Genomic DNA, 72089 nt, shown 5'->3' with positions numbered 1-72089 from the left:
GCGCCACGGTCACTAAATGCCTCAACAGCCTGTTCTGCCTGTTCGGTATGCCGAGCTACATCCATACGGATAGGGGGGCGTCCTTCATGAGTGAAGAGCTACGCCAGTACATGCTGTCCAGGGGGATCGCCACAAGCCGTACCACCAGCTACAACCCCCGGGGTAACGGCCAAGTGGAGCGAGAGAACGGGACAGTATGGAAAGCAGTCACTCTAGCTCTAAGGACCAAGGGCCTCCCTATCTCCCGCTGGCAGGAAGTCCTCTCGGATGTGCTCCATTCGATACGGTCGCTATTGTGTACGGCCACTAATACCACGCCTCATGAACGAATGTTTGTCTTTCCCCGGAAATCCACCTCAGGCGTATCCATGCCGTCATGGCTCTCCACCCCAGGTCCGGTACTCGTGCGAAGGCATGTGAGGGGCCACAAGACAGACCCTCTCGTGGAGCCAGTACACCTACTCCACGCCAACCCCCAATACGCATATGTCCGGCACGCCGACTGAAGGGAGGACACCGTGTCCATAAAAGACGTCGCCCCAGCCGGCATCGACAACAACCACGGCAATAGCGGCAACGATGATCACAGCAACTCTTACCCACCCACTACTCTTTCATCACCCCCGGAAGAACACCGACCAACGGCACCCCCACCAACTACCCCTTCAACAACCCTGGTGGCACCCCCGGCAGAGACCCAGGAGGCTACCGGGGACACCCAGCCGACACCCGCGGCACCGCAACAGCCACGTCGGTCGCAGAGGACTATCAAACCCCCGAACAGACTAAATCTATAGAAGGGGTGAATGTGATGAAATATTCATCATCATCACTGCCTGTGACTGAGATCGGTTTCAGTGCCATTTCCCTTCCCCCAGACCTCATTGTATTGTGTACTGGAATGTGCTGTATTGTATACTGGAATGTGCTGGAATGTGCTGTGTGTAGGGCTCCGCCCATACCTGGCCCCGTTTGTAGGCTGGCTCAGTCTGGCCTCAGCCTCCAGAAGGAAGACATCTCTCTCGCTTACGTGTTACGTTCTAAGTTAATAAAAGCCTTGTTTTGTTCTGCTAACTTCCAGTCTCGGAATTATTGAGGCACATCAATTTTATTAACTTATTTTTCAACACTATGGATCAACTCCTGAAACCCGAACGTTTGGATTTGGATCAACATGCTCCGGACACATCAGCACGCTTCGGACACTGGTTTGAGTGTATGGAATTCTTCCTGGACAATTCCGCAGCCGTCAAAGACGCTACGGACGCTGCGAGGATGAGACTCGGAATTCTGCGGAATTGGGTAAGCCACCGGGTTTACCCCCTCATCCAAGACGCCGAGACGTACCTGGCCGCCTGCGACATCTTAAAGGCGCATTACCAGCAGCCTACGAATGAGGTGTATGCTAGGCACCTGCTCGCTACCGGCGCACAGCGACCTGGGGAATCGGTGGAGGAGTTCCTAAGCACCCTGAAAATGCTTGGCAAAGACTGCAAGTGCCGAGATGTAAAAGCCGCAGTGTACACTGACGAGCTTGTTCGCGATGCCTTCATCACAGGCCTCAGCTCCACTTACATCCGGCAAAGACTGCTGGAAAAAACGGGGTTGGACCTGAAACAGGCTGCGGACACCGCGCGATCCCTGGATGTGGCCAAGAGAAACTCGGACGCCTACTCTTCAGCCCGCGCCGTCCACGCCACCACGTGTGCACCGAGGGCGCCGCCATCTTGGAAGGCATCTTCCCCGCCCGACAGCCCGACACCGGCTGGGCCCCGCTCTCCCCCCAGAAGCCCTACGACAGCCGCGACGCGTCAGGGACCCAACTGCTACTTCTGCGGGCAGCCAAAGCACACCAGAAACCTGTGCCCGGCGAAAGGCACCACCTGCTTTAAGTGCGGTAAGAAGGGGCACTTCGGGAAGGTGTGCAGAGGGAACCCCGCCGGAAAACCAACCGCCGGAAAACCCGCCACCGCCGCGTGTGCGCCGTGGGAGCGGCCATCTTGGACGCCATCTTGCCCGACCTCGTGGGGTCCGCCATCTTGTGAGCAGACAGCGTGGACGCCATCTTGTATCGATCAAGGCCCTACAGTGGCATCGGTCACAGTGGACCAGACCAGGCCGCACCCGCTATCCAGATCAATGGTGGACATCGAGGTAAACGGGTGCCGGGTTAAATGCTTAATTGACAGTGGAAGTACGGAGAGCTTTATCCACCCAGAACTGGCACAACAACTCTCCCTAAAGGTGGTCCCTACTCAGGGTACCATCTCTATGGCTGACAAAACCCAGACATCGACCATTCTGGGTTACTGCACGGTACAATTGTGCGTTAACGGAACTATATATGATAATTTTAAAGTATTAATCATGAAGAATCTATGTGCGAGCGTGATCTTGGGCCTGGATTTCCAGTGCAACCACCAAAGCATCACGCTCAAGTACGGTGGGTCCCAGCCGCCCCTCACAGTGTGCGGTCTGGCTACCCTGAAGGTAAAGCCGCCTTCGCTATTCGCGAACCTTACCCCTAACTGCCGGCCAATAGCGACCAAAAGCAGGAGGTACAGCTGGGAGGACAGGCGGTTTATCGCGACCGAGGTAGACAGGCTCCTGAAAGAGCGCATTATTGAATGCAGCAACAGCCCGTGGCGCGCCCAAGTGGTAGTGGTAAGGGGTAGCGAGAAGAAACGGATGGTGATCGACTATAGTCAAACGATCAACAGGTACACCCTACTAGACGCCTACCCGCTACCCCGCATATCAGAAATGGTGAACCAAATCGCCCAATACCGGGTGTTCTCCACCATCGACTGCAAGTCAGCGTACCACCAGCTCCCTATCAGACCAGAGGACCGCCCGTACACCGCCTTCGAGGCGAACGGACGCCTCTACCAATTCCTCAGAGTCCCCTTTGGGGTGACGAATGGGGTCTCGGTCTTCCAGAGGGAGATGGACCGCATGGTCGATGACCACCACTTGCAGGCAACCTTCCCCTACCTCGACAACGTCACCATCTGCGGTGACAACCAGCAGGATCATGACTCGAACCTCGAGAGGTTCCTGGAAACCGCACAAAAACTCAACCTCACCTACAACGAGGACAAGTGCGTTTTCAACACCACGCGCCTCTGCATACTAGGCAGCGTGGTGGAGAATGGGGAAATCGGACCAGACCCCGACCGATTGCACCCCCTACGGGAGCTGCCCCTGCCCAACACTCCCAAAGCCCTGAAAAGGTGCCTGGGGTTATTTTCTTATTATTCCCAATGGGTCCCCAACTACTCCGACAAAGCCCGCCCCCTCTTGAAAGCATCCTCTTTCCCACTCTCTGCTGAGGCCCACGCCGCCTTCAAAAGCATTAAGCAGGATATTGAGCGGGCCACGCTACAGGCAGTGGACGAGAACACTCCATTTCAAGTGGAAAGTGATGCGTCTGACTTCGCCTTGGCGGCCACCCTCAACCAGGCGGGGCGGCCCGTAGCTTTCTTCTCGAGGACCCTCCAAGGGCCCGAGATCAGACACTCCTCCGTGGAAAAGGAGGCCCAAGCCATCGTGGAGGCAGTGCGCCACTGGCGCCACTACCTAGCCGGCAAACGCTTCACCCTACTTACCGACCAGCGGTCGGTAGCATTTATGTTCAATAATAAACAGAGGGGGAAGATTAAAAATGATAAGATTCTTAGGTGGCGGATCGAGCTCTCCACCTTCGAGTACGACATCATTTACCGGCCAGGGGCCCTTAACGAATCCCCTGACGCCCTCTCACGAGGGATGTGTGCCAGCGCCACCGGGGATCGGCTACAGACCCTCCACAACGACCTCTGCCACCCAGGGGTCACGCGGCTGTTCCACTTCATAAAGTCCCGTAACTTACCCTACCCGATTGAGGAAGTTCGGTCCCTGACCAGGAACTGCCGCACTTGCGCTGAGTGCAAGCCTCGGTTCTACCGCCCAGATAGAGCCCACTTAATCAAAGCTACACGGCCCTTTGAGCGGCTCAGGTTAGATTTCAAGGGCCCCCTCCCGTCCGTCGACCGCAATGTTTACTTCCTGAACATTGTGGACGAATACTCCCGGTTCCCATTCGCCTTCCCCTGCCCAGACATGACCAGCGCCACGGTCACTAAATGCCTCAACAGCCTGTTCTGCCTGTTCGGTATGCCGAGCTACATCCATACGGATAGGGGGGCGTCCTTCATGAGTGAAGAGCTACGCCAGTACATGCTGTCCAGGGGGATCGCCACAAGCCGTACCACCAGCTACAACCCCCGGGGTAACGGCCAAGTGGAGCGAGAGAACGGGACAGTATGGAAAGCAGTCACTCTAGCTCTAAGGACCAAGGGCCTCCCTATCTCCCGCTGGCAGGAAGTCCTCTCGGATGTGCTCCATTCGATACGGTCGCTATTGTGTACGGCCACTAATACCACGCCTCATGAACGAATGTTTGTCTTTCCCCGGAAATCCACCTCAGGCGTATCCATGCCGTCATGGCTCTCCACCCCAGGTCCGGTACTCGTGCGAAGGCATGTGAGGGGCCACAAGACAGACCCTCTCATGGAGCCAGTACACCTACTCCACGCCAACCCCCAATACGCATATGTCCGGCACGCCGACTGAAGGGAGGACACCGTGTCCATAAAAGACGTCGCCCCAGCCGGCATCGACAACAACCACGGCAATAGCGGCAACGATGATCACAGCAACTCTTACCCACCCACTACTCTTTCATCACCCCCGGAAGAACACCGACCAACGGCACCCCCACCAACTACCCCTTCAACAACCCTGGTGGCACCCCCGGCAGAGACCCAGGAGGCTACCGGGGACACCCAGCCGACACCCGCGGCACCGCAACAGCCACGTCGGTCGCAGAGGACTATCAAACCCCCGAACAGACTAAATCTATAGAAGGGGTGAATGTGATGAAATATTCATCATCATCACTGCCTGTGACTGAGATCGGTTTCAGTGCCATTTCCCTTCCCCCAGACCTCATTGTATTGTGTACTGGAATGTGCTGTATTGTATACTGGAATGTGCTGGAATGTGCTGTGTGTAGGGCTCCGCCCATACCTGGCCCCGTTTGTAGGCTGGCTCAGTCTGGCCTCAGCCTCCAGAAGGAAGACATCTCTCTCGCTTACGTGTTACGTTCTAAGTTAATAAAAGCCTTGTTTTGTTCTGCTAACTTCCAGTCTCGGAATTATTGAGGCACATCAATTTTATTAACTTATTTTTCAACACTATGGATCAACTCCTGAAACCCGAACGTTTGGATTTGGATCAACATGCTCCGGACACATCAGCACGCTTCGGACACTGGTTTGAGTGTATGGAATTCTTCCTGGACAATTCCGCAGCCGTCAAAGACGCTACGGACGCTGCGAGGATGAGACTCGGAATTCTGCGGAATTGGGTAAGCCACCGGGTTTACCCCCTCATCCAAGACGCCGAGACGTACCTGGCCGCCTGCGACATCTTAAAGGCGCATTACCAGCAGCCTACGAATGAGGTGTATGCTAGGCACCTGCTCGCTACCGGCGCACAGCGACCTGGGGAATCGGTGGAGGAGTTCCTAAGCACCCTGAAAATGCTTGGCAAAGACTGCAAGTGCCGAGATGTAAAAGCCGCAGTGTACACTGACGAGCTTGTTCGCGATGCCTTCATCACAGGCCTCAGCTCCACTTACATCCGGCAAAGACTGCTGGAAAAAACGGGGTTGGACCTGAAACAGGCTGCGGACACCGCGCGATCCCTGGATGTGGCCAAGAGAAACTCGGACGCCTACTCTTCAGCCCGCGCCGTCCACGCCACCACGTGTGCACCGAGGGCGCCGCCATCTTGGAAGGCATCTTCCCCGCCCGACAGCCCGACACCGGCTGGGCCCCGCTCTCCCCCCAGAAGCCCTACGACAGCCGCGACGCGTCAGGGACCCAACTGCTACTTCTGCGGGCAGCCAAAGCACACCAGAAACCTGTGCCCGGCGAAAGGCACCACCTGCTTTAAGTGCGGTAAGAAGGGGCACTTCGGGAAGGTGTGCAGAGGGATCCCCGCCGGAAAACCAACCGCCGGAAAACCCGCCACCGCCGCGTGTGCGCCGTGGGAGCGGCCATCTTGGACGCCATCTTGCCCGACCTCGTGGGGTCCGCCATCTTGTGAGCAGACAGCGTGGACGCCATCTTGTATCGATCAAGGCCCTACAGTGGCATCGGTCACAGTGGACCAGACCAGGCCGCACCCGCTATCCAGATCAATGGTGGACATCGAGGTAAACGGGTGCCGGGTTAAATGCTTAATTGACAGTGGAAGTACGGAGAGCTTTATCCACCCAGAACTGGCACAACAACTCTCCCTAAAGGTGGTCCCTGCTCAGGGTACCATCTCTATGGCTGACAAAACCCAGACATCGACCATTCTGGGTTACTGCACGGTACAATTGTGCGTTAACGGAACTATATATGATAATTTTAAAGTATTAATCATGAAGAATCTATGTGCGAGCGTGATCTTGGGCCTGGATTTCCAGTGCAACCACCAAAGCATCACGCTCAAGTACGGTGGGTCCCAGCCGCCCCTCACAGTGTGCGGTCTGGCTACCCTGAAGGTAAAGCCGCCTTCGCTATTCGCGAACCTTACCCCTAACTGCCGGCCAATAGCGACCAAAAGCAGGAGGTACAGCTGGGAGGACAGGCGGTTTATCGCGACCGAGGTAGACAGGCTCCTGAAAGAGCGCATTATTGAATGCAGCAACAGCCCGTGGCGCGCCCAAGTGGTAGTGGTAAGGGGTAGCGAGAAGAAACGGATGGTGATCGACTATAGTCAAACGATCAACAGGTACACCCTACTAGACGCCTACCCGCTACCCCGCATATCAGAAATGGTGAACCAAATCGCCCAATACCGGGTGTTCTCCACCATCGACTGCAAGTCAGCGTACCACCAGCTCCCTATCAGACCAGAGGACCGCCCGTACACCGCCTTCGAGGCGAACGGACGCCTCTACCAATTCCTCAGAGTCCCCTTTGGGGTGACGAATGGGGTCTCGGTCTTCCAGAGGGAGATGGACCGCATGGTCGATGACCACCACTTGCAGGCAACCTTCCCCTACCTCGACAACGTCACCATCTGCGGTGACAACCAGCAGGATCATGACTCGAACCTCGAGAGGTTCCTGAAAACCGCACAAAAACTCAACCTCACCTACAACGAGGACAAGTGCGTTTTCAACACCACGCGCCTCTGCATACTAGGCAGCGTGGTGGAGAATGGGGAAATCGGACCAGACCCCGACCGATTGCACCCCCTACGGGAGCTGCCCCTGCCCAACACTCCCAAAGCCCTGAAAAGGTGCCTGGGGTTATTTTCTTATTATTCCCAATGGGTCCCCAACTACTCCGACAAAGCCCGCCCCCTCTTGAAAGCATCCTCTTTCCCACTCTCTGCTGAGGCCCACGCCGCCTTCAAAAGCATTAAGCAGGATATTGAGCGGGCCACGCTACAGGCAGTGGACGAGAACACTCCATTTCAAGTGGAAAGTGATGCGTCTGACTTCGCCTTGGCGGCCACCCTCAACCAGGCGGGGCGGCCCGTAGCTTTCTTCTCGAGGACCCTCCAAGGGCCCGAGATCAGACACTCCTCCGTGGAAAAGGAGGCCCAAGCCATCGTGGAGGCAGTGCGCCACTGGCGCCACTACCTAGCCGGCAAACGCTTCACCCTACTTACCGACCAGCGGTCGGTAGCATTTATGTTCAATAATAAACAGAGGGGGAAGATTAAAAATGATAAGATTCTTAGGTGGCGGATCGAGCTCTCCACCTTCGAGTACGACATCATTTACCGGCCAGGGGCCCTTAACGAATCCCCTGACGCCCTCTCACGAGGGATGTGTGCCAGCGCCACCGGGGATCGGCTACAGACCCTCCACAACGACCTCTGCCACCCAGGGGTCACGCGGCTGTTCCACTTCATAAAGTCCCGTAACTTACCCTACCCGATTGAGGAAGTTCGGTCCCTGACCAGGAACTGCCGCACTTGCGCTGAGTGCAAGCCTCGGTTCTACCGCCCAGATAGAGCCCACTTAATCAAAGCTACACGGCCCTTTGAGCGGCTCAGGTTAGATTTCAAGGGCCCCCTCCCGTCCGTCGACCGCAATGTTTACTTCCTGAACATTGTGGACGAATACTCCCGGTTCCCATTCGCCTTCCCCTGCCCAGACATGACCAGCGCCACGGTCACTAAATGCCTCAACAGCCTGTTCTGCCTGTTCGGTATGCCGAGCTACATCCATACGGATAGGGGGGCGTCCTTCATGAGTGAAGAGCTACGCCAGTACATGCTGTCCAGGGGGATCGCCACAAGCCGTACCACCAGCTACAACCCCCGGGGTAACGGCCAAGTGGAGCGAGAGAACGGGACAGTATGGAAAGCAGTCACTCTAGCTCTAAGGACCAAGGGCCTCCCTATCTCCCGCTGGCAGGAAGTCCTCTCGGATGTGCTCCATTCGATACGGTCGCTATTGTGTACGGCCACTAATACCACGCCTCATGAACGAATGTTTGTCTTTCCCCGGAAATCCACCTCAGGCGTATCCATGCCGTCATGGCTCTCCACCCCAGGTCCGGTACTCGTGCGAAGGCATGTGAGGGGCCACAAGACAGACCCTCTCGTGGAGCCAGTACACCTACTCCACGCCAACCCCCAATACGCATATGTCCGGCACGCCGACTGAAGGGAGGACACCGTGTCCATAAAAGACGTCGCCCCAGCCGGCATCGACAACAACCACGGCAATAGCGGCAACGATGATCACAGCAACTCTTACCCACCCACTACTCTTTCATCACCCCCGGAAGAACACCGACCAACGGCACCCCCACCAACTACCCCTTCAACAACCCTGGCGGCACCCCCGGCAGAGACCCAGGAGGCTACCGGGGACACCCAGCCGACACCCGCGGCACCGCAACAGCCACGTCGGTCGCAGAGGACTATCAAACCCCCGAACAGACTAAATCTATAGAAGGGGTGAATGTGATGAAATATTCATCATCATCACTGCCTGTGACTGAGATCGGTTTCAGTGCCATTTCCCTTCCCCCAGACCTCATTGTATTGTGTACTGGAATGTGCTGTATTGTATACTGGAATGTGCTGTGTGTAGGGCTCCGCCCATACCTGGCCCCGTTTGTAGGCTGGCTCAGTCTGGCCTCAGCCTCCAGAAGGAAGACATCTCTCTCGCTTACGTGTTACGTTCTAAGTTAATAAAAGCCTTGTTTTGTTCTGCTAACTTCGAGTCTCGGAATTATTGAGGCACATCATTGGCCTCCTTGGATGAGACAGGCTTGACTTATTTGACCTGTTGCTTTACAAAATGGCATGCGTAATAACAAATCTTTGTGTAAAAAGTAGGAGCTCATTGCTACATTAATGGACGTTGCACTTATCCCCAAGCAGAACTATGCTGGTTTGTGCGGAACTCTAACTTGGCTCAAATGGTTATATCTCTCTGTCCTTGAAGCATTGTTTATTCAAAAATTATTTTTTAACCGTAAAGATAAAAGGCTGCACTGCACCAATATTTATATTAAGCAGTACCTGATGAATTACCTTGAGCGATTCTTTGCACTTCCAAGTGACTGGGTGAAGAGCAACAGAGAACTGTCTGGGAGGTGGTCAGGCTCTCAGGTAGAGGAACAGAGCAAGAAGAGCAGGCCCCAAAAAGAGACAGAAATAAATCTTCAATGAGGCAAGAGAAAAAAATTCACTAAAATTAGATGTTAAAATGAAGCCTATCTCTAATCTCAAGAGAAAAGATAACTAGCACCAATAAGATTGCCTTATGTGAATTAATGCTGATTTTTTTTAAGAAACTGAGAAACAAACTTATTTGGGAGTGGCTAGGTTACATAAAAGGAGATTTCATGCGGGCTAGGATGAAAAACATTTTAAATGATGGGGATTTTCCCATGTTAGATTGCCATAAATAGTATAGCCTGTACTGGATAGCAGCTGGAATGAATGAATCCTTTCCCACCACACTCTGCTCTCCTTCAGGTAAGCAGAAAGAACACTTATCCAGGTATTTTAGCCTAAAAATCGGATCGCTCTGCGCCCGTTTTACAGGCATAAAATGGCGCCTGAGAGTCCAATATGCCGGGCCACGTGCGCACGGTCATTCCATATTGGATTGGGTTCCGTGTTAGGCGTTCAGGGCTCATGCCAGAAGTATTAAAACACTCATTGGAATATTTAAATATGGGTCCTACACTTGTTGCTTTACCAAGGAGGTTGTCACTGAGATGTCCTCTGCTCCAGCCACAGCTCGAGCCTCGTATGGATAGCACTGCCTGTGGCTGTAAAAGGCCATCGTTGCCATAAAGCTTTATGCAACAGGCTCCTTCCAGGCTACAACAGGTGACATCTCCCAGTTTGCTGTTCACTGTTGCATTAGGGAGATCACCGATTCTCTCTATGCTAGGAGGAACACCTACATCTCATTCCCATGGACAGAGTGAAGCAGGACAAGAGCGCTAGGCTTCGCTCGCATTGCAGGCCATCAGAGTGCAAGGCGCCATAGATTGCTCACATTGCCTTGCCTGCTCCCCATCACCATCCTGGCATCTCCCTCAATGTCCAGCTTGCTTCTGACCACAGGCAGCACATCATGCAGGTCTGTGCCTGGTTTCCTGGCAGCAGTCATGATTCATTCAACCTGCGCCAGTCCTGTGCCACCTTTATTCCAACCAAGATGTCAGGTGAATCTCGTTACTGGGTGACAAGAACTATCCACTTCAAACATGGCTCAAGACTCCTGTCAGGAACCCGGGCACAGCTGCTATATGAGAGCTATGCTTCCACCCGAAACATCATTGAGCAGTCTGCATGCTCACGCAACGCTTCCGCTGCCTGGACCATTCGGTAGGAGCTTTGTAGTATAGCCCTGATCATGTATTAAGATTTGTGGTCGTCTGCTGCATGCTTCATAACTTTGCCATGATGAGGGACCAGCCCTCATCACCACCTGGGCAGCAAGAAGTGCAGGAAGAGAAGGAGGTGCACAAAGAGGAAGAGCAGGAATGGCATCGACCACTTGTCCCCCTAGCTGCCAGAGCACTAGGAAACCAGCTTGTCCCAAGAGCACTTCACATGAACCATCCCTCTAATCCCCTGTAAACCAATAATCCCGTTATCCTTTTCACCACCATCCTACCACCATCCGATTGCATTTCTTCAGTCCAGCCTTATGGGTCTAGCCCTCACTTCACTACAAATTCAGAAAAAAATCCAGCAACTCAATTCCATCTGTTTAACAAGAATAATTAAAAATCATACTAGTGCAACCCCTTAGTGCTTACCTTGTGTACTCGTTTACCTATCCTAGTGCTGTTATGAAGTATTTTCCCAGTGGCTACAGCTTGGGAAGTGGAAGGCAGCTGAGCATCCATTGAGGACACATCAGATGCCCATGGTGGACAACCTCTAATAGGACCCCGAGGGCCCGGCTGCAGCATCTTTGCGTTGGTTGGGGCAATGTGGCCCAGCTGGCTTTGCGGCATTAAAAAGGGCACTGGTGGAGTGGATAACAGGGGAGCAGGTATGTTGTAATCGTGAGAGGACAGCAGTTGTCTCTCCCACAGAACCAAGGTCAGTCTCCTGGGAGTGAGCTGCTGCACTCGTGCACGAAGAGTGCAGGACTGATGTGGTGTTCTGGAAACCCCCGTCAACACTGGTCCTCGGAGCCAAGTTGACAGCCATATGATGTTCCATGGCAGCAATGTGTGCTGCCACGGAAGCGGTTAAGAGGCTGCATGACCACGGTCATGTTCAAGGCGCTGGCTACTCTCTCCATTTTGGACAGAATGGCCTCTATGCTTTGTGCGAAGCCCCTACACAAGTTGGAGCCGACTCCTCCATGCTCGGAGCCATAGCGTGACGGCTCACTGGCAGGCTTCCCAGTGCACCTAGCCTGTCCTGGTGTATGCCCATCAGCCTATTTCAGTAGCCCGAGCCCTCAAAGCCAGCATCTGAGTCCTTGTCGGCAGAGCTAGAATGTAATCTCACCCTCCGGTGAGCTGGCACCTGTCCCCCTGCCCACTTGTGGACGGTGATTTCATCACGTGAAGACCTCTCCTCTAGCCTACCCACTAAAGTGCGCACAGTGCCAGTCTCTGAGCTGGTGCTTGCTAGGGTCAGATTGAGTGATGCGCCATCTTCAGGAAGGCTGGGACAAGGGTTAGCATTCAGTGTGAAGGCAGAGCAGAGAGAGAAGTGATTGGTTAATGCAGCTGCACTTCATCATGCAGACTGTGTAGGGAGAGATAGAAGTGAGAAGGGGGGGAAAAAAAAAGTGAAGGTGTGAAGAAACCCAGTGTGACGTCTCCTCCAGCGTTGACACTTGCCATGCCACCTCTCTCCAAGAGGGGCTGGGTGCCTTTAAGTGTTGTCAGTGAAGCCTGATTCCCCCCCCAAACAGGCATGCAGCCAATGAATAGCGCTGGCTGTACGCCTGACTCATGATAACGAGCTGCCAGCATCGGCTTAACAGGGGACGCTGTGAACAGGTGCGTGCAGCGTGCACATTTTTGGGCGCGATTGAATTTCTAGGTGTGTCTGAGCTATAATGATGCCCAACAGAGAAACGCATGTACTGAGAGAAACAGATTGAACGGAATTTTATTTTTGAGCCCAAGAAAGTACACAAGGCACACTTTTGCCTGGAGAGATATCCTAAATATGAAAAAGGAATGTCATTTCAGATATTTCTATAGAGATTTCCAACTTTGATCTTCAGATTGTACAGATCCCTTTTAATGAAGTATAAACTGAATTTTCAGTAAGAGAGGTGACTTCACTTTAATACATGTGCTGTATATAGACTCCTTAGTTATGATTATGCAACTTAGTCGTCCCTTTCAATGCAATTTTCATTCATTAGCAAATTCTTATATTTTGAAATTAAAGAGTAATTCCTCAATTCACAATACACCAGTACTAGAGTCTAGATTGTATAAATTGAAGAAATGGAACATTGTAATCAATGTTTAAATTTGATGCCGTTAATCTCTCCACTTCTTTAAGACATCAGCTTCTTCTTGCAGTCCACTGAGCAGAACAGCATTCCCTCCACTGGCATGAACTTCTGGCCGATCAGGCATTTGCCACAGCAGGAGCACAGGAAGCAGTCGGGTGAAGCGTGCCAGTTGTAGCTCCCATACGTAACGCGCTGTGCCTCTGGATCAATGATGTTATGACAACCCTGGCACACCTAAAAATCAGACATTGATGCAGAGAAAGAAATTCATAGTTGTACGGAATTCACATTGGCATCTTTCAAAACCTGGCTGGTAGTAACGTGCAAGATTTGGATATTTTGTTCCCCATGGCGTTCTCGCTCCCTGCTGCCAATTAGCTCGCGTTCCAACCGCGTGCACTTTTCTCTGACCTCCTCAACTCATTAAAAAAAGCAGCTCCGAAGAAATGTACAATTGCCATAAGTTGGCACTCCCTCAGTTTTCTCAGAAAGTGTTGTGTTAAATGGCAAAACCCACGAAGAGCAGAGTCGTTCTAAAATTTGGAATTATTAAAATGTATAGGATCACAGAAAAACTGAATTGGTATCTGTTACCAATTTTGGGTCTGCAGGTGACAGTTGTAAACCAACCTCAATTACTTCACACACTTTCACTTAGTCATAGAGTTATACAGCACAGAAAGAGGCCCTTCGGCCCATCGTGTCCACACCGGCCATCAAGCCCTGTCTATTCTAATCCCATTTTCCAGCACTTGGTCCGTAGCCTTGTATGCTATGGCGTTTCAAGTGCTCGTCTAAATGCTATCTCTCCCCAAAGAATTAGAAAAGATAATAAACCACATGCCTCGCCCCTTTTGTGGACTGATTTACTTGTTTTTGACATCACCTTTCTTTCTAGACAATATCTAACTGTAAAAACTGATCTCTTGCATCTTAACTCCAACCCAAGGCCAGGGCCTTCCCCATGCAGTCTCCTGTTTCAAATCTGACTGACTACCCACAAGTCTCTTTTTTCCTCCTGTATTCACAAGAAGTGGAGGAACAGTGCCTCCAACTCCTTGTCCATTTAGGGATTCACCAGTAGGTCTGTCAACCAAATCGACTACCCTCTCTCCCAAGAGTATATCATCAGCAGACAGCTCGTGCTGGGCTCATATGAATAGAATTATCCGCATTTAATAGGTGTGGATATTTTGTCAGGCCGTATGAATGGAAGTAACAAATAGTTTCATGTCCCTAGTTGTTGTGGAAAACTTTAAATTAATACCTTAACCACCCCCTGCCCTGTCTCAGAGGCTAGAACCTGTGTAGTTTAGACCTTTACCAATTCAGTTTGTTATAAAACAACACTTTAGCATCTCATTTGCAAATTTTTGCCATGAAACACAAAAAAACCCCAAAAAATCCCAAATGTGACATTATCCGATAATAACTTTTTAAATAGATGGTAAAATGTTCAATTAAACGTGATGCGGTACACAAGGATTTAAGGTGATTGGTAAAAGAACCAGAGGCAACATGAGGGAAAACTTTTAATGCAATGAGTGGTTAGGAATTTGGATTGCACTGCCCGACAGGGTGGTGGAAACAGATTTAAAAGTAGCCTTCAAAAGGGAATTGGGTAAATACTTGAAGGAGAAAAAAGTTGCAAGGATATGGGGAGAGAACCTGGGAGTGGGACTAACTGGACTTCTTTTTGAAAGAGCCGGCACAGACTCGATGGGCTGAATGGCCTCTTTCTGTGCTGTACTATTCTATTATTTAATGCCTCACTTTGTTCATAACTTTATCAATAACAGAGCCATCCATACTCTTTCCATATAGATAATTACCCAACTGGAATATTTTTAAAAGAGAAGTTTTTTGGCATTACTATTTGCACTTTCACATCAAAATCGAGACTGGATCCAAAAAATATATATACACACACAAACAAAAGTACATTTACAAGACACGAAGGGCCAAAAATATCTGTTCACAAATAGTTATGGCAGCTGCATTTTTAGTAAAGGTTATACTGAAAATCCCTCAAGTCTCTAAGAATAAGTAAACCCCAAGGGCGGGATCATTCTTCCATATGGCCATTTGCAGCTTTGTAATCTCCCAGTTATAAACTCAGACATTCTGGCAAGATACATTACCGCAGCATGAAGCTTCACATAGCAAGGTTTGCAGACAGGTTTGTCATTCACCATCACATAAATTTCTCCAGCTAGGACACAGTCACATTCGAAACAGCAGAAATGCTTCAAGTGCCAGTTCTGGCCTTCAGCTTGGGTATACTCATTGCTGAATATTAGCTAGGGAGTGAGGGAGACATCAAAGAACAGGACAGTAAGTGCACAGGATGCAGTTTTATATTGTAATCACAATATATAGTCAGTAAATCTGTCTGTGAGGTATTAAAATCACAAAAGTGGATGCAGTGCAAGTGCTAGAATATAGTCATGTTCAAAAGTAATTTGCTTAATTCACATTATCCATTGCGCAAGGAAAATGGAAGCAATCCTAAGTGCAACATTTTCATATTGAATGAATAAGCTTTCACAGACTTTTAATTGATCTAGAACCAAACACCAAGGCCGCGATTTCGCCGACTGAGGTGGGTATGGGACGGCCGGGGTCGGTGTCGCGGTCCCAGCCCACTGCAGCTCGCACTCTCCAAGTGATTTTACATTGATTGGGCTTGTTAAGCCCACCCTGCGAGGTTCCCGGCCAATTAAAAGGAAGCGGGTTTGATGACACATCATCAGCTTGTTTCCTTAAAGGGGCCATGTCCAAATTGATCTGGACAGTTCTGTTGTCAGTGTTCTTCAGCATTGAGCTGCTGCAAACACTGACAAGGACTGCACAAAGGTGCACGGCTGCACCCAGGCTATCCCATGGCTCCCTCCATATGGTTATGGATGGAGTCACAGCATGCAGGGAGGTTCTCTTCCCTTCCCATGGGCGGAAGAGACCTCCCCAGGAGATCAACGCAGCGTGGTTGCACATTGCACAGGTGGACACAAAAAGGAATGTCGTCAGGAGGACCAGGCTGCAGTAGATCACGAAACGTTACTGCCAAGCCACACTCAACCTCATCCTGCTGTGCCACTCATCACATCCCCATCACTCTGCCTTCCCTTCTCTACTCCTGCACATCCTTACTCACACCAAACTTACCTTGCACCTCCACCCATCCCTCTCTATCTACATTATCACTTCCCCATTTGACTAGCCACACTTCGTATTCACCCTCATCCTACTTTAAGCATACCAACTAACAACACACAAGGATCGACAGCGCCGACAGACTCGACACCTGGGAGACACGCGTGGAGGCGGGTTGTCAGCGGGTTCCCTATCCGCTGTCAATCTTTGCTATTTTGACAGTGGACCCGCCCTCTGAGCACCGGCAAAATTCAGCCCAAAAATATTATTGTGTTTTATTATTGAGACACAAAGAAACGCGAGGGCACACCTGGCACCACCAACTTGGTTCTCATATACAGACAGACCTTATTACAAACCCAGGTTTGAAACTGTTTTTTTGACAGTAGAGAGAGGGGGTTGGGAGTAAGTTCTGGAACTGGAACCTAGGACTGGTAGAACATGAAAAGTGGAGCCATGGTATAGATGGCCCAAATCATTTTGATGGAGTAGGCTACATTCTGGTATGTCAGAATTATGTGAATGACAAGTTAACAATCAAATGTTCTAGTTGTTCTGCATGGTGCGTTGGACAGCAGTAATAAAGTGACAAGAGATGCTCAATAAGAAATCTGTGGGACTCGGACAACAAGGATGACGAGGAGGTGCGTGTGATACAAGGGGTCAATGCAGAGTTGATCTTCACTTTACATGTTTCCAAATTCACCTCTTTTGCTCCACATCTCTCCAAAGCAGTAGCTAGGAGTCTACCCACAGAGAGGAAGTCCAATTATCTGCACTTCCTAATGGCTGGTTTGCTTTGGAATGGGTTCCCTGTCTGTGCTCTCGGCCACAGGAAATACAAGGCCCAGGAAAATAAGAGAAAGAGTGCAACAAAACCTTTAAAAATAGAATGCAACAAAACCGTTCCAAAAAGTTATATTAATGCAACATGTGACTCTCTTTCTAACATCACTACTGCATTGCAGAATCCCAGGTATCACAAAGCTTTTAATTTCTGGACAATGATGTGGCATATATTAATGGATTGCACATGGTAAATTGGAAATCAGTGGGCCAAGAACATGTTATGACGACTTGGGCAGGGCAGCTGGCAGATGGGCAGAACATGCACCACAGTGCCACCTGCAGTCTGAGGCCAGCACTGAAAGTCATAAGTAAATGGAAGTATTTTGGGTTTTACTTGTAAACCCGAGGGGTTACAAGAAATCAGCATGACAAAACAGGAAGTTGCATCTCTTATGGTGCTGCTCATGGTAATTCAGAAGTTACTCTATTGCAAGGGGAAAAGGAAGGCATTGCTGCCATTTTGAAGTAGGAAAGGGTTGCACAACTACACTGGTAGAATTTAGAAGAAGAGAGCCCTCTATAGACAAGCGTTTGATTGTTTTTGGAAAATAAAATAAATTAATTGGTAGTTTTCTATACCCCACTGCAGGTAGATGTAAACACAGTTGCATAAATAAATCTTCTGCGTATAATATGAGGGACCTTTATGGTCATCTGTTTAAGTTGTGTTTTTTTTATAGTTAACATCAAGAAATATACAGAAAGATGAAGCCCATTTGTATCTTTCCTTCTTTGCCAAACACCTAAGTACTTAGTGTTTCAAAAATGTTCATGTTTAAATGAGGAGTTTTATTCAGAACCAAGCTGGAACAATACATTCTTTCCACAACTTGCTACTGTGTATATGAACAATAATTGAGTTGAGCTCTCAATGTAAACATGAGAGAGAGTAGGCTGTTATAATCATTTACAATACAATACAAAATATAAAAATATACTCCTTCCCTTGTCAACTGTGTCTATGTTTAACTCGTTTACTGTAATTGTGGGAGATTAGCTAATATAAAGTATACAACATTTTTCCTTTCAGGGATACCTCAGGAAAAAAAGCTGCTTATAACAATGGTTTCCCTGTGGATTTCCATCTACAGCGATTTTCCATTTTTATAAAAAGTGTAGGAAGCGGTGGGGCTTACAATCAACAAGTCCCGACATGCTGTTGTCATTTATGTCTCTTCTAGACCCATCTTTTGTTTCTTTACTTGTCCCATTACTATCTCCTTTTATAACAACAGAAAATGCTGGAAAAACTCAGCAGGCCAGGCAACATCCGTGGAGAGAGAAATAGAGTCAACGTTTCAGGTCGAAACCCTTCGTCAGGACTGAAAAAACACAGGAAATGAAACAGATTAAAAGGCCAGTTTGGGGGCTGGGAAATGGGGATGAAAGAACAAAAAAGAGATGTGAAGAGAAATTAAGAGGTATTCAAAACGAGACGAGATGGTGATGGGACTAGTAAAGAGACCATCTCCTTTTGCCTCACACCATCATCCCCTTTGTCTTTTAATCTCTCCTGCCTTCCACCCTATCACAGACCCTCCCTTTTGTTCTTTCCTCCCCTCCCCCCTTTCCCTGCCTCTGCACTTGCTTAAAACCTGTTACATCTCTAACTTTTTTCAGTTCTCACGAAAGGTCGTTGACCTGAAACGTTAACTCAGTTTCTCTCTCCACAGATGCTGCCCGACCTGTTGAGTGTTTCCAGCATTTCCTGTTTTTAAGTCCTGGCATGCTATGTGAATAGTCAGTCTTTCTCACCACCAATGCATGCTGGGAGCTGTAGGCTGCAATAGGACAGGTTTCCCATCAGGCCGTAATAGCTCTGGGAATTGCAATGAGTTCCAGTCTGAGGCCTCTCATATAAGCATCCGATGAAAAAGATTGTTACAGGCATTTAATATAGAAAATGCTAATATATTCCATGTTTAATTATTATTTGTACTTTGAAAAAATGCTACAAACCTTGGCCTAGAAATTCAGTGGGCTGCGCCACCCATTAGCGCCCAAAGAGGGCACTTAGTGGGTTTAACGCCACTGGCCACGCCTCCCGCTAAATTTAGCGGGACACTACTGGCGGCGCTAGCCGTTAGCGCTGCGCCGCTACCGATGACGTCATCGATGTATGCAGCGCCCCGCTACCACCCCAATCGCGAAATTTGGTAGCGCCCCCTGCTTTAACGCCGGTCGCAATTTGCGACCGGTTCAGGGGGGCCTACCTGCGGCGGTAGAGGCGCGGAGCGGCCATTTTTTTTGCTGGCCGCCTGCCAGCACCTCTCCACGCCGCCGTCCCCGGCCTCCTGAGCCCACCCCCGCCCCCCCCCCCCCCCCCCCCGGCATTATGCCGGCTGAGTCCTAGGGGCCCGGCACTTCTCGGTGCCGGGCTCTTTTGCCGGCACTCGCGATCGCCGATCGCGCTGCAGCAGGCCCCTCCCCTTTAAGAAGGGGAGGAAGGCCTGCAGTACCACAGCACGCCGTGCCGCAACATGTGGCGCTGCGGCACGTTGCGCTGCGATTTTCAGTTGCAGCGCCCCAAGAGGGATGCGGGGTGCCTCAAGTAGCGCTGCACTTCCGTCTGGGCGCTGAAACTGAATTTCCGGCGGGCATTTGCGACTCCTTCCGGGGCGGTACTTCCGGCGCCCTGGCGAGACTGAAACGGGGCGCCAGTGAATTTCTAGGCCCTTATCTCTAGTCCTCGGTTTAGTAAAGAACTCAAAATGGTAGCAAAAGGATTTTCAAAAAATATGGAATAATGTAATTTGTACCCCTTTGTGAGAAATAAGTGAATCTGTCACAATTTAAATCATCAGAAAGTTTACACTTTAAGTAGCTGAGATGTGACTTGTTCCTTTAAATTTGGTTCCTACTAGCTAGCTTTCCACAAGGATGCAGATGGCTGTCTGGCACGCAAAATATCACTTTAAAGGAATTATTCCTATCCAAGTACATTTGAATTTTGAAGCAAGTAGAAGTCACTTTACATGAACTACTTGTTTTGTCCTGAAAACTATCAAATTAGTGAAGTGCTTTCAACCAGACTGCGGACTCGCACCTGGGCAGGGGCAGTGGCAGAAAGGAGTTAAGGAAATATCTCTTTCGTCTGTGGATGTTGGTTGATTTAACTATGGAAGGCACCTTTTGGATTTCCTATCTTCCAGTTTTCAACTTCAAAGGATTTGAGAGATTCATTGGCAGCAGTGTACATCAGTTCTACTGTGTACCACAGCTCCTCTAGAGGTGTTCTCATAATTACTTCATCTAAGAGTTACAGCACAGGCTGTAGTCCAGGTTTAGTAATATCAGTAGAGCTAGCAAAGTGCTGCGCCCTTTGTTGTTTGTGTAATAGAGGAGAGAGGGTGAGTTACAAGCTCTGTAGAAATAGTGCCTTGTCCCTTCCTTCTGCTCATCTGCTACTTCTAATAAACCTGTTCTGTCGTTTACAGCCTAAACAGCAATCTGATAGGTATTTTTACTTTCTAAAGTCTAGGCGATCATGAAGGGGCTGGGGTCATATCTAGTAAGCTACATACAGTTATAAGGGTTTCCGTTTGACCCCTAGACAATGCTATATTACCAGATCCTGGTGGAAACCCATCATGAACAATAGCTGTAGCTCCAGAAGCTGCCAGTTTTCAACTAACAGTCAATGGCCCAGAACTTCGGGTCTCAACGGGTGAGTACGCACGGGGTACTCACCCATAGGCCCAATGGAAGTGCCGGTTTCCTGCATGCACTGCGCATGCGCGGGAAACCGGCACTTCCGTTCCCCTGAAAGAAGGGGTTCAGAGTTCGAACACGTGCGCGGGAGAGGCTGCATCGAACTTACGTTTTTTTTGCAGGTTTTCCCGGGAAGGTAAGTCTCCAGAAGTTAGACATGTAAAAAGCAGTCACAAGGCCTGCTTTTTACAAGGTAAGTGGTGAATTAATTAAAATTAAAACATTTTTTCCACAGATTTATTATTTTTAAATACTTTAAAGAAAGGTAAGTTTATTTTTAGCCCCGTTAGAAAACAATTTTATTTTCAAAAATTTAAATTATTGTTTAAAATAGTTATTTCATGTAATTTATAGTTTATTTAAAAAATGTGATTTAAAAAAAAAATTATTTGAAGATTTAGTGATGTTTTGGGGCCCGTAGTATTTATAAGTTTTGACAGCCCTTCCTGTCAAACTTATGAATGAAGCATTCCCTGCTCCGATTGGCTCCCCATGGCCCACGTGATCCCAGGGGACGCATCGAACTAACTGTGCCCCTGGGATACGCAAGCACTGCGCGCCGGCAGTTGGAGGAGGCTCAGGATCGCAATTCCACGGGGGCCCACAGCTCAACGGCCGGCGCGCAAGGTAAGTGCAGGTCGGGGGCTTGCACCCACGGGAAGCCCCCGACCCGAATTTCTGGGCCATTGTGTATGTAAATTTGCACTCTGGTTGCTAGAGAAGAAGGGATCACTTAAGGAAGTGGTCTTTGGCACAAAGCATGAGAAATATCTAGGTAGTTTCGAAACGCAACAGGTTTCTCTTGTTCGGAGAGTTTGTCACAGCTCATGCTTTCTTTGTTGTTTTCATATGCCCTTCATTTATGATTTATTGCTGTTTTATATGAAATTTGAGCCAATCATATGCAAGAAATTTGTGTATACAGAGGAAGTATGATTTGACAAACAACACGTATATAGGCACAGCTGTATAGGCACATTAACTCGGTTTCTCTCTCCACAGCTGTTGCCTGACCTGCTGAGTGTTCCCAGCATTTTGTGTTATTATAGACACAGTGTATACATTTAGTGCCTCTGTCCTTACACCGCTCAGGGTGAGTCAGTGAATGTGGTGTTATGATATACAAGATTATTGGGGCAAAAGCAGAATATTGTTTTTTATTGAATTGTAGTTTGCGATTTTCAGCAGCGTTTTGGTAAGCACGTATATTTTGCTTTGAAATTTGTAAATGACAACTCAATTATTAGATGTTTCTCAATGGTTATGTTTTTCTAAAGTAGCTAAAGTTGGAGGTAGGTACTTGGAGTTTTGCATCTTGGGATTTGATAGCGGCAGTGGATTGCTGTGAGCTTTGTAAGAATTAAAATAGGGATTCAGAAGTTATCCTTTATACGATCTTATGGTACATTAGCTAAAAGGTAATACACTACGGTCGCAGAGTAGGTCCTTTATGTACAACTGGGTTCTTATGATACTGCATATAGTAAAAAAATATTGAAATTGTACATTTTCTTTTGTTTTATCAAATAAAAGGTTTTTTTGTTCCTACCTCATCACAGCCAGCACAACGAGGCTTCTCAGTGTCACAGTAGTGACGACCACAATACAGTTTGCCCTTCTTCCAAAAGTAGATCATATCCACAAGCAGTTCATTGCAGATGCAGCAGACAAAACAAGAGGGATGCCACAGCTTGTCATAACCAGCCCGCTCCGCGTATACAGCTGGGTCACCCTCCTTCATGTTCAATTTACAACGGAAGCATGCCTAAAACAAGAACAAAATCTCACTCAGCAATTCAATAATCAGAGTACAGGTAATCGCTGAAAATGTGAAGATTCTAAAAACGAAATGAAGGCACTCAGATGACATCACAAAAGAATAAGAGTGACTGGAGGGGTTAATCCCAGATAGAGCATTACAGGTTTGAACACACGGAGTACTTGTGTAGAAATATATGGTCCAGTACTTTGCCCACGTGGTCATACTTCATATCGAGATAGCTGGTGTTGTCAGGCTATTCAATCACAGGGGGAGAGGAGAGAGGCAGGAGAGGGGAAAATTATCGCCGAGCCCAATTCTGTCCCTCACCAGACACGCATACACATGAACATTCGAGCAGAGATTACTGGAGAGATCAGCAGCAAGAATCCTGGCTAGTTTCCACCCCCCCCCCCCCCCCCATCTTCTCTCCCTATCCCAAGGGCACCACGGCCAGTTTTAGCTCCTCTACTGCTGCCCAACTGAGAAGTGAACTTAACAAGATCTAGGATTGAACCCAAGATTCTCCTGATCTTTATGGCTTTGTGCACAACACTTGGTGCATTTACCAACTGGCCCTTAAAAAGTTGGTCTTAAAACACAAAAAGATTATAGTAAATCAGCATTTTGATTACAGCCACAGAAAAGAGAAACATTTTACTTCAAAATTTCTTTCACTTTGTTGTATTATTCCTGTCAGTGCCCGCTTACCTCCGTGGTAGTGCTCTCACCTCTGACACAGAAGGTCGTGGGTTCAAGCTCCACTGCAGGGGCCTGAACCCATACTCTAGGCTTACACTTCAGTACAGTACTGAAGTGCTGTATTGACAGAGCCGCTGTCTTTTGGATAATATTTTTAACTTAGGCTTTATCTGTCTGTTCAGGTGGATGTAAAAGATGCTACGGTACTCTTCAAAGAACAGCATGGGATTTCTCCCAGTGTCCTGGACAACATTTATTCCAAAAACAGATCGGATTAACCGATTTATCTCAGTGCTGTTTGTGGGACCTTATTGCACACAAATTGACTGCTGCATTCACCTATGTGATAACAGTGACTACGCATCAAAAGGTAATTGGTGGTAAAGTGCTTTGGGATGTCCCGAGGATTTGAATGGTACTATATAAATGCAAGTTTCTTCTTTCATTCTTTTATGTGACAACAGATACTTGGAGGGACCTTAAAAGTCAGTAATTCTTGCAGAGTCACTCGGAGTGATACTGGGCACTCCGACTGCTTGACAAAACAACTCACTGGCAGTCGAGCAAATCAGAAGCTGCAAAACAATGTTCTCACAGCAGCATGTTAGGTGCACCATAGAGCACATATACCAGAAACGCTGTCTACGGAGTTCACGGTCCATCATCAAAGACCCTACCCACCCCAGCCACAGTCTGTTCGCCCTCCTGCCATCTGGGAGACGCTACAGATGCATTCGCACCTGTACGACCAGATTTAGGAACAGCTTCTTTCCCAGGGCTGTCATCCTACTGAACTCCACAAATAAACTCTAAAGCATGCACATCTGCCAATGCACTTTATTATGGTCATATTTATGTTAATATACTACAAGCCAAATGTATGTTGAATGTTTAAATGTCTTAATCCAAATGTACAATCTCGGGAGCCGCAAGCCTACATTTCGTTGTACTGCACTTGTGCACTAACAATGACAATAAAAGTTGATTTGATTTTGATTTGATTAAAACATTGGGCGTGAGCTTTGTCCTGTTGTTGGGCTGTTGTTGTGTTGACAATGACAATCAGTCTATTGCATTCGGTTACGAACAGCCAATGTCTTAATAATTGTTACATTATCATTACAGGTTTATGAACGTAATCTGCAGTTGATTACTGGCAAACTGTATATCCAATCTAGATTATGGAGTGATTATATGGTCAGTGTAAACAATCCACAGAACTTTGCACTAGATTAGATACTTTTATAATTGGTCATTCAGAGTCATCCAGAAGTGCTGATGGAGAGGGGGTTAATGAGCGTGTCACTAAATGTTCCATTTTAGCAAGGAAATCAAAATATTTTATCAGAGGGATTTATAGGGAAAGAGTAATCTAATGTAAAACATGAAAATATAGCATTATGATATGCAATAAATCACACAAGATAGGCTAATCTAGTGTTCATTCCCTTGCTTTAGTAAGAAATATTTTACTTCAGGTTTATTGGTGAATGGTTTCAATAAAAATTTAGCAGCAACTTTTACAGAAAACTGCATTATCTATTAAAGCCTCATTAAAAGTGATTACTGTTAAAGGCCAGAGGTCCTACTCCCTTATCCATATCCAGTGACTCATGCTAGAAGTGCATGTGGATATCAGGATCAATTGTGTTGCCTCCACAGGGAACAACTTGCTGACTGTCTCACTCATTGTCGAGACTCAAATTTGAAGAATGGCCATTTTGGTGATATACTGGAGGGGATTGCGGTATCCTACCCCAAGCAAGGAATCAACGCCTTCAGGAAGAACTGGGGGCAGGAACAAAATTAGGCAAAAAAAAAACTATTAGTTCCATTAATGACTTCTTACAAAAAAATACCTAATTTCACACCTAAATCTGTATTGCTTCAACCACATCGTGAATTTTAAAAACAATTTCAGCAGAAACACGAACAAATCTGGATCCTTTATTAAGCATAGAACATAGACATTTGTTCCCAGCCCCATTAAAACTATTCAAAAAGAACATTAAAAGGCTGTTACAGCTGGTATGGGAACAAGGCAGTTTGCTAATTTCGGAAGATTTCTCTAGCGTGTTAATGCTGAATTTGTTTTCCCATGTTGAAGGGCTAACTGCAAAGAAAATAATGGAAACAATGTCATCCATCCAAATCCCCGGGTAGGCAGTTCCTGTTTAAAGGAATGATTAGCTTCCACCAAAGATTGGACTAGATCATATTAAAATAACTATAGGTAACTTTTAAAAGCAATACTTAAAAGATGAATAAAGGATTCACAACATAAAAGTGAATATCATTTACAATTGTTGATTTGCAATACATGTTGTTGAGATACCGGAGTCCGTCCGGCACGGACTCGAGGGGCCGAATGGCCTCCTTCTGTGTCATTATGACTCTATGACGTAAGACTCTGTGGATGAAGCCGTGAACATGCCAAAATGTTTCATTTGGGTGAAAATAAATTCAAAGAATTTATAGCTAAAATAATAATGGGCGTGGGTAGAATATAGTTTTGGGGCCTTTCAGTTTCTACTCACGAAATCGTTCACCCACCCCCACCCTGTTCTTTGGAATGGAATGGGCTGGATTGTCAGACTGAAAGCGAAGTACCCCCTCTACTGGCCATTGGTTGTAACTACTGACAATTGCTCATAGAAATTGAAGTGTGTTAAATTTGCTCACTGTATTCAGGGCACAGTGTCTGGGGGGTAAAGATAGTTTGCAAAGGCTGAAATTGAATTCAGGCAATTGGATTGGCAACAGGGTGAATACTACACTGCACACAAATATTGGAAGATAAAGATTATTTGGTCCATCAAACCCATTTTTCCGTACAACTCTATTTTTGCATATGAATAAGGAAGAAACACGAGAAAGTATTTTAATTACTGCCCTTCTTTAGGTGTTTAACTTCTCATTAAATTTTCTATTTGCTCTCATGCTTGTTGTGCTGTGATGCAGTCCTTTTGTCTATACTGCAGATTGGTCAGCTAGAACGCGAGAGAAATACCTCTATAATTCTACAGAACTTTCACACAAATTGTAAAATTTATTGGCCCAGATATTCTGATCCCTACCAGGTGGGTACGTGCTGTGGACCCACCCGTAGGGACATTGGAAATGCCGATTTCAGGCATGCACAGCGCATGCGCTGAAAACCGGCATTTCCGATCAGTCAAGAATGCTCCCGACAGATCCTCTGGTTGTCCTGGAGAAGGGCCTCTGCGGGCGGATAGTTCCGCTTTCTGGAGACCCTCCGCCCGCAGAAAGCCCTTACAATTCTTACGCCTGGTAAGGCCTGTTTTTACCAGGATAAGAGTTCAAAAAAGTTTTTAAAAAAAATTTTCACTGATTTATCATTTAAAAATACTTTAAAAAGTTTATTTTTAGCCCCGTACTATTTTTTTCAAAAAATTTAATTTTTGTTTAAAATACTTAATTTATTGTAATTTCAAGTCATTTAAAAAATGTGATTTAAAAAAAAAATTTATTTAAAGTTTTACTATGTTTTTGGGGTGATCTCCATTCATATATTGGACAGGTCTTCCTGTCAAATGTATGAAGGGAGATTCCCTTCTGTGATTGGCTCCCCATGGCCCACATGATCCCAGGGATGCTGTGGACTACATGCGCCTCTGGGACACGTGGGCCCTGCGCACTTGGAGTGGCCCAGGAGCGGAAGCGTGTGCGTCCCGGGAGCCCTCAGGTAAGGGCGCAGATTTTTCCAGATCGCAGGCCTCCGCCCGCGGGAGGCCTGTGATCGGAAAATATGGGCCATTACAACTGGAAGGAAAAGCCATGGATTCACTGGATACCAGTCTGTTGAAATATACCAAGGAATACCCGTAAATATTTTAATTTTCAGAATAATGTGGAAAGTACTGGAGAGGCTTAGGGGGAGAAATTGGCATCTTTTGCGCCTCCGGGGAGCGTTAACGGGGCGCTACCGGCTTTGTGACCGGGCGCGGTGAGAGTACCAACGCCCGCGAACTTCCCCTGCAGCTTAGCGGCGGCGGTAAACCCTAATGCCACGATCTCCTGCGTCCCGAAGATCGTGACGTCATCCGGTGCATAGTGCCCCGGTACCGCCTCGGATGCGAACTTGGCTTCCGCCCCCTGCAGCATCGCTGGGTGTCAACACCGGCAGCTGCGGGAGGCGTTGTCACCGCGGATGGCCGCTTGGGGAGCGGTAGTTAAAGGCATTGCCGGTGAGGTGGGCAAAAATGTTTCATCAAGACTTTGTGCTTTTTTCCCCTATTTTTCAGGTGCCGTGATTGATCAGCCCTACACTCTGTTAAGAGTGCTTGGGCCTGATCGGTGCCGATTGGAGGTGCTGTTGGCGATCAGGGATTTGTGTTCTTGCAGAGTCTGTAGCGATGGCCCTTCCCTTTAAAAGAGGGAAGGAGTTTCCAACGCGGCAGTGCTGCACGGCCCACCTACCGCCCCGAATGCTGCGCTCCAGGAAGTCAGTGGAGCGCTTGATTTAGCGTTCCACTTCCTTCCTGGAGTGCAAACCCGAATTTTTTAAAAGTTGAAAAGCATTAACGCCTGGCACTCATTTTCTCAACTTTTAAAAGTTAGCACCCCAAACGGGCCGATACCAAATCTCTCCCCCTTAATGTTTTATGTACTAATGGAAGAAAAACAGATTTCACTGTATGCATTTGGGACTTTTGGGAGGGATTAAACAATGTACTTTTATTTTTTTAAAGTTTCTAAAACACAAAATATATTTTCAGTTTTAATGTCAATAACTGGAGAATTCTGGTGCCAACCATTTGCTTTAAACATTAATACATGCGCAAATGCCACTAAGGACTGAACATGACCACGGTTGGTATGAGGATTGAACACCTGATATTCAACAGATGCCTCTAAACGCCTCTATCAGTTAGCACTTACTTCGTACCTACTGTCTACTGGCTGGTTTCTGAAAAATGAAAGCTGTAAGTGGTGATGTGGGGTTATTAAACCTCTACACTCCAAGCAACAGAACCTTGAAGGCTTGGTTGACACCTTGGCTAAGAGACGAACTGAATTCTATCCAGGGGGGACACCCACACTGAAGGAAACAATGAAGGCAGCAGAAGAATCCTCCCGAGGGGTCAATGGCACAACACAAACTTTGGCATGATAGTCATTAAAGTAATCAACCTCTGATCAAAGATACCACGCGAGAGAAAAAGGAGAGAGAGAGAGAGAGAGAGAGAGCGCGCGGACATGCGATGGATGCAGAACAAGGGGGAAAGTTTGGTAACCCAGATTATTAAAAGTAAATTTAGCCACCTCATGGTTTTATTTATGTTTCTGGAAGTAATCTAATTAGATTCAAATTAAATGGATTCAAATTAAATGATCTTTTCACACAAGTTAATTTTAGGTTACATCATCATCCAATATTTTGAATGAGCATGGCTCAAAGTGAACGTTTGGAAATTATCAGGGCGATGTGATAGTGGGAGGTTAGAACACTCTTTGTTGCTAAATTTGCTTGTTGATGTCAAGTGCAGGAGAAACACTTCAATGTTGTGCCAGTTTATTTTTCCAGTTTTATTTGTGATTTTTTAAACCCTCATCTATTTATAAATATTAGTGGCATTTACGCCCATTGCCAAATAGTGAACACTGTTGTATCAAAAGATACATAATTTTATATGGAAACACAAAGAAAGGTTCGGAATACCCTTGACAAACTTCTGGACCATAACAATTCCCTCCTTCAACCTGCTTTTACCAGGTGTTCCCACACCAACATTACACTCAGTAACCACTACCAAGCCTCCTGTTTCTTCCCAGTGAATGTAAAGTTAACATCACTTGTGTACAGGTGATGAGAATTGCTCTAACTCTGTTTTGAGAGCTCATAACTTCCAGTGAGGTTACATATCTTCGACTCTACCTCCCAAATTGTCTTGCTTGGTTTGGTTCCTCAAAACACAGTTCCATCAAGCCACTCACCTTATATCCTAGTATCCTAGTATCAGCTTTGTAGCACTCTCACTTGAGCCAGAAGGTTGTGGGTGCAAGTCCCACTCCAGAGGCTTGACTACATAATCTAGGCCGACACTTCCGTGCCATACTAAGGGAGTGCTGCGCTGTCGGAGGTGCTAGATTTTGGATGAGTCGTTAAACGAAGGACCCATCTGCCCTCTCGGGTGGATGTAAAAGATCCAATGGTGGAAGTGCAGGGAAGTTCTCCGTGTCCAGGCCAACATCAATAAAACAGATTATCTGGCTCTTTATTTCATTGCTGGTTGTGGGACCTTGCTGTGCACAAATTGGCTGCTGCAATTCCCAACAGTGACTACACTATAAAAGGCTGTGAAGCGCTTTTGGATGTCCTGAAGTCACGAAAGGCTCTATATAAATGCAAGTCCTTTCTTTCTAGTTACACAATGTCTCCCTCGTCAATAGCATTTCAAGTCTTGCATGGTTCAACTTAAACATTGTAAAAGGAGTAAGCCATTTAGGACTGAGATGAGGAGGAATTTCTTCACCCAGAGAGTGGTGAACCTGTGGAATTCTCTGCCACACAGGGCAGTTGAGGCCAATTCATTAAATATATTCAAGAAGGAGTTGGATATATTTCTTGAGGCTAAAGGGATCAAGGGATCTGGCGAGAAAGCAGGGACAGGGTACTGAATTTGGATGATCAGCCATGATCTCATTAAATGGCGGAACAGGTTTGAGGGGCCGAATGGTCTACTCCTATCTTCTATGTTTCTAAAAGCTTTCAAACATTCTTAACAGATCAACATGAGAATCAGCTGTTAGCGCGTTAGTTTTCACTGCATCACGCTTTAGAGAGTTCGCTGACAGTATTATACAAACATCATGACACAAATGGATGGGGATTTCAGACCCTGCTAAAAATGGGCATGTTGAGAACAGTTTGTGTGTGTATCTGGCAATGCTCTTGGCTCCTTCAACAGCTCAAAAATGCTTCACTGGATTCAAATCAAATCAGAACTCCTAAGAGGTCCTGTATGTATATTAAATAATTTAGAACTGGGGAGAAAAGGAACTAAGTTAATTGTAGATTCAATAAATATGTGCTTCATTTTAACTTGTTAGCTGCTGGATTCTACTTATTTAAAGGAGTCTTCCATTAGATTCAACTTCTTAAACACAGTACTCTAAAAATTCGGTGGCGCCGCGTTTGGGGCGCCAAGCTCGCCTGGGCGCCAGAAGTCCCGCCCCGGAAGGAGCCGCTTGCGCCAGCGCGATATTCCGTTTCAGTGCCCCAAACAGAAGCGGGGCGCTGCTCGAGGCGCCCCGCGTCCCTCTTGGGACGCTGAAACTGAATATCGCAGCACAATGTGCCGCAGCGTGGCGTGCTGCGGTACTGCAGGCCTTCCTCCCCTTCTTAAGGGGGAGGGACCTGCACCAGCGCAATCACCGATCGCGAGTGCCGGCAAAAGAGCCTGGCACCGAGGAGAAGTGCCGGGCTCTCGGGACACAGCCGGCACTGCCCGGGGGGAATCAGGAGGCCGGGGATGGAGGTGCTGGCAGGCGGCCACGGAAAAAAATGGCCGCCCCGCACCTCCACCTTAATTTGCACCACTACCGCCACAGGTAGGCCCCGTGAACCGGTCGCGATTTGCGACTGGCGCTACGGGGGGGGGGGGGGGGGGGCGCGACCCAATATCGCGTTCGGGGCGGTAGCGGGGCGCTGCGCACACCGATGGCGTCATCGGTGGCAGCGCAGCGCTACAGGCTAACGCCACCATTAGTGCCCCGCTAAATTTCGCGGGAGGCGTGGCCAGTGGCACTAAAGCCACTGGTGTCCTCTCTAGGTGCTAACTGGTGGCGCAGCCCACCGAATTTCTAGGCCAGTATTTCTTGCTCACTATTCTTTCCCTCCCAAAAAGATTACAGTTCAGAAAAAAAACAATTTAAATACAATTTGTTTCCTTTATTCCTTCTCCACTCTTCCCCCTCCTGCCAAGGGTATTCTTGTGAAAACAATATGAATGGCTCTTTCAGATTTTATTCAAGTAACTATTTGGGCAAATAGAAGATTTACTTCACACTCTGAAATTGCTTTTGAATGTGCTTTTCCAAGAGTTAAATGTTTATCGCTGGAGGAAACAGAATCACTTGCAAAGTGAGCCACCTGTGGGCTCTAACCTGTCAATTTAGTCATTTCAAAAAATGTTCACCAACTTTGTAAATAACTGATCCATATTTTATTTTTAAATGGAGCATACAGGGAGCTAGATGTAGATCTGCACCCTTTCATCCCACCAACTTATCAGCTCAACAACTCAAAAACGGGGGTAAATGTGACTTCGTACGATAGTGTAAAACAGCGGATAGCGAATTTCCAGCTTGTTCTACATCTCTCCCGATTTTTATTTTCATTTGAAGTCAAAAATCGGGAAGAATGTAAAACGGGCTGCCGGCTCGCTATCACACGTTTTACACTAATGCACAAACTCAAAATTACCCCCAATGTGTGGGAACTATATAGTATCTTCCTTTAGGAAAAAGGGTCACAAATTGCATTGGTCGGCAAAAGTCCATTTTGTCTCCTGTCACCTCGAGAGGCAAAGCAACCTGAATTTGTTCATTTTTATTTTGCTGTTTTCTTTCCATTTCGAGTCTAGAAATGGTACTATTTAAGGAAGAGCTGGGCGTTCTCCTGGTACCCTGACCAATATTCCTCCTACCTCCAAAATCAGAAACAGATTATCTGGTTCTTTATCTCATTGCGGTTTATGGGACCTTGTCAGGTACAAAATGGCTTCTACATTCAGCAGTGGCTGCACTTCATAGTAATTCATTGTCTGCAAAATGTTTTGGCATGTTTCTTAGGCACGCGGTAAAGCACTACACAAATAATTTTTTTTCCGTTTCCGCGTCAGAAATTTTTGCCACAATGTTGCCAAGGTTTTGAGGCAGTTTCTTTGGCCTAGAAATTAGCTTGGGGCTGTTTTCAGCAATCATGACTCCTGGCTCCACAGGAAGGGTTTTTCTCAGAATTTATTTTTACACTTGCCTGTTGTTGGCTGCCACGGGGGATGCTCAAGAATCCTGAGTGTGGCAGGCCCAAATGCCTGCACCGTTCACAGCCAACGAATTTTAAAAGGGGTCCTTTAACAGGTGTCAGGTGCCTAATTTACATATTTAAGGAGCCCAACGCCTTATATAGGCATCCGCCCGGAATGTCTAATAAAAGGGCCCCACAAATTTAGCAGTGGGAACTATGCCTGTGCAGATCAGACGCAGGCCATCCCACCACTAAATGGATATGGTTTGCAGCCATTTTTTCACCTGTAAAACTGATTTCTACCTCTGTCGTTTTCCAAAAGGTTACAAAATTTACAAAATTATCATTTCGCAGAAAACACATTGCATGTCCATCACTTATTTGGAAAGGGACCCTGCACCTTTGAAAGGTCAAACATGCCATTATAAAACTTCATAAAATGCTTTTCCTTTTTTTAAAAACACGGTCTGGCTGAAAATTTTCTTCAAAAGGACAAGCCTTTCTTTGATTTTCCCAGCGACATATTATCTTGCATCATGGTAGGTGAAGTGTAACCATTTGCTTTCCTATTGAATATGTGAATTGTGGTAGCAACTTTTTAAAATGAATACTCGGGATAAGATAGGGGGAGAAATTCGGTGGGCTGCGCCACCAGTTAGCGCCTAAAGAGGGCACTCAGTGGCTTTAGCGCCACTGACCACGCCTCCCGCGATATTTAGCTGGGGCGCCAATGGCGGCGTTAGCCTGTTGCGCAGCGCCGCCACCGATGACGTCATCGGTGTGCGCAGCGCCCCGCTACCGCCCCAATATTTGGCAGCGACCGCCTCTGTAGCGCCGCTCGCTAATCGCGCCCGGTTCACGGGGCCTACCTGTGGCGGCAGTGGCGCAAATTAAGGTGGAGGTGCGGGGCGGCCGTTTTTTTTCGGCGGCCGCCTGGCAGCACCTCTGTCCCCGGCCTCCTGTTCTCCCCCCGCGGCATTACCGGCTGTTTTCCAAGAGCCCGGCACGTCTCCTCGGTGCTGGGCTCTTTTGCCGGCACTCGCGATCGCTCATCGTGCTGGTGCAGGCCCCTCCCCCTTAAGAATGGGAGGAAGGCCTGCAGTACCGCAGCGTGCCGTGCCGCAGCGTGTGGCGCTGCGGCACGTTGCGCTGCGATATTCAGTTTCAGCGCCCTAAGAGGGACGCGGGGCGCCTCGAGCCTCGCCCCGTGTCCCTCTTGGGGCACTCAAGCTGAATTTCCGGCGATCGCTGCTGCTCCGATCGCAGCGCTAAATCTGGCGCCCAGGCGAGCTTGGCGCCCCGTTTGCGGCTCCACCCAATTTCTCCCCCAAAGAGTTTTAGGTCCGTCAGCTCATGAATAGTCACGAAATTGACAAGTTTTATTAAAACTATTACTGGATTGTTTGAAATAGCAGATGATGGAGTGGGGCAATCTGACTTCAAATTCTGATTATTTCATGTGACACTCAGAAGAAACATCAAGGGTGAAAACAGGTGCTAAGAGAGTGCTGTGCTAATAAGACACGCCTGTTTGAAAGTCTAGTTTTAGCCCGCAACTTTGGGGCTAATTGATGATTACCATGATTTAAACGTGCCTGGAGGCGCTGAAACAGACACCTGCAGATTTAGCATTCAAGCGCTGTTTAGAAACAATCGTCATGGAACGGTATATGCAGCCTCCACACGCCCACTTACACTGAAGTTGTGGAGTGTGCTGGTTGACACACAACAGAACGTTTCAGGATGGCGCAGGCACTGAGGGAATGGGCGCACAGGTTCTCGGATGTGACACTGGAGGTCCTGGGGGAGCAGGTCCAGAGGAAGAGGGATGTCCTATACCTGCGGTGGGGGCGTTGGGGGGGGGGGGGGGCGGGGGAGAAGGAGCCCACCTCGCCCTCCTGCCCCGCTCTCTTGCAGCAGCTGGTGCTGCTCTGCCTGGCCTCATCTCCTCCTCTCATTCCTCCTCCAGACCAAGGGTGACCCCTAGCAAGAAGCCCATGACCAAGCACTTCCTTTCTCCTGGTGACTTCGATAAGGTCTCCAATAAGGTATAGTAGCAGAGCACTCACTCTCTTTAGATGAAGTCCTCAGAGAATTTACTGGAAAAATGTTGATGGAGTGTTGGTGAAATCTTGACAAGTGTCCCAAAATGTCTCTCGATGTGTCCCAAAAGTCCTCTTCAAATGCAGTCTATCTCCAGCAGCAAATGAACAGTATAAACTGAGCATGGCTTTAAGTAGCGCTAGAAAGCCGCAGCAACGACTTTACTCCTGTTCAGCTGGTCACTGTTTATGAGAGGTCATTAATTGAAGCGCTAGCCACCAAAATGCCTTGCAGCCTCTTTAATGAGCGCTAGCAGGCAATTTAATTGTCAATCAGAGCCTTAACGATCCTCCGGGCGGCCGTTCCTAGCAGCCCTTCAAGTCCTTTACCAAGATGGGGTCTTGTGCTAAAGGCAAGCTAAACCGGCGTTGCAGCTCAAGAGCCCACCTTGGCCACCTCGGAGGCTCTTTAGCACTTAAAGTGTATGGGGAAAATTGCCCTCCAAATGTGGAAAACTGTCACTGCTGAAGTAGTACGGGAGGAAGAGGTCAACCATTACCACTGCAAGTAAGGGGCAAAAGCAGGAGAGAAAACCACTGCAAAGCCAAGTATTGTTCTTTCTCCCCCCCCCCAAAAAAAAAACCAGAAGTAATTTTGCTGTATTTCCCAAAATGTGAAACATTTGACTCAACCTTGGATGCATTTTCATGGCACCAAGTAAATTATGTCAGCCACCAGGTGGCCCATTTCAGTTATTCAATCAGTGCTTGGACTTGAATCATAGCACAAACCAAACAGGACTGCAGTTTGATGACCATCACCTCGGATACAATTTTCAATGCAAATTAAAATGTAGAGTTGGGGGTGGGGTGGGGGGAAGGACCCACATTTAATTCACAAAGTTATTGAAACAATGTGTGTTTGATTGAGAGCTAAAAAGTGATGGCCTAGAAGTGCAGTCCTCACTCAAACAGTTAATCCCAGTTTTTTGTTTAATACGTGAAAAAGGCAGTGGAATTATTCCTTCATCTACCAGTATATAAATAAAACATTCTTGCTGCAGAATCCATTCCGGTTGGCTTTGAATCTGAGTTTACAACTATAAAAGGAGACATAACCAGACCCAATTTGCTGACTCAATTCTCCTTACACAGCTGCAACTTTAAAATAAAATCTATGCAAAAGTAAGAGTCTTGGCGACACCTTTCCCCCCTACATCTTGCATTTCGAAGCTTTTAATTTCAGTTAGAACAAACATACGAATATGTGATTAGAGATTAAGGCCTAGAAATTGGGCTGCGTTGCATCTGTTTTTCAGGCGCTAAGTGGCCTATTAAGTCTCCAAAATTGTGGGCAGGAAGCATGTACACACATCTGGCTGAAAGTTGCTGCTCGCCATATTGGGCAAGGACAAGCAAGAGATGTCCTTTACCCACACCTAAAGCAGGCAATAGTCCCTTTGAAAATACAAATAAGGGCCTTTCCAAGACTGGTTTGCCCGGAGGTAGCTGGTGCCATCTGGCTGTACTCAGGGAAACCAAGCCTAGAGATCGCTTGCAACAAAGGCGGCAAGTAACTTACCTGAATGCAAGTTAAACGCCCCCCCTTCTGATCACCACCAATCCCCGATCCAGGCCCAAAGTAGCCTCGCTCCCGATCCCTTGCTGCTGCACTCACTCACTCCTCCCGGACCCAAACCTGGACCCACTTAACTAAAGGCAGTTGCAATGCTTGCAGTGGCCTGATTTATCACTAGTCTTCACCGGCGTGCTCTGAGGCTGCACCTGCTCCATTATAAATGAGATCCGAGGCCCGGACCCTAATCTCCCCCCCGCCACCCCAGGCTACGATTCCTGACCTCACCCCACTCTCCATGATCCTTGACCTCTAGACCCCGATCCCAAAGGCTGCTGCCAGCTGACACTACCCCCCCGAGGATCACTCTCCGAGGCTCACGTCCCCCCACCCCCCTCCCCCTCGCGATGGCCCACCCGAATCAGCAGAATCATCCCACAACTCTGATACTCACCCTCAGTCTCTTTCTGCAACTTCAAGCTAGTATTCCCAATGTTATCAGCATTCCAAATAAAATCATTCAAAAAGGCTTGGGTCATAATTCTTTGCAACAATTACAATTTGAGAAGTAGTGCCAGTTAATCCCCTGTTAATGGCCACCCAACGTGACAACCCTCAATGGGTGGCCTACACATGTGCTGTAGTTATCTGCAAATAAGTTCCCCTCCCACTCCCAGGTTAGTGAGAACATTGCTCTTTATGCTGAAGAGTTATTTTGCTGTAATCCCTTCCTAGCGAACAATGTGGGTATGTGGGGGGGGCGGGGGAAAGCGGTTGTACTGAACAGCAGCACTCCGAGAGCAGCAGCGGAGTAACAAATATCCAGTTAATGTTTTCTCGAGTCCTCTGTGTTTACAGGGTAAAATACATTATTTTAGGGATAATATAAATCAGCATCAGCTTGTTTATTCTTTTGAATGGGCAGGGAGAGAGAGAGATAAAGATATATAAAGAGCGAGAGAAAGAAAGAAAATGAATAGAGTGAGAACTAGAATTTATATGTTGCCTTATTGTATCCTCAGGACATCCCAAAGCCCTTCATGAACAATAAATTACTTTTGAAGTGTACTGATTATTACAAAGGCAACCTTACATTTAGAATTTGCAGCAGAATAAAGGTAGAAGACATACCGATTTCAAGATACAGCCACCTAACAGTGGAACGAGAACTACCCTTTTCAGTGCCAAGATGCATATTACTTCTCTGGTCATCCCACTAGTATTTTGTTTTGCTTTTTCAGCAAATGTCTATGTCAATTACATGACATACATCAGGATGCAAAGTTTATGATTTAGTGTAGCTAACAGGAAAGAAAATCGATTAGTGATTACATCAGATCTGTTAATCTTTCAGTGAGGATATCACCAGATATCAACTGTATGGACCATCTTGACCAACGGTCACCGTGGCTTGGAGATTACCAGCCATCAGTCTCATCTCCAGGTTCAGATGAAGGTAAATAAACTCAAGATTTGCTCTCAAGTTGCACTGGTTATAAGGATGGTTACACTTTTGGGGAGAGTCAAAGTATATATTTGTCTTCGACTCCAGGTATGAAACCCATAATGGACATTAATAAAACAATGCTGAATGTAAGTAAAACAAGAAGTCAAAAGAAATCAATCTGCTTTGGACCAAGTCTTTTTGTCAGTCCTCTGAGGTAATAAGAAAACGGCCCTAAAAACATAAAGCAAATTATTTACAAACCTATATGTGGAAAATATTAGGGCTGATCAATTTATATACTGATCCATAAAGCATGAGTTACTTAAAATTATAATGCTAATATTTGACGTTAATATTTACAAAATGTATTAGGTTACTAAAAATGTGACTTTTAACACATCCATTCAGAACATTTACCTCTTTGTAGTGAAGATATAAATAGTCCAGACTCATTGTCTTATAAAACACAGACATTCACTCTTGAGTTATTAATTCCAGCCAATTAGCAGAGTCAGGGACTAGTGATGCCACTTATAATTACAAACTTAAAAGTGAAATTTGTTTAGGACTCTGTAGCTTTAAAATATTGTGCAAGTCTGAAAAGGTAACTTTCATTAAAGTTAAGCTCTGCCTTACCGACATAGCTTTAATACCTACATATTTTGTACCCGGTTGTCCAGCCACTGATCCAACAGCAGCTGTTGTACTCCTTTCACCAGTATCACTTTTGCTTTGTTCTTTAGTCTGTGCTTCCATCTCATCTGGGAGTTTGATGTCACCAACACCAAGCGCCTCATTCTTGTATTTCTTCACAAACTGCTCCATCTGTTTCACCTCATTTACAGACAACTCATGGCACTTTGAAGGGTCCTGATCATGCGCAGGCAACTGCTTAGCCAACTGCTTCTTTCGATACTGAGCTCCCTCTGAGCCAGCCACTGGCTGCTTCTCTGCTGGTAGCAGCTCCATGTACCGCACAGCCTTCAAAAGGAAGGAATTAGTTGAATTATTACAGCTTTCCAAGTTTGTGACTCAGGCAAGATAAGTCTTTCCCTTATTTGTCTCGAAGGTAACACACAGAATATCTAACGGAGCTGTCCAAGGATAATTTCCCAACTGGTCACTCTCCCTGGACTAACCGCACTAAACCTTCCATAAGCATTTTTAAATGATGATAATTTTCCAGCTTTAGATAAAACAACAAGATAAATGTGCAGCTGTTGTGATGTAAGCACTTCTGAAATGGCAAAAAGTCAACCATATAGGTTTCCATGCAAAAATGATGTAACCATTCTATGATTCTAGCACAGAAGGAGGCCATTCGGTCCGTCGAGCCTATGCTGACTCTCTGCAAGAGCAATTCAGCGAGTCCCACTCCCCCGCCCTTTCCCCGTAGCCCTGCAGTTTTTTTTCCTTCCGGTACTTATTTAATTCCCTTTTGAAAGCCACAATTGAATCTGCCTCCACCACCCTTTCAGGCAGTGCATTCCACTCGCTGCGTAAAAAAGTTTTTCCTCATGTCGCCTTTAGTCCTTCTGCCAATCACCTTAAACCTGTGTCCTCTGGTTCTCGACCCTTCCGCCAATGGGAACAGTTTCTCTCCATCTACACTGTCTGGACCCCTCATGATTTGGAACGCCTCGATCAAATCTCTTCTCAACCTTCTCTGCTCTAAAGTAAACAACCCCAGCTTCTCCAGTCTATCCACGTAACTGAAGTCCCTCATCCCGGGAACCATTCTTGTAAATTTTTTCTGCACCCTCTCGAAGGCCTTCACATCCTTCCTAAAGTGCAGTGCCCAGAATTGGTCACAATACTCCAGTTGAGGTCGGACCAGTGTTTTATAAAGGTTCATCACAACTTCCTTGCTTTTGTACTCTATGTCTCTATTTATATAAAATTAAAGAGATATTATTGTGGTATGCAAATGCAGCTAGATGGTTTGAATTTTTTTTCCCCTGCACAATAAATTAGTATCTAATATTTCTTGAGATATATGTAATTATTGGTATGGTCACCATTACAGCACTGAAAGAAAATTTTACTGGTTATTAATTATTAACTAAAGCTGAACAATTTGAATAGTTATGAAAAAATTAGAATTTACTAGTCTGACAATTTTCTTTCCCACTTAGAAATAAGTTTAGAACAAAACTAATTTGCAATAGCACCTTTGAAAACCGATAGATTTACACACTAAATGACACATTTTTATCACGCACTTACCAATGCTTGATTTTGGACTGGTGGGGCCCACTCGTACGTAATGGTGTTAAAGGACACATCCTTCTTAGCTGCTATTGGATTAGTAAGTGTCACCGTATTGCGCTTGTAAACAGGGACTCCATCAGTTTTAAGTTTTGCAATGAGACCCGTGTATTTCGTATCCTCGAAAAGTTTGCCCACTTTCTTGTCTTCTTCAGTACTGGTGAGGACATCATGCTCTTCTTGGCCACACTTACAATTACGACAGATCTTTCTGTGAATTTAAAGTCAACATTAAATTTGCAGAATCGCTGATCCTATTTATTCTAAATCACTGCTGCAGCCCTCTGGGACGTCCAGCGAATCATGACAAACGAACGTCTCGCCATCCACCAGGATCTCAACAACGTCCCGCACCACCGCTTGAAGTCGCGAAGCCCTTTTGGACCCACGCGCTTAACCGTCAACAATGCGACTTCAACCCTGACGATGCTTGGAAAGCCGAAAGGAGTTCACAGGAAGTCACAAAGAAACACCTCATGAAAGACCTGACGCAGAAGATCCCTAGCTTCGATCTTCCACAAAGCTTATGGGCAACCCTAAACCACATCTTTAAAATAAAAAATTGTTTATGGGGTGTGGGTGTCGCTGGCAAGGCCAGCATTTATTGACCATCCCTAATTGCCCTTGAGAAGGTGGTGGTGAGCCGCTTTCTGAAACCATGGCAGATGCAGATACAGGTAGACTATCCTTTATCCGAAAACCTCGGGACCAGCCGTGTTTCGGTTTTCGGATTTCAGAAGGTATTTTATAAGACTGGGAAATTTGTCGGGGGCGGGGGTCGGGGTCGTGCGCATGACTTACGCTGAACGAAAAAACTTTCGGTTTTCAGAGGATTTCGGTTTTCAGAAGTTCGGATAAAGGATAGTCTACCTGTACTTGATGCACAAACAGAGAATTAAAAACTCTCCAGTGTGTGTCCCAGAACAGACCATGGAACATAACGACTCAATGCCTGATTCACAAATACGAAGGAGGCAATACGCTCCGCTACCCCTGACCCAATTATCTGGCTAAACCACCTAAATGTAAAATTATAGTTGTTGCTCTACATCAGCTATACAAAGTAGTAATAGTACTGCTGCAGACGTGGGGAGTTCTCCATACATAGTTTATGAAAGGTGTTTGCAGAGTAGGCTGCCTTGCAGCTTCCTATCCAACACAGTAAGTTGCGGATCTTCTCCATGCTAGCAGAAAGTTGCTTAGGCCACACTCAAGTATTTCTTAGTAACTAGTTAATAAGCAGTGTAAGTGGAGGCCACATAGAGGGTTCCTGTCCCTTCAGCTGAGAAATGGCATTGAGAAGGAGAAGGAAAAAGACCTAAAGCAAGTAAAGGCAAATAAAATATAATTCAATAAGTGGAACTTCCTATAAAGGATAACCAAAATTAGAGTGCTGTAGATATTATGTAACATCATAAAACAAAATGAAACACATGGTTTAAAAAGGTACAAGATGCAGACATCTTTAAATGAAAAATATTGTTTACGAGCAATTATTATACATTAAGAACATTAAAGTTATGATACATTGTAAGTGGACCAAGGGCACCAAGTCACAAAAGTGAAAGAATTGCAAGGGACAATATTAGTTAAGAATGTGCGGAGGTTGAATAAGGGTTTATTTGTGTGTGTGCGCATCAATCTTAACATATTTCAGTTTTTGATTTCAATTGGTTATAAATCACGGATTTATTCAAAGTGCAATTATAATTGCTTGTAAATTCCAGCCTCCAGTCAATCAGTGCCTTTTATTTTAAATCTGTAACAAAGTGCCTCAGTTGTGTGCTGGTAGCACATTAGAAGTCAGACAGCTCGAGCTCGATTACAGTCAGACAGAAGTTTACATCTGGGGGGTAAATTCATGACTAGTACACCTAGAAGGAATAGAATTTGTTGACTTGCTCAAATAATAAAACAAAAATTGTCAATCTAATGTCATGACAGGCAGCAACTGGTGTTGCAGGAGTTTATGATTTGTTCATAAGCATACTACATTTGTATTCACAATATATATAAATTGTCTAGATGAGGGAACTAGATGTAATATCTCCAAGTTTGCAGACGACACAAAGCTGGGTGGGCGTGTGTACTGTGAGGAGGATGCAGAGAAACTCCAGTACGATTTGGACAGGTTGGGGTGATTATACTGCATTTGCCATGCATCGACCCAATGTGGATAAATGTGAGGTTATCCACTTTGGTGGCAGAAACAGGAAGACAGATTATTATCTGAACGGCAATAGATTGGGAAAAGGGGAAGTGCAACGAGACCTGGGTGTCCTTGTGCACCAGTCGCTGAAGGTAAGCATGCAGGTGCAGCAGACGGTTAAGGTGGCAAATGGTATGTTGACCTTCATAGCAAGAGGATTTGAGTATAGGAGCAAGGATGTCTTGCTGCAGTTGTACAGGGCCTTGGTGAGCCCACACCTTGAGTATTGTGTGCAGTTTTGGTCGCCTTATCTGAGGAAGGATGTTCTTGCCATGGAGAGAGTGCAGCGAAGATTCACCAGACTGATACCTGGGATTGGAGGAATGACATATGAGGAGAGATTGGGTCGATTAGGCTTATATTCGCTAGAGTTTAGAAGAATGAGAGGAGATCTCATTGAAACTTATAAAATTCTAACAGGACTAGACAGAATGGATGCCGGAAGGATATTCCCGATGGCAGGGGAGTCCAGAACCAGGGGTCACAGTCTAAGGATAAGGGGTAAGCCATTTAGGACTGAGATGAGGAGGAATTTCTTCACCCAGAGAGTGGTGAACCTGCGGAATTCTCTGCCACACAGGGCAGTTGAGGCCAATTCATTAAATATATTCAAGAAGGAGTTGGATATATTTCTTGAGGCTAAAGGGATCAAGGGGTGTGGGGAGAAAGCAGGGACCGGGTAATGAATTTGGATGATCAGCCATGATCTCATTAAATGGCGGAGCGGGCTTGAGTGGCCGAATGGCCTACTCCTGCTCCTATCTTCTATGTTTCTATGAAAGATGTGTAATAAAGTGAAATGTTTGATTATAAAATTATAAACAATTCCTCTTTACCTCATTGTCTTGATAATCCCGTGCTAATAGCTGATTTTTTGGTAGATTATGATGCGCAATATTCCTAATTAATCTGAGTAACAATGGTGCCAAGTCATCAAAATCTATTCATTCCATGCGCACTAGTCGTCAATTGCCACCCAGATGTAAACTTGTGTCTGATTGCAAGAGAGTTTGAAACAACCACACGTCTGCCTAGGAGAGACACGCTGTCATGTTAACTCGGCCTCTCGTAGACATATATACGCAGAAGTGGTTTGCAATGTACCACACACTTCAGTGACACAGCTCAGCTTTCAGAGGTTTCCCACTTATGGATACAAGATCAGCAAGATGCCTGAATACAATTCGCTACATTACTTCACTGAATCATACTCAGTTCCAGCATTGGTTGCCTAGCTTTGTGGGCAGTACAGCTCATCAGCTTCACTGTTCGTATAAGGAAGTAGGAAGAAGAACAGCTGCAGGGAAGTCGGTTTAATAGAGTATAATTAATGCAATTAAAAAAAAAGTCAAATCCAAATCAGTATTTTAACATATGGTGTTCAGTATAGAACACCAGCAACGAAGATTCAGCATCTGGACTGGTGGCAATAGATGCCACTTGTGAAGATAGGAAGCATCTGTAAATGAGACAGTAGTAAAGGCAAGTTATCAAAGGCCAGCCTTTCCACATATGCTTGCGTCCAAACTGGTTGCTCAGCAATATGGTAAAGAAGGAGAAGTTACACAAGCAGCTGCCAAGAAAAGACAACTATATCGACTACATCGAAGAGAAAAGTAGCACTCGTGAACTGCAAATCAATGGCTGCAAGGTTAATCTCCGTGGCACACAAGAAGCTCCAATACAAAGAGCAGAGCCACAACAAGCAGGGGAATCTGGACCTAAACTTCAACCAGGAAATCTCCTACCAGGGAACGTAGGGAGTGACCAGAAGAAGAATCAGTTTAGGTAAGCAGATAAATGATTTCATACAGCAAAATAAAAGTAATACATCCAAGAGTGACGTAGGAGCCTTGTATTGATGCTGGCCAATTTGGCCGAGTCGGGGTGAAAACTTGCAGCAATGTACTGTAATTCACTGGGGAATACATGGTGACACCCATGCACATTGGCCCAGATTTTGCTGGAGCGGGGCGTCTCTAGCCAAGTCATTGACTTGGCTAGAGAACTGGTTGGCGGACAGAAAGCAAAGAGTTGGAATAAACGGGTCGTTTTCCGAGTGGCAGGCAGTGACTGGTGGGGTGCCGCAGGGATCGGTCCTAGGACCCCAGCTGTTCACAATATATATTAATGATCTGGACGAGGGAATTGGATGTAATATCTCCAAATTTGCAGACGACACAAAGCTGGGTGGGAGGGTATGCTGTGAGGAGGATGTCGTGAAACTCCAGTACGATTTGGACAGGTTGGGTGATAGTGCATTTGCCATGTTCCTGCCCAATAATGTGGATAAATGTGAGGTTATCCACTTTGGTGGCAAAAACAGGAAGGCAGATTATTATTTGAATGGCATTAGATTGGGAGAAGGGGAAGTGCAAAGAGACCTGGGTGTTCTTGTGCACCAGTCACTGAAGGTAAGCATGCAGGTGCAGCAGGCGGTTAAGACAAATGGTATGTTGGCCTTCGTAGCAAGAGGGTTTGAGTACAGGAACAAGGATGTCTTGCTGCAGTTGTACAGGGGCTTGGTGAGACCGCACCTTGAGTATTGTGTGCAGTTTTGGTCGCCTTATCTGAGGAAGGATGTTCTTGCCATGGAAGGAGTGCAGCGAAGATTCACCAGGCTGATACCTGGGATGGCAGGAATGACGTATGAAGAGAGATTGTGTCGATTGGGCTTATACTCACTGGAGTTTAGAAGATTGAGAGGGGATCTCATCGAAACCTATAAAATTCTGTCAGGCCTGGACAGACTAGATGCAGGAAGGATGTTTCTGATGGCCAGGGAGTCCAGAACCAGGGGTCATAGTCTAAGGATAAGGGGTAAGCCATTTAGGACTGAAATGAGGAGGAATTTCTTCACCCAGAGAGTGGTGAACCTGTGGAATTCTCTGCCACAGAGGGCGGTGGAGGCCAGTTCATTAAATATATTCAAGAAGGAGTTGGATATCTTTCTTAAGGCTAAAGGGATCAAGGGATATGGAGAGATGGCAGGGACAGGGTACTGAATTTGGATGATCAGCCATGATCTCATTGAATGTCGGAGCAGGCTCGAAGGGCCGAATGGCCTACTCCTGCTCCTATCTTCTATGTTTCTATGTCTCGTGGCGTGTCCCTTTAGTTAGACTTTTTCCCCTCACCCTTCAGCTCGAAATCTTTTTGACCTAATAGCTGCTGGAAGTGTGAGCTGATAACAGGATCTGGGTCCTTGGTGAACTTTCAGGACCAACCGTCTATCTCCTTAACCAATGAGATTTAAGGATTTAGAAAGACAGATGAATGACGGAGAAGGAGGGTGAATTAGGGAGAAAGCAGGTACAGAAAGAGAGATAGGGAAAAAAGATTGGATTGAGAGAAAAAGAGACAGAACAGAAGTGCAAGAATTGTTTTATTTTTTATTTAAATTTTAAAAATCTCCAACAACCACCTGTAGGAATGAGACTCCACAGTTTAAATTGTTCTCTTTCTGGGCCAGAGAGGTTGAGCGGCATTGCAGGAACAGAAATCTCATTAAAAAGGTACTTGCGCTGTTAAGTAGCAGCCCTAACTTTCTGTGGGTAGTTTAATTGGCAATTCATGTACAAATGCAGCAATTTCATGAAACTCGCAGGGAGGTTGAGGGCGAGCTCCCACTTTCGCAAGGCCAACGGCGGAGCCGCACAAATCGTCCAGCAATTTGTGGCGATTCGCAATTCATGGGGTAGCTCTTCCTCGCCACATTTTGCTGGACAATTTACACACTAATAACGGCAAGGGCCATTGAACTCGCATTATTTTGGCAGCAAAATCTGGGCCATTATACCTGGTCAGGAGAGTTAACAGGTTTCTTCAACCAACTTGTCTTGTATTGACGAGGAAGATCGACAGTTGACAGTCACATTCTGCTAGTCTCTCAAACAGTACAAAGGCAAACTGCTCTGGTTCGAAATAGTGCAACACTTCAACACTGTGGTCTATGCCTAGAGATATAATGGAGTCCTTAGTACCATTTGAATAACTGTAGGTTTCATCAGCCACAGAACACATATGTAGGGATAGGAAAGGGGCCAACAAAATGAATGCAATAGGGCACATCTAACTTTCTTCTACGGCTGTGGATGTTCAAAGGATAGAATGTGGTATTGTTTTCTTGTGGTAGAAATCAAGCAAGCCATTAGGGCACAGTCACCTGGCTCACTCACAATCTGCTTGAGATTATGCCCAAACTTGAACATATTCACTATGCAAAAATAGACAGTCAGCCACGACAGGAATTTCTTCATTACACTGGCGTCAGAAGCAAGAAAAAGTCCATACCAATCCCAGAATTAGGCAAATTAGACAAAGTGACTGCGACAGCATTAAATAACATGCTCTGCCACCACCCCCACGCCCCAAGAGAAAAACACTAAATAGCTGCAGATAGGCAATTATACTTCCCCTTTCCTACCATTCAAATTTGAAGCTGCTTCACATCAAAGTAAACACAAAAACTTTTTTTTTTTTTTTTTTGTTCGTTCATGAGATGTGGGCATCGCTGGCAAGACCAGCATTTATTGCCCATCCCTAGTTGCCCTCGAGAAGGTGGTGGTGAGCTGCCTTCTTGAACTGCTGCAGTCCGTGTGGTGAACGTACTCCCACAGTGCTGTCCAGGGAGGGAGTTTCAGGATTTTGACCCAGCGACAATGAAGGAATGGCAATCTACTTCCAAGTCAGGATGGTGTGACTTGGAGGGGAACTTGGAGGTGGTGGTGTTCCCATGCGCCTGCTGCCCTTGTCCTTCTAGGTGGTAGAGGTCATGGGTTTGGGAGGTGCTGCCGAAGAAGCCTTGGTGAGTTGCTGCAGTGCATCTTGTAGATGGTACACACTGCAGCCACGGTGCACCAGTGGTGGAGGGAGTGAATGTTTAAGGTGGTGGTTGGGGTGACAATCAGGCAGGCTGCTTTGTCTTGGATGGGGTTGAACTTCTTGAGTGTTGTTGGAGCTGCACTCATCCAGGCAAGTGGAGAGCATTCCAACACACTCCTGACTTGTGCCTTGCAGATGGTGGAAAGGCTTTGGGGAGTCAGGAGGTGAGACACTCACCGCAGAATACCCAGCCTCCGACCTGCTCTTGTAGCCACAGTATTTATGTGGCTGGTCCAGGTAACTTTCTGGTCAATGGTGACCCCCCTCAGGATATTGCTGATGGGGGATTTGATGATGGTAATGCAGTTGAATGTCAAGGGCAGTGGTTAGATGCTCGCTTGTTGGAGATAGTCATTGCCTGGCACTTGTGTGGCGCGAATGTTATCTGCCACTTATCAGCCCAAGCCTGAATATCGTCCAAGTCTTGCTGCATGCGGGCATGGACTGCTTCATTATCTGAGGAATTACGAATGCCACTGAACACTGCAGTCAGCAGTGAACAGCCCCACTTCTGACCTTATGATGGAAGGAAGGTCATTGATGAAGCAGCTGAAGATGGTTGGGCCTAGGTCACTGCCCTGAGGAACTCCTGGGGCTGTGATGATTGACCTCCAACTACCACAACCATCTTCCTTTGTGCTAGGTATGACTCCAGCCAGTGAATAGTACCACCCCCTCCCCTCCCCCCACCCCCCCCACCTCCCCAACCCCCCCCTCCCCCCCCCCACCCCGCCCCCCCCCCCACACCCCCCTCCACCACACCCCCCCCCTCTCTCTCCCCTCCCCCCCCCCTCTCCCCCCCTCTCTCCCCCCCCCCCCCTCTCCCCCCCCCCTCTCTCCCCTCTCCCTCTCCCCCCCCCGCCTCTCCCTCCCCCCTCCCCCCCCGCCTCTCCCCCTCCCCCCCTCCTCTCCCCCCCTCCCCCTCTCCCCCTCCTCTCCTCTCCCCCCCTCTCCCCACCCCCCCCTCTCCTCTCCTCTCCCCCCCCCCCTCTCCCCACCCCCCCTCTCCCCACCCCCCCTCTCCTCTCTCCCCCCCTCCCCCCTCCTCTCCCCTCCCCTCTCTCCCCCCCCCCCCTCCTCTCCCCTCCCCTCTCTCCCCCCCCTCTCCCCCCTCCCCTCTCCCCCCCCCCTCCTCTCCCCCCTCCCCCCCCTCCCCTCCGCCCCCTCTCTCCCCCCCCCGCCCCCTCTCCCTCCCCCCCCTCCCCCCTCCCCCCTCTCCCTCCCCCCCCTCCCCCTCTCTCCCCCCCTCCCCTCTCTCCCCCCCCCTCCCTCCCCTCCCCCCTCCCTCCCCTCCCCCCTCTCCCCTCCTCCCTCCCCCCCCGCCCCCTCTCTCTCCCCCCTCCCCCCCCTCTCTCCCCCCCTCTCTCCCCCCCCCCCTCTCTCCCCTCCCCTCCCCCCCCCCTCTCTCCCCCCCCCCTCCCCTCCCCCCCCTCTCTCCCCCCTCCCCTCTCCCCCCTCTCCTCCCCCCCCGCCCCCTCTCCCCCCCCCTCTCCCCCCTCCCCCCCCCTCTCCCCTCCCCCCCCCTCTCCCCTCCCCCCCCCACCCCCTCTCCCCTCCCCCCCCCACCCCCTCTCCCCCCCACCCCCTCTCCCCCCCCACCCCCTCTCCTCCCCCCCCACCCCCTCTCTCCTCCCCCCCCGCCCCTCCTCTCTCTCCCCCCCCCCTCTCTCCCCCCCCCTCTCTCCCCCCCCTCTCCCTCCCCCCCCCTCTCCCTCCCCCCCCTCCCACTCCCACCCCCACCCCCACCCCCACCCCAACCACCCCCACCCCCCACCCCCGATTCCCCATTCAGTTTTTCTAGGGCTCCTTGATGCCACACTTGGTCAAATGCAGCCTTGATGTTAAGGGCAGTCACTCTCGCCTCACCTCTGGAATTCAGCTCTTTTGTTCATGTTTGGACCAAGGCTATAATGAGGCCTGGAGCCGAGTGGTCCTGGTGGAACCCAAACTGGGCATCAGTGAGCAGGTTATTGGTGAGTAAGTGCTGCTTGATAGCACTGTTGACGACACCTTCCATCACTTTGCTGATGATTGAGAGTAGACTGATGGGGCGGTAATTAGCTGGATTGGATTTGAGCTGCTTTTTGTGGACAGGACATACCTGGGCAGTATTCCACATTGTCAGATAGATGCCAGTGTTGTAGCTGTACTGGAATACCTTGGCTAGAGGCGCAGCTAGTTCTGAAGCACAAGTCTTCAGCACGACAGCCGGGATGTTGTCAGGGCCCATAGCCTTTGCTGTATCCAGTGCGCTCAGCCGTTTCTTGATATCACGTGGAGTGAATCGAATTGGCTGAAGACTGGCTTCTGTGGTGGTGGGAACCTCAGGAGGAGGCTATATGGGTCATCCACTAGGCACTTCTGGCTGAAGATGGTTGCAAACGCTTCAGCTTTGTCTTTTGCACTCACGTGCTGAGCTCCACCATCATTGAGGATGGGGATATTCATGGAGCCTCCTCCTCCTGTTAGTTGTTTAATTATCCACCACCATTCACGACTGGATGTGGCAGGACCGCAAAGCTTTGATCTGATCTGTTGATTGTGGGATCGCTTAGCCCTGTCTATAGCATGCTGCTTCCGCTTTTTAGCAAGCATGTAGCCCTGTGTTGGTAATCAGCAGGAGGTTTCCTTGCCCATGTTTGACCTGAAGCCGTGAGACTTCATGGAGTTCAGAGTCAATGTTGAGGACTTCCAGGGCCACTCCTTCCGACTGTATACCACTGTGTCACCACCCCTGGTGGGTCTGTCCTGCCGGTGGGACAAGACATACCCAGGGATGGTAATGGAGGAGTCTGGGACATTGGCTGAAAGGTATGATTCTGTGAGTATGACTATGTCAGGCTGTTGTTTGACTAGTCTGTGGGACAGCTCTCCCAATTTTGGCACAAGTCCCCAGATGTTAGTGAGGAGGACTTTGCAGGGTCGACTGGGCTGGGTGTGCCATTGTCGTGTCCGTAGCCGGTGCCGAGGTCGATGCCGGATGGTCCACCGGTTTCATTCTTTTTATTGTTTTTTGTAGTGGTTTGTTACAACTGTGTTGCTTGCTAGGCCATTTCAGAGGGCAGTTAAGAGTCAACCACATTGCTGTGGGTCTGGAGTCACATATAGGCAAGGTAAGGAAGGCAGATTTCCTCGCCTAAAAGGACATTGGTGAACCAGATGGGTTTTACGACAATCCGATAGTTTAATGGTTACCATTACTGATGCTAGTAATTTTTCCAGATTTATTTAATTAACTAAATTTAAATTCCCCAACTGCCATGGTGGGATTTGTACTTGCGTCTCTGGATCATTAGTCAAGGCCTCTGGATTACTAGCCCAGTAACATAACCACTATGCTACTGTTCTCATGAAATACACATTGCTGTGCTGTGGCAGAGCTTGCATATCTGGAATGTAGAAGCAAACTAGTACAGAGTTTCTTCCTCCTTTGCATATTTTCACCTTCCTTGCTTCAACTGGTAATCCAACTCCTAATATCTCCTAAGACTGGTAAAGACAGTGTCCCAGATTTTGCGGTCAGCAGTGAAGTGACGGCGCTTGACACTAACCTCGAAGAAAGTTGCCCACAAAGATTTTGCGATCTCTGTAGCGTCAATTTCACTTTTCCCAACGTTAATTTCATTCTGGCACCAAATATAGGGGAACTCTGGCACCCAGCAATAGTGATGTCATCAAGCAGGCTGAGCAGCCAATCACATTGAAGAATTCTCAGACAGCAAACCAGGAAGTCAAAAGCACCGATTATCCTTCACCTTTTAATCATTTTACAGAGAGCGAAATAAAGATTGGGACATAGACATGGGATTAAGGTAGAAACTGAAATATCATAAACAAACTTGAAAAAAAATGTCTTATTTTTTCCAAACCTATGGGAATTTGTATCATAATGGAGAAATTTGTCATTCCACAAATATAAAATTAGTTTTTCAGGACCAGAGAGGTTGTTCAGCAGTAATTATGACTTAATATGCTGTTAAAACCCGAATTACACCTAATTCAACAAGGCTTAACTTTATCAGGGGTTTTAGAGTGTAAAAAGTGGAAGTACACGTCAATTAAAGTGATTTGTAAGCTTTCCATCTTCAAGGACTTCAACAGCATACTCTGTGGAGGAGTGGGACATCACCGACAGCAACTTCTGGATTTCTGCATTTAATTGCGCATGTGCGGATGCCAGAAGTTGCTGTCAGTTTCACAGAGTAATGACGGCGAACACTGACCATTTTGCCATCATTACAACCGCAAATTCCGAGCCAATGTTTGTTCATGAGAACGATACCAAGAATCATACTAAGCAAAGAACAAGACTGATATGATGTCAATTTTTAGACCTGAAACAGGATGCCCCACCCAAGAAGTGAAGAAAAAAAACTTCTATTGTCAGATTTAGGGTTCATGAGCACTTAACCAGATCCTGACCACAGTACCTATTCTACTGCTGAGCTGCTTTAAAATAATATTGCAAAACAAAAAAGCTATTGGAAAATTTGCTAGTTACTATTACAGTAATCTGTTGTAAAACCCAATACAAAAATATAGATACTAAAATTTAATTCAGCAGCAACATGCATTTATATAGTGCTTTAACAAAGGAAAACATTCCAAGGTGCTTCAAAGAAGTTTACATCAGACAAAAATGGATGTCAGACCGAAGAAGCAGATATTCAGACTGGTGACCAAAGGCTTGGCCAAAGTGGTGGGTTTTAAGGAGGGTCTTACAGGAAGAGAGACAGGTGGAGGTTTAGGAAGGGAATTCCAAAGGGTAGGGCCTAGATGGCCAAAAAGCATGGCTGTCAAAGGTGGGACGAAAGGAGAGGGCGATGCAGAAGAGGCCAGAGTTGAAGGAATGCAGAGTTCTGGGGGATTGTAGGGCTGGATGATGTTATAGAGAGAAGGGGGGGGGGGGGGGGAGAGGGGGAGGGTGGAAGGCCATGCACTGGGGGACTGGAAACCAATGTAGGTCAGTGAGCACAGGGTTAATTGGTAAGCAGGACTTGGCGCAGGATAGAATACAGGCAACAGAGTTTTGGATGAGATGAAATTTATGGAGGGTGTAAGGTGGGAGACAAGCATTGGAATAGTTGAGTCCGGAGGTGATAAAGGCATGGTGTGGGTTTCAGCAACAAATGAACTGGGGCAGGGATGTGCAATATTATGAAGATGGAGGTAGGCAGTCTTTGTGATGGAGAGGATATGCGGTCAGAAGCTCAGCTCTGGGTCGAGTATGACACTGAGGCTGCAAACCGCCTGGATCAACCGGAGATGGAGGCAGGGCATAGGGCTGGAATCAGTTGTGAAGATACGGAGTTTGTGATGGCGACCGAAGATGATGGTTACATTCTTTCCCATGTAGAACTGGAAGAAATTGTAGCTCATCCAAGATTGGATGCCAGACAAGCAGTCACGACAACACAGAAACAGTGGAGAGGTTGAGATGTAGAGCTGGATGTCGTCAGCGTAAATATTCAAAGCACTAAACAGTAAATTTAACAAATCTACACTCCTGGCATGGAGTTTCACCTGCTGGGAACGCATATTAGGAATTTGGGTATGGAGATCAGGGGACAATGTAGGGTTGTCTGTCCATTAATTTTGATGAAAGGAAATTCCTGCATGGCCTGCTGACCTCTGCACCCAAATTCCCAATACACGCTTCTGGCCAACAAAGCTCGCACCAATATTAGCAACATTTATACTCCAGTGTAGCCTTAGAGTCAGGGAGAATAAAATGGAAGTTAGATTATCAAGAGTGTTTTTTTTTTAATCTATGCAGTTCCCCCTCTCCATAAAAAAAGAGGACCCACTTCAATGGATGTCATTAATATTGCCTTGGTCCATAAACCAATAGGAATGCTCATATGGAAGCTTGCCCATAAACTGCCAGCAAAGGACCCATCATGCCTGAAGGGCTGATTGGCGTCATTTTGTACCAACGTTTCCATGATTTTATACATTTGGCCTTTTTCTATAGAAGGAGTGTTAAAAGCAGAAGTCCCTTTGTGAGGACATTGGCCCCAAAATCCATTGGCCCATTCCAGCTAACCTGCAATGGAGCAGGTACTAGTATCCTCTGCTCTTGACTCCAGTGGTGTATTCAGGATCAGGGTCATTGGCCTTGGAGGGAGTGCAGCCTAGGTTTACCAGAATGATACCCGGACTTCAAGGGTTAAGTTACGAGCAGAGATTACACAAATTAGGGTTGTATTCCCTGGGATTTAGAAGGTTAAGGGGTGACCTGATCAAAGTTTTCAGGATATTAAGGGGAACAGATAGGGTAGATAGAGAGAAACTATTTCCACTGGTTGGGGATTCTAGGACTAGGGGGCACAGTCTAAAAATTAGAGCCAGATCTTTCAGGATTGAAATTAGGAAACACTTCTACACACACAAAGGGTGGTAGAAGTTTGGAACACTCTTCCACAAATGGCAATTGATGCTAGATCAATTGTTACTTTTAAATCGGAGATTGATAGCTTTATGTTAAATAAAAGGTATTAAGGGATATGGGCCAAAGGCAGGTATATGGAGTTGGGTCACAGATCAGCCATGATCTCATTGAATGGCGGAACAGGCTCAAGGGGCTGAATGGCCTACTCCTGTTCCTATGTTCCCAGGAGGTCACCGCTTTTGAATAGAAGTGGCAGGCCCCTACACCATTATGGGCACAACTTGGGCACCTGTCAGAAGAAGTGGGGAGGCAAGAAAAGCAGCAGTTGTCAGCAAAATTTCTAGACAGCAGGGGCCAATAATAATAATTGTACCAGCAGTTTGATGGAGATCTGGGTCAGGAACCATTTAGACCCCACAGCTGTCATTAAGAAAACCTGTATTCCAGGAACATCCCAGTTCACTTGATGTTAGAGGGGCTGGGGCTCCTTGATTTTTTTTAAAAATTTGTATACGAGATGTGGGTGTCGCTGGCAAGGCCAGCATTTATTGCCCATTGCTAATTGCCCTTGAGAAGGTGGTGGTGTGCTGCCTTCTTGAACCACTGCAGTCCGTGTGGTGAAGGTACTCCCACAGTGCTGTTAGGCAGGGAGTTCCAGGATGTTGACCCAGCGACGATGAAGGATCGGCGATATACTTCTAAGTCAGGATGGTGTGTGACTTGGAGGTGATGGTGTTCCCATGCGCCTGCTGCCCATGTCTTTCTAGGTGGAAGAGGTCGCAGGTTTTGGAGGTGCTGCCGAAGAAGCCTTGGTGAGTTGCTGCAGTGCATCTTGTAGATGGTACACACTGCAGCCACGGTACGCTGGTGGTGGAGGGAATGAATGTTTAAGGTGGTGGATGGGGTGCCAATCAAGCGGCTGCTTTGTCCTGGATGGGATTGAGCTTCTTGAGTGTTGTTGGAGCTGCACTCATCCAGGCAAGAGGAGAGTATTCCATCACACTCCTGACTTGTGCCTTGTAGATGGCAGAAAGGCTTTGGGGAGTCAGGAGGTGAGACACTCGCTGCAGAATACCTAGCCTCTGACCTGCTCCTGTTGCCACAGTATTTATGTGGCTGGTCCAGTTAAGTTTCTGGTCTATGGCGACCCCCCAGGATGTTGACGGTGGGGGATTCGGAGATGGTAATACCGTTGACTGTCAAGGGGCAGTGGTTAGACTCTCGCTTGTTGGAGATAGTCATTGCCTGGCACCTGTGGTGTGAATGTTACCTGCCACTTATCAGCCCAAGCCTGAACTTCGTCCAGGCCTTGTTGCATGCGGGCATGGACTGCTTCATTATCTGTGGAGTTGTGAATGGCGCTGAACACTGTGCAGTCATCAGCAAACATCCCCATTTCTGACCTTATGTTGAAGGGAAGGTCATTGATGAAGCAGCTGAAGGTGGTTGGGCCTAGGACACTGCCCTGAGGAACACCTGCAGCGATGTCCTGGGGCTGTGATGATTGACCTCCAACCACCACAACCATCTTTTTTTGTGCTAGGTATGACTCCAGCCAGTGGGGCTGGGGCTAAGGAGGCTCCTGGTATGGAACTAGGCCTCCATGGAAACTAGCAGCCTTTGCCCGGGCCTGGGTCCAGGCTGATTTCTGGTCCCTCCGTTACACTACTGGCCAATTTACGTCGAGAATTAACTGCTGGGCATATTCAGAAATTAGGGGCCATAATTTGTCCCATCCCTGTAAAACTAGGCAATTTTTTTGCAACCACAGTATCAATTTTACTTTATGACATGGTTTGTTAGTTCAGTTTTTCTTGGGCTTGTTCATAAAGATTCAATGCTGTGCGTTAATAAGGACATACTGAAGAGCAGTCCTGAATTACAACTCGGGTCAAAGCCAATCTTATAAATACTGCAATTTAAAGGAATACTACATTAGAAAAAAACTGTTACGCAGAAGATGGTTTTATTTTGGAATTCCTTGCCGTAAACCATTGTTCAGGCAGCATCCTTAAAGAGTTAAAAAAAAAAAGAGAGAATTAGATAGTTGCCTGAAAAGGAATAAGAATGGTTATGTGGGAAATCAGCAGGATTATGATTAAACTAGGTGGTTCTTATGGATAAAAACACTGGCAGAGATTTGGTGAGTCAAACGGTTCGTTTCTGTGCTGCAACATCCTATGATCTACAACCCAAAGTATTTCACAAGCAAAAGTAACTCATTCAGAGAAAGTAAATACCTGCCACACCGTGGCTGGCTTCCCACGCAGGCGTGCCATCTTTGTGATGGTTCCAAGGCTGGCTACATAAAAATATTCAGCTCTGACGACAATGACCGTCCTTGCCACTCCAATGAAAGCAACAAGCAGTGAGAGCAGAGGCTAAATGAAGATATATGGTCCTGCTTCAGAAAATACTGTAAACACAATGCCCTTGAAGGACAGATACTTCATGGCAAGTTTAAAAATAACAACTAATAATTTTTAAAAAATAGAAAGGGGGAGCGAATGACATTTTTCCATTATAATTATTCAACATAATTTATTCCTTCCAAAGGGTCTACTTAGGATTCAACTGGTTAGGAAACCAGTATTATTGTCAACCACTTGTAGCAACCAATAACTTCATCTGTTTTTTGCTGTAGAAGTTTATAATGAAGTGATTTTAAGTGTGATTTTGAAAACATTCAAATCAAAAGAGGAAAGTTATGAGAACTTTATTCATCCAGAATAATTCAAACAATAGCCTCAGAGTAAAATATGCCATAGGTATAAATATTCATTGCATTTATAACAAAATATTGTAAAAGTCTGGTATATATGTTATGCTTGAGGCACTTAGGCACCATTAAAATTATAACTGCAAGACTGACGCACTGGATTTTACAGTTAAGTTAAATCTACATACATGTCACTTTGATACAAGCCAGGCATTTTGATGTTCCTTAGTCAATGCCTACTGGTATTAGTCAGTATCGTTATAACCAAAGCTCGTACATTTTGTCATAACAAAAATATGTAACCTCATTAATAAAGATCCATTTAAAAAGGAAAATTCTTTCTCAAGTCCAACCAAATTCCACTGCACAGAATAAGGATTTGATTGTAATTCCCTTTTTAAAAAGGGGATAGGAAGAGGGGAATGGAGGTTGGGAGAAATAGTTAGACGGTTTCAATTGGCCCCGATTTTAACTCCAGGTGGATTCCCCGCTCAGGCCCGAGTTAAAATTACAGTCAGGTCTCAATGATGTAATTGAGCTGCAACATGCATATGTAAAGAAGGACCCTGTTAGCTCTGGGCATGTGACCCTGCTGCCTGCTCAGGAGAGCAGGTTAAAATTGCAAATGTTGAGATCATGGCGGCTTTTGGACAGGTAAGAGCCAGGGCGAATTTAACTGGCCACCCGCCAGGTTTCTGCTGAGCGAGTAGGGTTAAAATCGCCCCCAATGTCATGAGGTAAAGTAAAGAGCATCTTATTATCGATGCTATCTTATCAATCTAAATACTAAGGTAGTTTCTCCTCATGTAAAATAACTTAAAATGGAGAGAAAAGCCTTTAAAAACAATTCCTTTCCTGAAGCTACAGAATAAATTCTTCAAAAACCTACAAATAAATCTGCAGACCAAGCATTTTCCCCTCACTGCTGATGAAAGGAGGGAGCAGGGTGGAAAGAAGCAGTTATATTAAATCCCAATTTATAAAGAGAGGTGAAAAATGAAATGAGAGTGTTGAAACTTAATGGCCCTGAAATTGCGGTATCTGTGAGGGCGTACTCTCACGGTACACTATTGTATTCCCTTTGACATGCTATGCAAGTTCAGATTTGGAACGTACGCGTTGACAGGCCATCCGCGGGGGGGTCTGAAAAAGCAAAATCGCTGTCGCAGAGTTGGGCTACTTGCCCACAATTGCCCACAGGTAGGGCCTGCTTGCATCAACGTAAGGGGGATATCTAAGGCTTAAATTAAACATTTTTATATCCTAAATTATGCGCACACACTTTATTAAGTGAGTTTATGCAAATATTGGCCCAGATTACAGTCTTAATTATGTATAAAATTATCAAAAAATTATATTTTTATTGAGATTGGTGCAATCATGGAACTTATGAATAAAATTGCAATTCTGTACATTGTATAATCACTAGATTTGGGGATTCCATTGCATATCATTAGGGGATTCCCTTCGTAAATGAATGAAATGTAATTCTCCTTTGTCATTGGAGGGCCTGGCCCACGTGATCCCAGGGCCGCTTCTGAACCGCCTGCGTCCCTGGGATCCGTGGGCTTTTACGCTGCCGTCTGCCTGGAGGCCCGAGACCACAACTCTTCGCAGCCTGGGCGCCAGGAGGTACTTTCGGAATTGTTTTGCGGGTTGGAGCATACTCCGGAGGTACGCCTCCGACCACAATTTCTAGGTCTCAATCTACTGAAAGCATTAGATTTTCCAAGCACAGGAAAGGGGAGGGGCATTGTAATCATTCATTAAATATACACTACCTCCAAAAGTGAAGTTCAAATCCTTCGCATTTATCCTTGCACTTCAGACATGGGGCCCCAGCTCCCTGCTCATGTCCCAGGGTCATCTGTGGGGAAAAAAACACTTTAGGTGACCAAGAAGAAATTGTATAGCACCATATCACTATAGTAAAATAATGCAATCAATTATCAGGAGTAAATTTGATTATCTGTACAACAGCAGCAGTCAACGTGGCTTATCATGGGGAAGAAGCCACCTGTTATACACCCAGTCCTATTTTCTTTTTCATTGCCTTCGATGAAAAGGGAACAAAACCAGGGTGTGCAACAGCCGGCCGATCCACAACTGCCCATTTTATGCCTCGGCCAAAGTTGAAAGTTTTGCCCTTGGGCTTTTCACCCTGGCATCTAAGAGATATAGATGATAGCAAATGATACTGAAAGGTAAATCCAGAATACTACTTTACATTAAACTGTGGCAGTACGACAATGGCAGTACGACAATGGCAGTACGCCACTGTCTTCAGTCCCTGCCACAAACTCCGTTTCCTAGCCACTAACTCCACCCCTTTCCCTAGCATCTGTCGGAGGCAGAACCAGACTGTTCGCAACCTTGGGGTCATGAAATGAGCTTCCGAACACATAGCCGCACCATAACTAATACCGCCTATTTCCACCTCCGTAACATTGCCCAACTCCGCCCCTGCCTCAGCTCATCTGCTGCTGAAACCCTCATCCATGCCTTTGTTACCTCTAGACTCAATTATTCCAACACACTCCTGGCTGGCCTCCCACATTCTATCCTCTGTAAACTTGGTCATCCAAAACTCTGCTGCCCGTGGTCTAACTCGCACCAAGTCCCTACGCTCTGGAATTCCCTCACTAAACCTCTCCACCTCTCTTTAAAACCTACCTCTTAGACCAAATCTGCCCAAATTTCTCCTGATGTGGCTCGGTGTCAAATTTTGTTTTATAACGCTCCTGTGAAGTGCCTTGGGTCATTTTACTACGTTAAAGGTTCTATATAAATACAAGTTGTTGCTCTTGTTGTTGACAAGGCAACTAATGTTCAAACTAGTAAACAAAACTGGACTGATATCAGGAACTTCTGTACCACAAAGAATGATCAACACTTGGTGAACTGACTTCTGGGCAGAATGGTGGAGGCAGAAATCCTGGAATTATACAAGAAACAACTAGATGCAGCAATAGGAGACTGTAGGGTCACTCTAGATGGATTAATTAAGATGGATTGAATGGCCTTCTTCATCCACAACTATCTTGTGAAAAAGGAAGGCCCAAAGAGCTTCATATGCAATAAACATAAGAAACAGGAGCAGGAGTAGGCCAATCGGTCCCTCGAGCCTGTTCCGCCATTCAATAAGATCATGGCTGATTCAATCTTGTCCTCAACACCACTTTCCCGCTCTCTCCCCATACCCCTTGACTCCCTTGTAGTTCAAATGTCTATCAATCTCCGCCTTGAATATATTCAATGACTCCGCCTCCACAGCTCTCTGGGGTAGAGAATTCCAAAGATTCACGACCCTCTGAGAGAAGAAATTCCTTCTCATTTCCGTCTTAAATGGGCAATCCCTTATTCTGAAACTCTGCCCCCTAGTTCTAGATACCCCACTAGGGGAAACATCCTCTCAGCATCCACCCTGTCAATCCCCCTCAGAATCTTATATGTTTCAATAAGATCACCTCTCATACTTCTAAACTCCAATGAGTATAGGCCCAACCTGCTCAACCTTGCGTCATACGTCAACCCCTTCATCCCAGGAATCAACCTAGTGAACCTTCTCTGTACTGCCTCCAATGCAAGTATATCCTTCCTTAAATATGGAAACCACAACTGTACGCAGTACTCCAGGTGCGGTCTCACTAGCGCCCTGTAAAGTTGCATCAAAACTTCCCAACTTTTATACTCCATACCCTTGCAATAAAGGCCAACATTCCATTAGCCTTCCTAATTACTTGCTGTACCTGCATGCTAAGTTTTTGTGTTTCATGTACTAGGACCCCCAGATCCCTTTGTACCGCAGCATTTTGAAGTCTCACTCCCATTTAAATAATAATTTGCTTTTTCATTCTTCCTTCCAAAGTGGATAACCTCACACTTTCCCACATTGTACTCCATCTGCCAAATTTTTGCCCACTCACTTAACCTATCTATATCCCTTTGCAGACTCTGTGTCCTCCTCACAACTTACTAACCCACCTATCTTTGTATCATCAGCAAATTTGGCTACAGTACACTCGGTCCCTTCATCCAAGTCATTAATATAGATTGTAAATAGTTGAGGCCCCAGCACTAATCCCCGTGTCACCCCACTAGTTACTGATTGCCAACCGGAAAATTACCCATTTATCCCGACTCTCTGTTTTCTGTTAGTTAGCCAATCCTCTATCCATGCCAATATATTACCCCCAACCCCGTGCGCTCTTATCTTGTGCAGTAACCTTTTATGTGGCACCTTATCGAATGCCTTCTGGAAATCCAAATACACTACATCCACTGGTTCCCTTTTATCCACCCCGTTTGTTACATCCTCAAAGAACTCTAGCAAATTAGTCAAACACGATTTCCCTTTCATAAAACCATGGTGACTCTGCTTGATTGTCTTATGATTTTCTAAATGTCCTGCTATTAACTCCTTAATAATGGATTCCAGCATTTTCCCAATGACAGATGTTAGGCTAACTGGCCTAGTGTTTCCTGCTTTCTGTCTCCCTCCTTTCTTGAATAGTGGCGTTACATTTGTGGTTTTCCAATCCGCTGGGACCTCTCCAGAATCCAGGGAATTTTGGTAGATTACAACCAACGCATCCACTATCTCTGCAGCCACTTCTTTTAAGACCCTAGAATACAGACCATCAGGTCCAGGGGACTTGTCAGCCTTTAGCCCCATTAGTTTGCCTAGTACTTTTTCTCTAGTGATAGAGATTGTTTTAAGTTCCTCCCTCCCTATAGCCCCTTGATTATCTATTATTATTGGGATTTTTTAGTGTCTTCTACCGTGAAGACCGATCCAAAATAATTGTTTAGAGTCTCTGCCATTTCTCTATTTCCCATTATTAATTCCCCAGTCTCATCCTCTAAGGGACCAATGTTTACTTTAGCTACTCTATAAACTACTGTATACTGCACAGTTACTGTTATAATGCAGATTTCCAGCATCTGCAGTATTTTGCTATTGTATAATGTGACAGGCACTGTGAGCACAACAGCAATGAGATGATAGCAAAATACTGCAGATGTTGGAAATCCGAAATAACAACAGAAAATGCTGGAAAAACTCAGGTCAGGCAACATCCGTGGAGAGAAATTTGAGTTGACGTTTCAGGTTTGACCCTTCTTCAATGAGATGAATGTGTTTTTGATCAGTGTCAATGAGTAAAATGTGAACTGCTTTCCATTTAATGAGGACTCGTATTCCCTCTTGCCCCAACTTCTAGTAAAGGCAATGTATGCTGCCAAATTACTGAATACCAACTTTATCTACTGCACTATTATTCCTCAGCTGATATGATGCTTTACTTTTACATGTTTCAAAAGAGAAAAAAAAAAAATCACATTATTTTTACTGATCTGTCACAGCTGGTCTCTTTTGGATGAGATCACGCAGATAGCCATGTCTATTTTTTCGGGCATCTGACCATACAAAAGAGAGAAGTTTATTGGACAAACAAGAAAAGTTTACTAAACTGTCCAGCAAACTAGTCTGGTAGTCTGCAATGCAATCAGAGTTTTCCCTTTTAGGGTTATTTTAAATTGAAGCCAAGTTAAAACATAAAAATCTCCAACTCATTCCATCCATTTTTCTTTTGAATTGGATCTATTTTTGAATACAATGTGGGATCAAACCATGTTGCTTCTCATTATTGTCGGTCACATTACTCATTTCAATAACCGTCACACTTAAGAAAGAAAAGGCTGGAAAAGTATCTGTTATCAGATTAAAGTAAGCATTGGCCATCGACATGCTGGAACACAACCAGAATAATTCCCTATTTGACAATAAGTTTTTCTTCACAAGAACTACAAACCCCTGGTGTTGGGGGAGGGGAAAGCTAACTTGATTATTAAAGCCACCTGGGCAAACTGAAAACACCGCGCAATAGTAATGACAAAAAAAACGTTCAAGATATGTATATCCAGCAATAGTTGGCAGCAGACAAATCCAAAACGGCTCGCTTTATGACTCTCTTAAAGTCATGGTGTGGAGCACATTTTATACAGCCTGCAGCCACTGATCTCAGACGGGTAGCTACAGCATCACTGCAGACACCACCTCGTTTGTACGGCCTGGCTCAAATTACAATGATCCTGTCCAGTAGAGCGCACTGCACGTATGTTTACACAGGCCAAGGCCTATGAATCACTCAACACCTACTGAATCATATTTTAATCTTCGGCTTGTGGCCCAGCTGCATTTTTAAAAAAAAAGTCAGTGCTAGAGCATCTGCTAAGCTAGGGCGAAAGGTCCCAAAGACCATTGTAAAACAAGAACGTGCCCAGAAGTACAAGCACACAAATTCATTGCAAAAGACATCTGTACACTGTCCACAATACACACTCTTAAAAGATGGAATTTACCTCCTGACTGGGTTTGGCAGGATGGCTGAGAATCTTGGTCAAGAGTTGTAAATTATTACACACTTCTGACTTCAATGGAAAAAAAATCAAGCAGGGTGCGAAACAGGCGGTTGATTCACTATTGCCCATTTTTTGCCGAACGATAAAAGTTAAAATTACCCCCACTAGATGCAGTATTTTCTACATTCAGCTGTCTATCGCAGCAGTGCCTCTCCTGTTAGTTGTCAGCCTTGGCTCATTGATAGCACTCTCATTTCAGCGTCAGGAGATTGTGGGTTCAAGCCCCTTTGCAGATCTTCAGCACACAACCTAGGCTGACACTCCAGTGCAGTACTGAAGGAGGCCCACACTGTCAGAAGGGTCATACTTCGGCTGAAACGTTTAAACTGAAGCTGCATTTGCCCTGTTCAGGTGGATGCAAAAGATCCCACAGCACTATTTGAAGAACAGTTCTCCTGGTGTCCTGGCCATTACTTTTTCCATAACCCACACCACCAAAACATATTAACTGGTCATTCAGCTCAATGCTATTTATAGAACCCTGCTGTGCACAAATTGGCTCCCTACATCACAACAGTGACCACACTTCAAAAATTATTAGTTGTAACATCCTTAGGTCACAAAAGGCACTAAATAACTGCAGGTTCTTTCTTCCTTTCGTTTCAGCTAAATACATGCAAAAACTTGTTAAAATTCAGACTATTTCAGTATTTCTGCAAACTAAAAGGAAAGAATAAACTAAACACTAATGAGACTCCATGGATGAATAAAGATATAAGGGAACAATTGAGGGTAAGGAAAGAGGCATACATTAAGTACATGGACAGCAGAGGCGTGCATGATAAGAGAGAATACGAAGGGATTAGGAGAGAAGTCAAAAAAAATTAGGAAGGCAAAAAGGAACTATGAAATTAAATTATCAAGGAACATAAAACAGAATAGTAAAATATTTTACAGGCACATCAATAATAAAAGGAAGGTTGGGATGGGAATAGGGCCATTAAGGGATGGACAGGACAATGCCACAGGTAATGATAGGGAGATGGCAGAAATATTAAATCATTATTTCACTTCGGTATTTACCAGGGAGATAGAACAGGTGGATATGACATTGGATGATGAGGTGAGTAATGAGATAAGTGCAATAAAATAAAAAAGGGGATTTATTAAATAAACTAATCGAACTCAGAGGATAAAATCCCTGGTCCAGATGGATTGCATCCACGCATTTTAAAATAATCTAGGGAAGAGATAGCAGAGGCATTACTACACATACTTAATAATTCATTAGAAAAAGGTGTAGTGCCAGAGGACTGGCGGACAGCTAATGTATCATACCTATATTTAAGGGGGATCGAACATGTCCAGGGAATTATAGACCAGTCAGCTTAACATCGGTGGTAGGAAAAATAATGGAATCCCTACTAAAGGAGAGAATGGAAGAACATCTAGAAATGAAAAGTATAATAATGAATAGTCAGCATGGATTTCAAAAGGGAAAAATCTTGCTGAATTTTTTGAAGAGGTAACAGAGAGTAGACAATGGTAATTCAGTAGATTTAATTTATCTAGCTTTTCAAAAGGCCTTTGATAAGGTACCCCATAAAAGACTAATGAATAAGGTCAGAAAATGCACAGTCAGGGCCTAAGTAGCAGAATGGATTGCTAGCTGGCTTCAAGACAGAAAGCAAAGAGTGGGAGTAAAGGGTAGCTATTCACAATGGCAGAAGATGGGTAGTGGTGCTCCACAAGGATCAGTGCTGGGACCACTGCTGTTCACAATTTACATTAACGATTTAGACTTTGGAATCAAAAACACAATTTCTAAATTTGCAGATGTTACCAAATTGGGGGGGATAGTCAATACTGAGGAGGATTGCAACACATTACAGGACATTATTAAACTTACAGAATGGGCAAATAATTGGCAAATGAAGTTCAACACAGATAAATGTGAGGCATTACATTTTGGTAGGAAGAATAGGGAGGTCACTTATCACTTGGAGGGTGCGAGTCTAGGTGGGGTAGAGGAACAAAGGGATCTCGGAGTACAAAGACACAAATCACTAAAAGTTGCGCCACAGGTTAGCAAAGCCATAAAAAAGCAAACCAAACATTAGGGTTCATTTCTAGAGGGATAGAATTGAAAAGTAGGGAAGTTATGCTAAACTTGTATCAAACCTTGGTTAGACCACACTTAAGAGTATTGTGTGCAGTTCTGCTCGACATATTATAAAAAGGATATAGAGGCACTGGAGAGGGTGCAGAGAAGATTTACAAGGATGATAACATAAATGCAAGGGTATACATATCAGGAAAGGATGAACAGGCCGGATCTCTTTTCTCTTGAAAAAAGGCTGAGGGGTGACCTAATAGAGGTCTTTAAAATTATGAAAGGTTTTGAGAGTGGATACAGAGAGAATGTTAAATTGGATAGCCCCTGAAAACCGGTGCAGGGATCGCGATGCGCAATTAACCCACACCCGTTGATTGAAATGTAGGCAGCACACCAACTTTGTGCTGCCTGCTCATTATACTGATTTCTGCCTGCAGCCAGCACTAACTGTGGTGTTCATTAGCTGCACGTATCAGCAGGGCGTCCAAAATCGTCACTTCCTAGCACCACTTAAAGCTAGCCTGCACTACTTAAAGCTAGCCTGCGCTGTGGTTGGAGCAGGTGCTGGGAGTTGTACAGAAAGTGAATCTGTCCTGAGAAACAGTGAGGAATGCCACAACATGGGAGAGAGCGTGCTCCAAGGTTTTTGGATGCTGCACTGGAGGTCTTGCTGGAGGAGATGGATAGGAGGAGAGATGTCCTGTATCCACAGAGGCGCAGGAGGCCCTCCAGACACACGGTCAGAAGGCAGTGGGAACAGATAGCCGTGGAGGTCAATGCCAGGAGTCAAGCCCCAAGGACCTGGATGCAGTCCCGCAAAAAGTTCAATGACCTCACACGAATGGTCAAGGTCAGTGAATGCATCTTCAAATGCCATATCCTACCAGCCACATCACTAGCCTCAGCCACTGCTCAAATCACTACACCCCCATCACTCACCTACCAACAATCTCTATCAATCACGACTCATCCCCAAAATTTATATGCTTCACCTCACCCACACACACTTAGCACTGTTGCAAGCTTCACGCCCACATCTCACAACTCGGACCCACTGCCAGCTATTCAACCACAACAGCCACACTCAAACAGAATGCACGACACTCACTGACACACTTCCTTCTCTCTTGCAAAATAAGGTGGTGCACAACCGGGTGCAGCAGGAGCAAAGTGGAGGGAGAGAGGCGCACTTGCATGTCCTAACCTCCATGGAGGAGACAGTGCTGGCCATTATTGGATAGCCATTGTTGAGGCCGTGGCTGAAAACATTGAAGATGACAGTATCCTCATACCTAATCCTGCAAGGAGAGTGATGAAGAAGACACAGTACTGTCATTTGATTTCACACTCGCAGTCACCAGCTCAAATACTGATACTGTGCATATCTTAGAGGATAGATTAGAGGTGGGATCTGCATGTGGTGAGACACTGGGCACCAGTGCGCTACAGCCAGGACAGGGGGCAAGTTTAGCACAGGTGCCAGCTCGCCGGAGGGCGAGGTCACACACGGGTTCTGCTGCAGAGGACTCAGATGAGGACTTCGATGGGCAGCCTACAGAAAAAGGCTGATGGGTATGCACAACAAATTGCTTGGCATTTGGAAGCCTGCCAGAAAGCCTGCGTCGATGACAAGGAGCATGGAGGAGTTCAGCATCAACTTGGCACAGGGCTTTGCGCAGAGCTTGGAGCCCATCCTTTCCAGTGCGGAAGTGATGTTCGCACACTTCTGAACCCAACCATGATGCAGCGACTGATGGCCCATGTCACAACTTCCATTGCAACACAAGTAGCAGCCACCCAACGTCGGAGTGCTGCAGTGGAGGCTCAGACTGCTATCATGCAAGGTCAGCTTGCTGCCATGCAAACTCAGATAGCTGCCATCATGGTTGTGGATTACAGCGTTCAAAGGACCTTCTTCTGCAAGAAAGAGGGAAGTGTGTCAGTGAGTTCCGAGCAATCTGTCTGGTTGATGTGGCTGTCATGGTTGAATAGCTGACAGTGTGTGCAAGCTGCGAGATGTGGGTGTGAGGCTTGCAGCAGTGCTAAGTGAGTGAGGGTGTGGTGAAGCTATGAATGTTAGGTATATGAGTCGTGATTGATAAGAGATTATTGGTAGGTGAGTGAAGGGGGGGGTGGCGGGGTGGTGGTGAATTGAGCAGTGTATGAGCCTAGTGGTTCAGTTGTAAGGATATAGCATTTGAAGATGAATTCACTGGCCTTGACCACGAAGGTCATTAAACTTCTTGCGGCACTGCATCCAGGTCCTCAGGGATACACTGCTCGCATTAACCACCATGGCTATCTGATCCCACTGCCTTCTCACAGTTTGTCTGCCGGGCCTCCTGGCCCCGTGGATAGAGGACCTCTCTTCTCCTGTCCACCTTCCGCACCAAGGCCTCCAGTGCTGCATCTGAAAATCTGGGAGCTTTCTCTTTCTCTCTGCCATGTTGCGCCATCATTCAGTTTTCTTGCTCCTCAGTCTGTTTCCCAGCCACTTTCACCACCTGCTGAAGCCAGAATGCACCTCCCCTTTAAGAGGTGCAGGCTAGCTTTAATTGGTGCTAGCCTTGCACGAACTTGGGTCCTCTGCTAACATGCTAAGCCACTGAACAGTGTGTTTAGTGCTTCCTTACCGCTGCAATCATTTTAATTAGTAGGCAGCACAAAGTTTGCATGCTGCCTGCATCGGACTCAACGGGCGCAGGCTAATCATGCATCGCAATACCCACGTCCATTTTCTGGCCTTATCCAATTTCTAGCCCCATGTGTCTTAAAATAAATCAGACTAATTATTGGGGGAGGGGAAGAGGATTAGACCAGTTTGTTTATTCCATCTTTGTTGGCAGAAATTTCAGCATGTCACATATCTATCAAACCACGTAACTATGGTGTACTTATGCCCCGATATATCCTGATTTAGTAATGCAATTAACAGCTGTAAGGTTAACAATTTCCCTTCCACTCTGCTTTCACTTTTCAGTAATGTGATACTTTATTATGCTTTAAACACCTCCCAAGTACTTAGTAAGTTTCATACTTTTTGAAGACGCACCTATAATAAAATCAAAAACATTGTAAAGAGTCAAGATGAATAAAGCACAACTTTCATTTGTGACTTTCACTGAATTTTGAAACAGTCTTTAAAGCGGAGGTGATATAGCAATGTAACAGTAACCTAATGATACTATGTAGAAACATTTTAACAGTTGCATAATATAAATCAGGCATATTTTCATAAGAGTTTCTCTGAAATATGGATTCAGACGGCAAGATTTTTTTTTAAGTGCTCCAATTTATTTTTTTATATTATATTAATATATGGTACAGAGATTCTCAATATCCAGGAAACTGGGACTGAAATATTGGATTTCTGAAATACCCAAATGAGATGTACGTAATTATTTCACATACAGCTAGCTTCAATATGTCAAGTTTCTGCTTTGTCTTCCCTTTCCTAATTTTTCTTCAAACCTTCAAATAACTAGTTGAAAATGAAAGTAAAACATTTTTATTATTATTTGAGAGTCAGGATATTAAAATAAGACACTAGTAATTTGGTTTATTTGGCAGAAAAAAATTGCTTTTATACAGTACTTTTTATATCCTCAAAACATCCCAAAATGTTTCACAGCCAATGAATTCATTTTGACATGTAGTCACTATTATGCAACAAACAGCAATGAGAGAAATGATCAGTGAATCTGGTTGACAGATCAATGTTAGAGAACTCTCCTGCTGTTCTTCAATTAGTACCAGGGAACCTTATACCTCCACCTGAGGTGTCAGCTGTGGCTCAGTGGTCGTGCTCTCATCTGATTCTGAAGGTTGTGGGTTGAAGTCCCACTCTAGGGACTTGAACACAAAATCTAGGCTGACACTCCAGGGCAGTGCTGAGGGAATGCTGCACTGTCAGGGGTGCCATCTTTTGGCTGAGACATTAACAGAGGCCTTGTCTGACTCTCAGGTGGATGTAAAAGATCCCATGGTACTATTTTGAAGAAGAGCAGGGGAGTTCTATCTGGTGTCCTGACCAATATTTATCCCTCAACCAACATCTAAAAGCGGATTAGCTGGCCAGTATCACATTGCTATTTGTGGGAGCTTGCTGTGCGCACATTGGCTGCCGCATTTCCTATATTACAACTGTGACTACACTTCAAAAAGTACTTAATTGGCTGCAAAATGCTTTGGGAGGCCGTGAATACAAGTCCTGTCTTTTTCCCCACCCGAGTAGGCATTTGGTTTGATGTCTCATCTGAGATACTGCACTTCTGACAATGCAGCGCTCTCTCACTGAAGCATCAGCCGAGCTTGTATGCTCAAATCCTGGGGCAGACCTTGAACCCACGACCTGCTGACTCAGGCGAATGCTACCATTGAGCCAAACTGCCATTCAAACATGAAATGATTGACTAACAAATAGAAAAAGTGACGTAACCTTAACCCAGCAGAAGAGGTCCCAGCACCATCGAGGGCCATTGCAGTTGCCTCACGGTCTTATTTCAGTCTCTTCTGTTTTACAGTAGATCTGTTGCACGTCTTATATTTGTTCGCCTCGTGTAAAAGAATGCGCTTCTCAAGGCTACGACATTCCTTTCAATATCCTGCGGGACTTTCCTATCACTCCGTGCACGATCATTCCATTCATTAGCAGCTTCTCTTACTATATTGTCTAGTCAGTCTTTAGAGCATATAAATCTTTAACCAAGGCAGGTGCATGTTTTATTAAATAGGTAAAGTAATACGGAGCGATCAACTGGGTGTAGTCCCTTTCTTGATCAGATAAGACAGAGGTTCAGAAACGCTTTTACTGACGAGATAAAGCAAAATGCTCAATCCTCTTACCTTTTTCACTTTGTTTTCTAAATCCATTTCCTACGACCAGGCGTTCGGGGAACGAGCCGCTTGTGACAGTGACAGTATAAACTGTATCAATTACTTTGCTCAATTACTCTTGCAATGTTTCAAAGCACTTCCGCTACACTGCATCGCCAAATGAGAACACGCGGAAAGGAAATACACTGACCAATCGCATCCGACCAGGACAAATATTCGACCAATCAGATTCCGACAAATCCACTGGCCAATCAATTGACTCGCTGAAAGCACCAATCGCCATCGCCCTGTGTGCGGACACAGCGAGTATTGCAGCTACTCTGTAGCGGGAGTGGCTGCCCAAAGGCAAAGGCAAAGGCACAAGGCAACTCTACTTGACCGAACTGGGTTGCCTGGCGCATCCCGTGTAGCTAAATACAGCGCCCGCGCTAACGTGCGGTCAGGGGAAAGCGTTAATCTTTATATGTATTTTGAGGGGAGGGATTGCCAAACAAAATATGCATTTTCAGGGGAGGGATCGTCAAATTTTGTTTGATAATCCTCCTGTGAGGAGCCTTGGGACAACATATCTAGGGCATAACTAAAACCACCTATTTCCACCTCCGTAACATTGCCCGTCTCAGCCCTTGCCTCAGCTCATCCGCTACTGAAACCCTCATCCATGCCTTTGATACCTCTAGACTTGACTATTCCAACGCACTCCTGGCTGGCCTCCCACGTTCTACCCTACGTAAACCTGAGGTCATCAAAAACTCGACTGCCCGTGTCCTAACTCGGACCAAGTCCCATTCATCCCTGTGCTCGCTGACCTACATTGGCTCCCAGTACCTTGATTTCAAAATTCTCATCCTTGTTTTCAAATCCTTCCATGGCCTCGCCCTTCCCTATCTCTGCAATCTCCTCCAGCTCCACAACCTCCCCCCCCCCCCGAGATATCTGCGCTCCTCTAAGTCTGCCCTCTTGAGCATCCCTGATTATAATCGCTTAACCATTGGTGGCCGTGCCTTCTGTTGCCTAGGCCCTAGGCTCTGGAATTCCCTGCCTAAACTTCTCCACCTCATTAAAGGCGCTATATAAATACAAGTTGTTGTTGTTGTTTTACTACATTAAAGGCACTATCTAAATGCAAGTTGTTGTTGTTGTCTCAAAGCTGCCAACCCTCTGACCTAAGATAAGCAAGATAAAGGCTGGCATTGAAAAACAATCAGTAGAAAGTAACTTTCTTTCTGTTGATCTTTGGGTCAATTAAATTATACCGTGGAGGTGTTAAGCCACCTATATCATTAAAAGTTTTCAATCTGGTGCTTGCAATATTCCTTCCAAAGCTGCATATATGCCAACTATCCATGTTTGAAGCAGACATCAGTGTTTAATGGGCACTCTCCACTTTTGCCAATAAAAGTCAGCATGTTCTTGGCCTCCCTCCACTGTGTTGCTGTTGGACTCCTACCTCCTGTTGCTACTCTGATTGTTGAATGCACCATGGTGTGCAGTGGCATTCAAAACTGGAGCAAGAACAACAGGAGGTAGGAGTTCTGGAGCTGTGCCATGGAAGGAGTCTAAGAGTGGCACTTGGACATGCCCTCAGTGGCAGAGGTCCTAAGTACGGTGAGAATATCTCTCATGAAAGTTCAGACTATCGCTATGGCAGCATTTGCTCAAATCTGAAAGAAACTCTCTTAACTGACTTCAGTGGGGTGGGTGATTGGATTAAGAGAATCTTGGGGCAGGGATTTACAGAGTTCAATCATGCTCCGAGGACTGTTTCTACATCGATCAGTGAAGAGGCTGAGGCAGTGGCCAGATATAGTGACATGGCTGGGGTAGGAAAAGATGAAGTTGATGTCTCTCAAGGTGATGCTGCATTCAATCCATATCGTATCATAAGAACAAAAGAGATAGCAGCACGAGTAGGCCATACGGCCCCTCGAGCCTGCTCGCCTCCCAAATCCGTGCCCATCTTTCCCGCAACTCCATGTTTGAATCCCTCCAATCAGGTTTCCGCCACTGCCACAGTACCGAAAAACTCTCATCAAAATCATAAATGACATCCTTTGTGACTGTGACAAAGGTAAACTATCCCTTCTCGTCCTTCTTGACTTGTCTGCAGCCTTTGACACTGTTGACCACGCCATCCTTCTCTAACGCCTCTCCACCGTCATCCAGCTAGGGAGACTGCACTCACCTGGTTCCATTCTTATCTATCTAATCATAGCCAGAGAATCACCTACAACGGCTTCTCTTCCCGCTCCTGCATCATTATCTCTGGTGTCCCCCAGTGTGGAATCACAGTATCAGTTTCCACATGTACGTTGATGACACCCAGCTCTATCTCACCACCACTTCTCTCAACCCCTCCACAGTCTCTAAATTGTCAGACTGCTTGTCCGATATCCAGTTCTGGACGAGCAGAAATTTTCTCCAGTCAAATATTGGGAAGACCAAAGCCATTGTTTTCGGTCCCTGCCACAAACTCCATTCTCTAGCCACTGACTCCATCCCTCACCCTAACGTCTGTCTGAGGCTGAACCACACTGTTCGCAACCTTGGTGTCATAATAGACCCTGAAATGAGCTCTTCCAACCACATAGCCGCAGCATAACAAAGACTGCCTACTTCCACCTCCATAACATCGCCCGTCTCCGCCCTTGCCTCAGCTCATCCGCTGATGAAACCCTCATCCATGCCTTTGTTACCTCTAGACTTGACTATTCCAACACACTCCTGGCTGGCCCCCCACATTCTACCCTAGGTAAATTTGAGGTCATCCAAAACTCGGCTACCGTGTCCTAATTCGCACCAAGTCCCGTTCACCCATCCCCCCTGTGCTCGCTGACCTACATTGGCTCCCGGTTAAACAGTGCCTCAATTTCAAAATTCTCATCCTTGTTTTCAAATTCCTCCATGGCCTCGCTCCTCCCTATCTCTGTACTTTCCTTCAGCCCCACAACCTCCCGAGATATCTGTGCTCCTCTAATTCTGCCCTCTTGAGCATCCCTGATTATAATCGCTCAACTATTGGTGATGGTGCCTTCTGTTGCCTAGGCC

The 72089-nt window shown here is 46.3% G+C and overlaps 1 protein-coding gene across 2 annotated transcripts; it reads right to left on the bottom strand.

Moving 5' to 3' along the window:
• Nucleotides 1–12648: 12648 nt before the first annotated feature.
• On the bottom strand, nucleotides 12649–69202 carry tes (testis derived transcript (3 LIM domains)). Of its 2 annotated transcripts, none has more exons than XM_086009169.1 (7): nucleotides 69051–69202; nucleotides 57508–57593; nucleotides 39482–39734; nucleotides 37913–38236; nucleotides 22287–22502; nucleotides 15166–15324; nucleotides 12649–13258 (listed from the first exon to the last, which is right to left on the bottom strand). In XM_086009169.1, the coding sequence occupies exons 1-7, from the start codon at nucleotides 69075–69077 to the stop codon at nucleotides 13067–13069; spliced, it is 1257 nt and encodes a 418-aa protein (XP_085865295.1). In that variant the 5' UTR covers nucleotides 69078–69202; the 3' UTR covers nucleotides 12649–13066. The 2 variants fall into 2 exon arrangements, with proteins under 2 accessions (XP_085865295.1, XP_085865296.1); XM_086009170.1 differs by lacking the exon at nucleotides 69051–69202 and adding an exon at nucleotides 68644–68744.
• Between the last annotated feature and the right edge of the window lie 2887 nt (nucleotides 69203–72089).

The sequence above is a fragment of the Somniosus microcephalus genome, chromosome 16 (assembly GCF_052327205.1).
Source record: "Somniosus microcephalus isolate GS21.2 chromosome 16, FLI_Smic_1.0, whole genome shotgun sequence".
In the NCBI taxonomy this organism is placed as follows: Eukaryota; Metazoa; Chordata; class Chondrichthyes; order Squaliformes; family Somniosidae; genus Somniosus; species Somniosus microcephalus.
Note: the sequence above shows the minus strand (reverse complement) of the source record. Positions and strands in the feature narration are given on the sequence as shown.

What these genes read in the sequence shown, in the direction of transcription:
- tes (XM_086009169.1), bottom strand. Translation starts at nt 69,077, where the DNA reads ATGGATTTAGAAAACAAAGTGAAAAAG. An exon ending in CAGTCCAAAATCAAGCATTG is followed by an intron (nt 38,237 to 39,481) that starts GTAAGTGCGTGA and finishes TTCCTTTTGAAG; the next exon opens with GCTGTGCGGTACATGGAGCT. An exon ending in GTTGTGCTGGCTGTGATGAG is followed by an intron (nt 15,325 to 22,286) that starts GTAGGAACAAAA and finishes CTCACTCCCTAG; the next exon opens with CTAATATTCAGCAATGAGTA.